The 60,948-nt window shown below is 37.2% G+C and overlaps 2 protein-coding genes across 2 annotated transcripts; both read right to left on the bottom strand.

Annotated features, from left to right (window-relative positions):
• Window positions 1-1,997: 1,997 nt before the first annotated feature.
• LOC311096281 (uncharacterized protein) lies at window positions 1,998-30,141 on the bottom strand (the record flags this gene model as incomplete). Its single annotated transcript, XM_084135348.1, has 15 exons — window positions 1,998-2,686; window positions 2,769-2,871; window positions 3,427-3,589; window positions 3,731-3,976; window positions 8,595-8,755; window positions 12,013-12,197; window positions 12,287-12,406; window positions 13,339-13,719; window positions 14,791-15,177; window positions 15,303-15,695; window positions 15,958-16,029; window positions 16,108-16,497; window positions 17,202-17,618; window positions 29,983-30,009; window positions 30,093-30,141. The coding sequence occupies 15 exons, from the start codon at window positions 30,139-30,141 to the stop codon at window positions 2,583-2,585; spliced, it is 3,198 nt and encodes a 1,065-aa protein (XP_083991474.1). The 3' UTR covers window positions 1,998-2,582.
• A 3,188-nt stretch (window positions 30,142-33,329) lies between these two features.
• Window positions 33,330-56,462, bottom strand: LOC311095868 (uncharacterized protein). The gene is made up of 18 exons (XM_084134708.1): window positions 56,067-56,462; window positions 55,860-55,949; window positions 54,758-55,141; window positions 54,598-54,681; window positions 49,849-50,256; window positions 48,962-49,351; window positions 48,803-48,874; window positions 47,956-48,348; window positions 47,435-47,833; window positions 47,253-47,333; window positions 44,883-45,263; window positions 43,645-43,764; window positions 43,371-43,555; window positions 39,922-40,082; window positions 35,063-35,308; window positions 34,759-34,921; window positions 34,101-34,203; window positions 33,330-34,018 (listed from the first exon to the last, which is right to left on the bottom strand). Exons 1-18 carry the CDS (start codon window positions 56,359-56,361, stop codon window positions 33,915-33,917), a joined length of 4,059 nt encoding a protein of 1,352 aa, XP_083990834.1. The 5' UTR covers window positions 56,362-56,462; the 3' UTR covers window positions 33,330-33,914.
• Window positions 56,463-60,948: the final 4,486 nt, after the last annotated feature.

Below are 60,948 nucleotides of genomic sequence, written 5' to 3'. Positions count from 1 at the left end.
AGTTTAAGGAAGTGTATTAATGTATTATGTGCTATAATGTATTATGAAGCATGAATTAATGAACAGGAGTGTATTTTAAATATTATTAAATAAATTATTTGTTTTTTGTTAATGTATTTATTGCATTAGGTATAAAGTTAAGAAGTTTTAATTCACACACAGTAAATCTGCCACTAACTTGGCACTGATATAAAGAACTTTTAATTCTCTGAACTACAGTAAAGTATGAACATCTCAAGAACTGTGTATTTCTTTGTTCGTGTAGTCAAACCTGATAGTCAGGTTCCCTGTAATTTTTTCACATTTTAGAGGTTTTAGGAAATCAACAGAATGGATTCCAGACAATAAATGATTCTTATCAGGTCACCAGAGTGCAGTTGTCAGTGGATTTTTCCATTCATGTTTGCAAATGTAGTTGATCTGGGTTCCCCAAATCTACTTACAGTACATGACTGTCACCACTGCATTAACAATCTTTTTATTTTACTCTGCATTATCACACAATGGCAAATATGAGCAAAAAAATTGCATCTCGCGCTCTGCCCCGCAGCGGGGGTATAAACACAGAAGCGGATGCACGCACCACTTGTTTTTCCGCTGAGGAGCCGAGCGGAGCCCGGAGTCAGCGGTGGTCCAGCAATAGTGGCGACGGGACTGCGTCTCCGTTCCCTCCTTCAGGAAACGAGGGTTACATACGTAACTGAGACGTTCCCTTTCAGTCGCTCATGTTCGACGTAGTTGTACGTTACGACTGATTGGGATCCCTATTAAAATGCCACTAGTGCTGCCACCTTCCAGTGCCTAGACAAAAGCCTCCTGATCCTCCCGCATATTGAGGTGGAGATAGGACAGGGCTTAGCCATTTTTACAAATGGGCAAAATCATCATGTTAAAACCAGTTATAAAGAATACAGTAGATAATGATTGTAATTAAAAAGCAAAAGGGTTGAAAATAATCAAAAGATAATCTAACAATCGATAAAGACAATCAGACACTCCTCTATGAATGTACAGCATGAAACCTGAACATTATTAGCTGATCGTATCTATCGGCTCTCAGTGAAGCTCAAACCTCATGTACAAAAGATAAACACTGAAGAGGATGAATATTGATTATTAATTATTCCCTAAACAAACTCTGATTAGCAGCTCATTGAATTGAAATGGAGACAACTCTGACCCAAATGTTCATCATAAGCTTGTGTGTGTCTAGGGCAAATGGATGTGCAGTGAAAAATAAGCTATTGTACATCTGACACATTTAAAACCTGCTATACTGAATATACCGGCTAAACTCCAACATGACACACCAGGCCAAAGAGTCTTTCACATGTTCAGCATTTTAACCCTTAGAGACCAACTGGAATACAATCAGTACATTTTAGAGGTTACACATAGAAGCAGTTCATACTTTATATTACTTTCTACTTTATTAAACTTATCTAATAGCTCAAATATGTATCTTAACACATTTGACTGGAATTTGCAATCTGAATCACACAATATGGCCATTGACTACTGACATACTGCTGATTGTTTATGATCAAATGTAGAAGTATTTGATCTGTAATATTTTGTCGTCAAAGTCTAAACAGGTTTAATAATAGAAACACTTTCACACAACATTCAACAATATGATATTAATAATAATATTAACTTTCAAACATATAAAATCAGTTTTATCGGAATGTTGCATAAATGCAGCAGTGGGTCTTTGTGGACAACAGTTATTAATGTTATTAATGTGCTCTCACACGAAAGGATCAATCGAGGTCGAGGACAGTGTCAGAGGACTGCCTAAATGTGAACTTGCTCTCTGTCCTACAAGCGCTTCAATTTCACTTTCTCTTCACATTCAATGATTGAAAACTAGAACAACACAAGACATTTTTTTTGCAATCTGACCATTGACTGAACCTCACCTCAGTTTCTGCTCTAAAGAGAACAATTCAACCAGTTCTGCAACATTCTTCAAAGAACTGAAAGTAATGCAAGACTCTTCTCATGTATTTAATAATAGCATCACGATGGAAAATAAGTAAAACAATTGCAAAGATAGCAGTAAAAAGATAATGTTATGATCATTAATCTTTCTCGTACTTTTACTTAACGAAAATTATTACAAATGGAAAAATAGACTTTGAGGCCAACCATCAAATGTATTTATTTTTGTCCTTGTTTAGAAAATTCAGACCTTTTTCTCGCCTTATACAAAATGCCTGAATAAAAAAAATGACAACACAATTTTTAGGGAAAGAAAGTCATATTAGTTAATTGTCTACAAATTACAATATCACAAATTTCCACAGAAAGGGAATGACCAAATTATGTTTTTGCATTATTTGAATAAACATGAATCTGATGGTCTTTGTTGTTGCAGCATATTCCCTCAAGTAATACAGAATGAATGTACTATATAGAAATAAACGTAAATTATTAAATAATAATTCCTTTATTAGTCCACAAGAAATATCATTAATTGAATAAAGAAACGTTTAGAAACCCACAACCAGTGTAGCATCAGTTCCACATGAATTAAAACTACTCTAGACAATATGCATGTAAAATGTTGTGGTACTAAACTAAAAGTGTGTCAGGACACTCATCAGAGGAACAAGTATCAGCATCAGAGAACCACACAGACAAGAAGCCTCAGATACCTTCACTTGTTCTGGGACCCACTTATCTGTGAACAGGGGATATAATGCAATGCAGTGAAATATACTGTATTTACACAGAAACCTTTATTTATGAATTATTAAAATCACCTGTGTTCCCTTCAGACAACACCAGAGGACCCATGGATATGGAAGCACTGTCATGGAAGTCCAGAGACCTGCCCTCTCTCCGCTGGTGTCCAGAGTCACAGTCCTAATAGAGAAAAGAGCAAAATCAAACTGTGTGAATCCCTGTTAAATATCACTGAACAAACATGCAACAAAGAAAGTCTCCAGAAGAGAGCAGCTTTGAACATTAAAGGCCAGATTTACTAACAGATAGAGAGAGAATGTTTTTTGACATTAAACCATTACTGTCAGTATTTACTAAATTCTCACAGTGAAGAATTAGCGATGAAAACGTGAAGATACTGTTATTTTTGCCTCTGTTCTTTAATGTGTCTCACGCTAATTTGCCCTGTTTAGTAAATTTGACCTTTAATCTTGAAACATACCAACCTTACTAATATTAGTTTAAGTAACTGCAGATTTGAAAACCTTTACATGTATCATTTACCCACCACATTTTACTATAGATACTCCACATACTGTATACACAGACAGACAGACACACTGGCTAATATAATTGATAAATTAGGTTGATATTCAACACATACAGTGACAATTTATTTCAGAATACAGTACTAAAGCTACTCTTGAAAATTTAACATTATAATTTCATGAACTATGAGAGGTTTTGTAAACTCACCGTTGAGCAGCGATTGCTTGACAGAAGGCAAAGGTGAACAGCACAGTGCAGGTAAAGCTTAGTGGAGTTTGCAGTGAAGATAAACATCCTGAAGGAGAAACGGCTGGATGTCGAGACGCCGTTCTGCAGCAGATCCACTGTGTCGTCATTTGGATTGGGACACCTGAGAATATCAATAATGACAATCAACAAATCAAATGCTTTTCTTTGTTTCCACTGAACAAAAATTTAATCCTGTGCTTTTGTCTTGAAATCCTGAGAGATAATGTATCTCAGGCAATCCTAAAAAAAATCCCTGCTTTACTCTGAAAGGATGAGATCCCAGCGGAGGCTGTAATCAGGATCATTCACAGGTGTAGCCCAACACGTGTCCATCACCAGGGCAAACTGGCGGCTGTCGACCCCCTCAACACGAACTTCCACATGCATCTCCTGGTTGAGCTCTGCATCCACACGACCAGTGAAGGGCCGGGTAAACTCATCATCCTCATATGGAATCATCCGGACCTGATATCTGCCTTCACCAGCGGGAAGAGTCTTGTGCACAATGCTGTCGAAATAATGGATAGATCTGTGTTAAACCTACTTTGTTTTATGGGTAGAATTCTGCTTTAGAACTAAACCATATATGTTCTTGGTTTAGAGAAAATTACCACGCGGAAAATGTACTGAAGGGTCCTTTAAGAAGTGTTGTCAAAAGTACAGACTTCGTTACCAAGTCGGTACTGAAATTTAAAAAATGTGATGCTTTGAGCGCTGTTGAGCGGAATTGTAAACACTTCAGATTGGATATTCTGTTCATACACTCATCGGATATTTCTGTTATTGGCTACAATGATCAGCGCACAGGAGTGTTTGAGCACACGGAAGTGTTTGTGAAAGTGTTTTGAAATCGTGAGCGGGAGTGTTTGAAAGCACAAGCAGGCGTCTATTAGCGGACCGGTCTGCGGATCGACGCCTGTTTTCAAATGCTCCCGTGTGTATCTGTGTAAGCGCTCGGTGAAGAGCGTCATTGAGGTATATTTAGGGGTTCAAGCATGAAATGCTGAAACCCTATTGTAATTGTAAGGATTCGTAAAACACATCGTGCAGGACAAACCGTAAAGCCTAGAGACTTGAAACCTGGCCAGATGGTAGGCCTCAATTTGGGGACAACCTATCAGAGTATGACCAAAAGTTCAAAATCGCTCATAACTCTTAGACCGTTTGTCCCAGGATCAAGTGTCTTATATCGTTGGAATCCTTGGCTCAAGGCGGACAAAATGGTTATCTATTATGGATGTAGGCAGGGAAAATTTTCTGCTATGTCGAGTTTTGTCCAAAACCTACTTTTGCGAACTAGTCCCTGGTTTTTCGCCCGATCGGAACCAAACCATTCTAGGACAATTCTCTGGACTCTCTAGATCAATAATTATCGAAAAAAAGTTGAACTTTTGCATTTGGGTGGCTGTAACAGGGTCATTTAGAAAAGGGGCGTGGCAAACTACACTAAAAAGCCTATACATCCCAAATGAAAACTCAGAACTTCACCAAAATTGATGAGCATATGTGTCAGAACATGGTGAGGAAGCATGCAGAGTTTGATGGAGATCGGACCGTAGGTGGCGCTATAACTGGCAAAAAGCCTTCATTCTTATTAGGGGTTCAAGCATGAAATGCTGAAACCCTATTGTAATTGTAAGGATTCGTAAAACGCATCGTGCAGGACAAACCGTAAGGCCTAGAGACTTGAAACCTGGCCAGATGGTAGGCCTCAATTTGGGGACAACCTATCAGAGTATGACCCCGATTGGCCCATAGGTGGCGCTACAGTGACCAAAAGTTCAAAATCGCTCATAACTCTTAGACCGTTTGTCCCAGGATCAAGTGTCTTATATCGTTGGAATCCTTGGCTCAAGGCGGACAAAATGGCTATCTCCGATTTGCTTGCCCTTCAGGCGCCAATTTCGAGTAAATTGCATTTTTTTGAAAAAAATATTTTTGCGAACTTCTCCTAGGTTTTTGGCCCGATCGGAGCCAAACCACTGCAAGAATATTCTCTGGAGTCTGACAATCAATAATCATCCAAAAAATTCAAAATTTCAATTAACGGTCGATAAGGGGAACCAAAATATTTGATGGCACCAGGGCCACTTTTACTAAAACGGTTATAAATTGTGAACGGAAAGGAATTTTTTTGGCTAAACTTGGGATACATCTTCCTGAGCTCAACCTGAGATCACTTGAAAAAAATCGCAACAATTGGCCACTTGGTGGCACTATAAAACAGATATAACTTGTGAACGGAAAGAGATATTTTCGCAAAACTTGGGACACATGTTCATGAGCTCATTCTGAGGTCATGTGAAAAAAAAAATCATGACAATTGGCCACTTGGTCCAACAATACCAAACATGCCAGGTTTCGCCTTATGGTTTTTGTAAGTGTCATTTAGAGCTTTAAAAAATTGTGTTTATCTTCAAAGCCGTTAGTCCGATCGAGACAACAACAAAAAAACAAAGGAAATTTGAAAACATAGGTAAATAGCTAAAAAATAACACCAAAATGTTAAAATTATGATAGGAACTGGCAAAAAAATGAATTAAATCCAATCAATTTCACCCATGGATCATTTTGATGCTCTCACATGTTTGAAACAAACAATGATGGATTGTCATGAAATTTGTTTTGAATTGGGACTGGCGAATCCCCGTCCATACTGTCAATGACCATTCGCAAAGACCCGCCCACTTTAGTTACTGTTGCTATGTCTGACAAGCGACGCCACTCTCACACCACACCAAGTTCTCACGCAGTGAAAAAAAACATTGCGGATCAGAGAGGAGACTGCGCGCTGACAGACAAGTACTTCTGATATGAAACAAATGGCGCTTTTCCACTACACAGTACCAGCTCGGCTCGGCTCGACTCGACTCGGCTTTGTTTGGTTTTCCACTGTGTAAAAGTTGTACCTGTACCTGCTTCCAGGTACTTTTTTTCGTACCACCTCCGGCGAGGTTCTAAGCGAGCTGGGGCAAGCTGAGGCGATACTAAAATGTAACATGAAAACACGGCAGACTGCTGATTGGTCAGAGAGAATCGTCACTATTCACTGTGTCATCATTGCACGCGCCAGACGGAGTATCCTGAATAAAAAACAGCAAAAACAAAAACATCAAAAAAACAGCATACACTCGATTTCCTCCATTGTCCATTGTGTGTGGCAGCGGATGTATCTCGCGTAGAAGATTAAGTCACAGCAGTTTCCCGCGGCGTCGCTATGACGACCAGGTACTATTGTGGAGGTACTATCTGCAATGGAAAACGGAGCGAAAAGCGAGCCAAGCTGAGTCGAGTCGAGTTGAGCTGGTACTGGTAATGGAAAAGCGCCAAAAGTCTCACCTTTCAAATGTAGTCATTTTTTAGAGACATTTAAAAAATAAATACCGTTTTGTGACTGTTTAATGTGTCTGACAGATCGCTGTAGACTCAAGGCTCAGTTAAAGCTGCTCGTGAACCGATCATCTCTTCCTTCTAGTTAATTTATAGCATTAAAATAAACATGAATGAACATAAAAGGAATGTTGTTTTAAAGTGCTAAGACATCAGTACAAATTTGTTTTTCAAATTTAAATCCTCCAAAGTTAATCTACTAACTCTCCTGACTGCTTTGTGGGACAAAATGGCGGAATATGATTAGTCAGATCGCCTGTCAATCAAACTCCCTGCGAAGGGTCAATTGAGAATGCCCGTGCGCACAATCCTGATCTAATCGACAACTTTGCAGTTGCACATAGGAAAGCCCGGAAAATCCCGCTATAATGTAAGAGAGCATCTTTTTTATGTATTTGGACCTAGGCCTAACAATGTGTTATGGTGCGCTGTCACCAGTGTTTTTTTATTGTGTTTTTTTTGGTGAGCGTAGGCTCCTCCTGATTTTGTTAGTCATCTCATCTCTTATATGCTGTGTATGATCATATCCTGCCCTATTCATGGTAGCCTACTCGCGGACATTGCGTCATCAATGTCATCAATTGCGTCATCAAGGGGCCCGCCTTGATAATCCTACTTAAGGGCTCGTTACGCCACTGAATATAATTGTCTAAACTTCTTATCAAAATTACATATTTACAACAAATTTGACACATATATATATATATAATATATATATAGGCACACTTTGAGTACTACTAATAAAAGTGGTGGAGATCAGGCAAGACTGTAAGAATACTCAGGCAAAAAGGTGCTATAACTGTAAAAACGCTTTAAAACCATATATTTCCTATGGCAAACTGCATGTATTGGCTGTAAATGGACTTTTTCATCTATGATGGCAGTTGTTAAATGCTTGCTAAATAAAACGTAATGTATTTTGTTGCTTGTGTGCTTAAAGGCCTTAACTGCTTGAACCCCGATAAATGCTGCTTGCAGCTTTAATTACTACATGTTTTTGAAGCGCTGATCATTGTAGCCAATCACAGACATATTTGATGAGTGTGTGAGCATAATGGGCAATCAGAGGTGTTTACGATTCCGCTCAACAGCGCTAAAAGCTTCACATTTTTAAAATTTCAGTACCGACTTGGTACCGAAGTCGGTACTTTTTGACAACACTAGAAGAGACAATCTGAGGTGGATAATCTGATGTGTGATCAGAAGATATTCTGACTCTGTTTTTTGTTTATTGTAGATTATCTTCCTCACATACCTAAGAAAAACAAAATAAACAAAATTCCTAACATTTATAAGGAATAAAACAAAGAACCCCATTCAAAGTTCCTGGTTCCTGTGTGTAATTTTCATTTGTCCACACTCAGTATAGAGAAGTAATGATGTCAAAATTGCAATTTGCTCGATTGAGTTGGATCTTTCTAAAGAACCTGGTCCACAAAACTGGTCTGAACTATTAATTCATTAATCATGAATCTTCTGAAAACCCTTAAACAAAGCTATCGCATAATTTCAGAAGATGTGGAATATGCAGCAAGAGTCATATGAACTTTTTCTTTCTTTTTCTTTTTTTTTTTTTTTTCATTGAAAGGTGTGACCAGTAAAATTCTGTTTTCCTTGGAACAAATGCAAACATTAGGGTTCGGACAACATGAGGGGGAGAAAAATTCTGTGTTTTGGTAAACTACTCATTTAATAAGTTGGTGCTGCTGAAACCAGAATTTGTATTTGACTCGCACCTCTCCAGTGGGTTGATTTCCACATTCATGGAAAGTGTTTGTGATTGAGGATAAACACAGCTAAAAGAAAGCTTCAGGATTTTCTCTCTGCTGATGATGAGATCTTCTGACCTCGGTGTCCCCAGAATAAAGTTATCATAGATGAAGTGGGTGCCGTTAGCCTGTGGACAACAAATATAACATTTTGTAATTTAGCCTAAATTGAATTCAAGGTATTTAAAAAGGCAGCAGTCATTTGCACTACAGTAGTATTTTCTTTGCACGAAGAAAAAAAAAAGTAGTTAGATGCTATTTATACTTAGTGCAAATAGTGGCATTTACTATTTGAATCTTAGGGTATTGTAGTAATAATTTATAAGATAATAAAACAGTCTGCGATAATAATAAATGGATGCTACCTTACTGGGACGTTACTTGTCTCTGTCCCTAAAGCCCACACTACACCTTCCCCTGACCCTATCATATTGAACCTGCTGGTCAGTAAAGGTCCTCGAAGGTCCAGGAAGGGAGCCATGGTTTTGAGTGTGGTAATAATCGGACGGGCAGCTGCATGTGTCGCGTCAATGTCTCAGCCCGTCCGATCAACGCGAAGACACAACATCCAATTTAAACTAGATGTACCGCATGGCGGTACAAAATATGACCGCCGCTCAGGCCTGCACTGGCTTTCCACAAAAATAAATGACGTGGAGCAATTTGGCTGTATTGCGTGTTTATGTATATACCTAAAAAAAGTAGTAGTATGTGCATGTCTGTCTGTGTGTGTGTATGTGTGTGTGTTTGTGTATGTGTGTGTCTGTGTGTGTGTGTGTCTGTGCGTGTATGTATGCGTGCGTACATGTGTGTGCGCGTGTGTGTTTGTGTGTGTGTCTGTGCATGTGGATTTGTATGTGTGTGTGTATGGGTGTGTGTGCATGCTTGCGTTTGTTTGTATTCCTGCATGTGTGTGTGTGACAGTTAGGGTTGCCAACTTCAGAAAAGGAAAATGCGGGACAATCGTGGTTATTTATAGGAAAATGAGGGACACTCAAAATATTTGTACTGTATCACACAGTGTACGTCATTTCAGTGTCTGCAGTTAAGTTTGTGTTTAAAAGGTTATCAGACATAAACACATTTGTATTGCTTAACCTATTTATGTATTTAATTCTAAAAATAATTTTAATGTCATACATGAAAAAAGTCACATTACAAACAAACCATAGTTCAAAATAACAGCATTTATCTAAAATAGAAAGCTTTTTTAACATTATACACTAGGCTTACAGTTCAAAAGTTTGGGGTTAGTAAGATTATTTTTGGGGGAAAAAAATAAAGAAAGTAATTGCCTACTTTTATTCAGCAAGGATCGATCCATTACATTAATCAAAAGTGACAGTTAAGATAATGTTACAAAAGCTTTCTATGTACTTTCTAAAAGCTTTAAAACATTAATAATAATCAGAAATGTTTTTTGAGCATATTATTCCCTCAGGTAGATTACATGTTTTCTTGCGTGGCTGGATGTTAGACTCATGAACAATAATCACGTTGTTTGCATTCGCCAAAATTGATTAGCCGAAATCAAAACGTGGACAGTGAAAGGAAATTACCGTTAGCGCGAGACGAGTCCGGCTTGAAGCGGAAGCGACCAGACGGCAGAGGATGTTCGCAAATCAAACAATGATTAGTCTCAAAACAGTGATTAAAAAAAGCTGTGATTGGATGATGACAGGTGTCGGTGATCATTCTCAAGTGTCGTGGTCAGCACTGCTGCTGTTGCTGTTGTATCAGTCAGTGGTTTATCAGCTTGTCAAAAAACGGGACACGGGAGGTCACGCAAGGGACAAATAAATTAGGCCCAAAATGCGGGACGTCCCGCCTAATTCGGGACAGTTGGCAACCTTAGTGACAGTATCATCCTAAACCAGCAACCCTTCGCTCAACACCACCATCTACAGGCCGATGAGTGTACAGTCACTAAATGTGCACATAAATGAATTTATTTTATACCCCCCCATGGATGAAATTCTACGAAACTTAGCATACCCCCAGAGGATGTCAAGTTAATCATACACATGAAATATGGTGCAGTTCTGAACATCTCAACTGAAGATAGGGGCGATTAAAGCAGAATAATATTGCATTTTCATTTTTTATGGGAAGGGGCGCAAATCACAAATGAGTGATTATGGGCTAGGTTGATGTGGGCCCTTAAGAGCAACATACCATAAAAATTTCTTCATCCTCGGTGCCACGGTTCAGGTAGTTATTTAGGAAAAACTGCATTTTTGGGGTTTGGGGGCCCCCCGGGGACCAAACGAAATTTTTCCGTAAAAGTCTAGTGGGGCTACATGCCCACCAAATTTCATGTTCCCCGGTGTTTCGGTGTCCCTGGTATCGTTGACGAAAAATTCAGTAGATGACGAAAAAAAAAAAAAAAAAAAACTTTGACAATCCCCCATAATTATAGGCCAATTAAATTCCTGTTAAACATGTTATTCCTACTATTAAATACCTGTTGGGCACTTTATTATTATTATTATTATTATTATTATTTTCTTTAAATAAACACTTCTCGGAGCTGATATGCGCTGCCTTACTCTCCATGCCACTTCTCTTGTTTTCAGATGTTTCTTTTTGTCTGGCTCAATCAGACAGTGGTAGGCAGAGTTAGTGTAAATAGCCTTTGCCAATAAGTTGGGATATTTGCACTTAATGTATATAGACAACATAGATTTTAAAAATAGAAAGAAAAAAATATATATAAAAAAACAAATAAATAAATAAATATATATATATATATATATACAGTGCAATGCATAAGTGAATACACCCATGCTAAAGTTGACTAAAAAGAGGAATAAAAAATCATATTTTGGAAATTGAACTTAATGCCTTAATTTAAAAAAATAGGAAAAATCCAACCTTTAAGGACACCAATTTTCTTTGTGAATGAATAATGTATCGTAAATAAATAAATGTTCTTCCTTAAAATACATGGTGCATAAGTGAGTACACCCCTATGTTAAATTCCCATAGAGGCAGGCAGATTTTTATTTTTAAGTATTTTTTAAAAAAAAAATTAGGATACTATGCATCCTGATAAAGTTCCCTTGGCCTTTGGAATTAAAATAGCCCCACATCATCACATAGCATTCACCATACCTAGAGATTGGCATGGGGTACTTTCCATAAAATCATCTCTCAATGCAAATCAAACTAGCTTTTAGGCTAACTGAAATAAAATCATGCCAATCTCTAGGTATGGTGAAGGCTATGTGATGATGTATATATATTTATTTATTTATTTATTTATTTTTATTATTTTTTTGTGAAGCAACTTTTTTAGTAAATCAACATTAGACATGTTGGTTCAGTCAGGCACTACACAAATTTGGATGATGTATTTGAATAGTTTATACATAATTAAACCTACCAGAAGATTTGTACCACAGATGTGTTCATCGTTATCAAAATGAAATTCCACTCTGCCATTCCGGACCGTTCCTTTGCAGCTGGGATCATTGAGGTGTAAGACATCAGCTGGAAAACCAGCCTCAAAGAGCTGACAGCGAGACACAGATATGGAGCCAGAGCTGCTTTCACAGGTTTCTGAGAACTCTGAGAGAAAACAGCCAAAAGATTGTCAGACTTTTTTAATAAATAAATGACCAAAAACTTTTATTTTGATTTTTTTTTATGATACCAACCAAAAGAGTCAGGTTGTGGTCTGGGTTGGTCTTCGTTACATAAACAGCCATAAACACCATTTTTCTTCCCACACCATTCATCCTCAGAGCAGTTGAGTTCAGAACAGCGATCTCTCACATCTAAGAGGAAAAGCACAGATAGATTTAATACAACACAAAGACATCGAGTAACATTTTGGGCCCCTGAATAATTATTGCTCTGTATTCCTTAAGGTAATAAAATATATTTTTTCTAGTAAATTAAAGAGGCCATGTCATAATTTCAAATAATTTTCCCTTTGAGACCTACAGACAAGAGCCGGCACCAGCGGACCGCTGAAGAGGGGGCGTCTGAAGTAACAAAAGGGGGCAATGATGTAACATAATGCAAAGTAACCCCAGCTATAGTGTAATTGTCAACAGCAACGTTTTCATTGAAATGTGTATTTACATGTTTCGGTCTACCCTTCCAGGTAACACATTACATTATATTACCAGTCGTAGTGTCAATGGTTGTAGTTTATTTTGTTGTAATTTCGGTTGTGGTTGTCTCTGGCGTGACAGTAGTATTGCTAGTGTTTATGTGGCTTGCATCTAAAATAAATTATAAATATTACATTCAAAAACAACAAGTAGGTTCCACTTTATTTAGATAGTCCACTTTAGACATTCTACTAACTATAAGTAACTTTGCAACTACATGTCAACTAACTCTAAGTATTAGTAGACTGTCAGTAGACTGTTATAATACCTTTTATACTGTACTACAGTTGAATCATATCGAATGCATTATTATGAACAGCAGCTATACTAATTATTTCCCATCTGCTTTTCAGTCGTTATCTCGGGACGCTAGTCCGGAGGTAAATAGAGTTCGTCAGTTCCAGTTTGTATTGAATTGAATTGAATTGTTAGGTTATGGTTAGGTGTTAGGGTTCAGGTTAGTAGAATAAGTTGACATGTAAATGCCAAGTTACTTATAGTCAGTAGAATATCTGTTGGGGACCATCAAAATAAAGTGTTACCAACAAGGTTCTCTTGCATACACAAAGTGCACATGTAAATATATTTACCTGCACAGTATGCCAAACTGCAGGTAGTTGGGCTCACAAACTCATAGACATAATAATCTCCTGGACAGGCTTTGACTTTAATGGGATTGGATTGGAAAAAGCAGCAGTTATTGCTCCAGTGACCACAGACATCTCGAGTGACCACTCCATCCTCAACTGTTGGATGTCCTCCGTTCAGCCACAGTGGAGCATCAGTGCCACAACTATACTCATCAACACATGTGTCTGGCATCTGAACGCTCTGGCCCTGAATGAAGAGACGGTACCAGCCGTTCCAGCTGACCGCAGAGTCACACATTATTTGAGAGGAATGTTGATTGTTGGTGGCTCTCCATGAATCATCCAGGATAGTGTAGTTGTAGCAGGGGTCAACAGGGGGAGCTGTTGGAAATATGGGAATATTACAAATATACATTTTGCTGAATTAATAAATGAATGTTGTTTTATGTATCATTTTTGTAGTCGTGAAATAGTTATCTCCAGATCACTCTTTACTTAAGTTCCCTGTTTTAATTGAATTTTAAGTTCAAAGCTGAAGACAATTTGTCTTGAACTTTCAGAACATCTTCTCTCAATTAGCTGCAATTGAGCACAAAGATTACAAGCAACTTGACCTCAAGAAGTCAATGCTTTCAAAACACACGTTGACACTTATTTGCTAAATATATTTATATATATATTTTGAAGTGGTGATCTACAATCTATGATCTTGAAAATCAGATTTTGATTGTTCTTTCAGATTTAAAACATCTTTAAAAACTGACACTCCCTCCCCAGTCAAAAACAAAAAATAAATTGAACTAATCTGCAAAAATATATTGTTCCTAGATCTCTGCTTTTGATTTGATTTCATGGCTCATTACACTTGCATGTATTATTTGCTAATTACTTCATTTTGCATCTTGCTCGTGTATTTCTCAAACTAGTGTCAGTCTAAGATAGCTAGGGGGTCTAAAAATCACCCAAAACCATAGTAATACCCAAGTAATATTGAGACAAAGAACGACACTACACTATCAAATTTAATGAATGTATAAAAGGCCATCAAATTACACTGATTCTTTTATATTTTTGTGTGTACATGCAGTAATTCCCTGTCTCTGATGGTTGGTGTATGTGAACATGGGTTATGAACTGAGTTTGAGAAACACTGGTGGTTTAGTTTTCACTATTAACAAAGTTTCAGTACTTCACTTTATCTAAAATTGCATTCTAGGTTTACATTTTAAAAAGATGCTCAAGAGAGTTTATGAAGGAAGCAAGACTTTACCAGTGGTTGTGATTGGTGGAGTAATGGATTCTATGGATGGGATCGTCTCTGTTGTTGTAGACGCTGATGAGATGGACTGACTTGAGACTTCTGGTATTAGGAACATTTTATATCATCTTCAAAAAAAATTAATTAAAATCCAGAAAAGTAAATTATTGAATATCATATGAGTAAGTGCTCACCAACACAGTAAGCTCCACAAAATGTTGGCTTGACAAACTCATAAACATAGTAATTTCCTGGACAGGCTTTGACTCTTATAGGATGGGATGTGTAAGTACAGCAGCCATTCCATGAGAAGACACAGACCTGACGGGTGACCACTCCATCTTCCAGCTGTGGGTGAGGGCCGTTGAGCCACAGTGGGTTATGAGTGCCACACATGCCTTGATTTACACATGATTCTGGCATCTGAGCATTTTCACCATTGTAGAACATCCTGTACCAGCCATTCCACTCCACGTTAAAATCACACATGCCATAGTAGGAATAATTGTCTGTGGATCTCCAAGGCTCATCCAGACTGGTATAGTTGTAGCAGGGGTCGACACTTGGGGTGGAAAAAGGCACTATTAAGGAAAAAAGTAGGAAGAGAGCATTATATATTGGAGATTAAATATATTCAAGATGATAATATGAATACAAACCAATACAAATCATGATAAGCATGTCAAATATAAAGATAAATGAATACCTGCACAATATACAGGAGCTGGGATTGAAAGAGTTGGTCTGGTAAATTTGTAGACATAATAATTTCCAGGACATGCTTTGACTTGGATCGGGTCGGATCTGTAGTGACTGCACTGATCATAGTGAGTGCCGTAAACTTCACGAGTAACAACTCCATCTTCTAGCCGCGGATGAGAGTCACCAAGATACAGAGAAATATAACCTCCACATGACATGTAAGACATACACCACTCAGGCATCTGAGCACTCAAGCCATTAATGAAGAGTCGATACCAGCCATCCCATTCTACACGAGTGTCATCATGATCAAATACGTATCCAAACATAGACCAGTAATTGAGTGTGCTTCTCCAGTAGTTGTCGAGTATGTTGTAGTTATTACATGGGTCATAATCTGTTAGTGAGAGATGATGAGACCAAAACAAACAAGTTATATTTCAATGAGGAACTTCACATGTGAAAATCTGAATCAGTGAAACACAGTTATAATCATGAGATTCTTAAATCATTCATACACGATGTGACTGTGTAATAATGAAGATGTTTATGCATAAAAATGGCCATTTTCACTGTAATGCAAATCTTTAATTGGGGAAAAAAAATAGATAATTTTTAATAACACTCAAATATTCGTTCATATATTATTTGCAGCTTACTCAAGGTGATGCTGGATCCAGTGGTTATATCTGGACTTATAGTGGAAACTGCCTGTGAAATAGTGTTGACATCTAAAAAGAAGGAAATTCATGTCATGACAGAAATCATTTTAAAAGTTTTGAAATACTTAAATGAGAAAACCACAGTACCTGTACAGTATCCTGCACACCACCATACTGGATTCACAAGTTCATAGACATAGTAATTGTCTGGACACGCTTTCACTCTGATGGGTCTTGTCTTGTATTCACAGCAGCTTCCCCAATAACCACCACCACAGACCTCCCTGGTCACCACTCCATCCTCTATCAGAGGGTGAGGATCATTGAGCCACAGATTGATGTATGTGTTACAGGTGTATGAACTAACACAGGTCTCTGACATCCGGATGTCCATTCCATAGTAGAGAAGACGGTACCAGCCATTCCAGGAGAAAAGTTCATCACAAATGTAATCTCCACTTTCATTGTTGGCTCTCCAGGGACGATCCAGAGACTCATAGTTGTAGCAGGGATCACTGCTGATGCTTTGGAAAGCAACTATCATGGAGTTTGTAAAAGTATTATTAAATATATTGCCTATACTGTATGTACAAGAGTAGTATATCCTAAAACCTATTATGACAGTTAATTACATAATTTTGAACAATTATATTCTAACCAGCTGTGTACTTTCAGGCTCAAAATGCAGAATGAGGCAGAGCAACATTGGCAAACATTTGCTAAAAGCTATGCAAATAAGACTTTTCTGACAAAGACTTGACTGCAATAAGAGACTGTGGAGTAATATTATGATGTGTTCATAAACAGTATACATATTAATTATTAAGCAAATGGCCTAAAGTGTGATTTGAGGAATTTTGTAAGAAGAAGATCTAGATGCTATTGATCTGTAACATAACCTAAATCAAATCAAATCAAATCAAGTATATTTGTATAGCGCTTTTCACAATACAGATTGTATCAAAGCAGCTTCACAGTATTAAAATAAAATAATACAACAAAGTTTGTTTCTAGTGGAATTTATTGATTGATAGAATAAAATTAAATATCCCCAAAATATCCCCAAAATAACCTACTATACAGAATGGGTAATGGACTGCACACCACTAATTCTAACTAGTTAAAGCATGATTATTTTTATAAAACAAAAGATTAATGTAAAATCAGCTAACAGATAGAGCTCATTATAGTGAAATAAATAATCATAACAAATATCCCAAAGAAAAGGGTTAAAATTGTACCTGCACAGTACATAGGCCCTGGAGCTGATATGTTGGGTTTGACAAATTCATAGACGTAATAATCTCCTGGACAGGCTTTGACTCTAATGGATGTGGAACTGTAGGCGCCGCAATGATTGGACCCCCACCACCCCCACCACCATGAATGAGTTCCCACAACTTCACGGGTCTCCACTCCATCCTCAAGTGTTGGATGAGAACCGTTGAGATACAGTGCAGTTTCTCCACCACATCCCACAGAACTCACACACCACTCAGACATCTGGGCACTTTCTCCATTCAGATACAGCCGATACCAGCCACTCCATTCAACAAGGGTGTCATCATATACATTATCTTGGTATTGCCGTATGTCTCTCCAGGATTCATCAAGAGTGTTATGATCATAGCATGGATCAGAGATGGAAGTTGTGGGTTCTGAGAGAATAAAGAAAAAAGACTCATTCACTCATTCACTGAGGTGTCAAACACAAGAGTACAGGTAAACATCTAACATCTGTCTGTCTGAAAGAGAAGATATTGGGGTGGTAAAACTGGGATGTATTAGATAAACTGACTAAACCTACAACAAGTGTATCCTTTATACCCTTCACTCACAAATGTAATGTTATATATATATCATTTAAAATGTCTTCTCTAATGGATTTATTTGATACTAAACTATTAAGTGCTGACATAGAGTGAACATATAATTACTCTATCTGGTCTAACATCTTCTGTCCACTGTAATGCAACCATTATTGTGACTAATTCTACTATATATCTTGCCAAATTGTTTGAAAATCTATTGAATATGCTTATTTCAATTCTGGAATATATATCCCTACTAGTCACCCCAGAATCTGGTATCTTTGATCCGTCTGTAAATATGAAAAATATTTGTCTTGTTCGTATTTCTCTATATATACACTTTACTATTGTTTTCATGTATTTCTTTATTCTTTTTTAGATTTACATCTACCTTTGCCATAGGAAACAAACATGGTGGGATTTTTCCTGTTACTGGTCCTAACACTAATTGCGATAATTTATATTTATCTACTTCACCTTTTATTATCCATCCAAAATCCCTTCCTGTATTTATTTTATATTCCCAACAGTCTTCTAGTACTCTCTTAGTTTGATGTTCTTGTTTACTGCTTTCCAATCTACTCCAATATGCCATGCATATCTTGTTTCTTCTTATATCTAGTGGCAGTTCTTCTGTTGCTGTCATTAAGGCATTATTTGGAGTATGCTGAAGTGCTCCGGTACATACTCTTAAAGCTTTAGCCTGTAATTTTTCTGGTTTGATTTAGCTGCTGCTCTATATAATGTACAACCATAATCAAATATATATATATATATATATATATATATATATATATATATATATAAATCATTGTTGTTTTATCTGCACCCCATCCACATCCTGATACAGCCCTTATCAAATTTATAACTTTTTTTGCTTTTATTTTCTATCATATTTATATGTGTTCTCCATGTGTATTTGCTATCAAACCATAATCCTAAGTACTTAAATACTGACACTCTTTCTAATGGATTCCCATACAAAAATAATTTGATGTTTTCAGGAATATTTTTCCTTGAGAAAACCATACACTGTAAAAAAAAATCCCGTAAAAAAACGGTAAATCTCTGGCAGCAAAGTTTCCAGACGGGTTCCGTTAAATTACAGCAAATAACCATTTCACAAAATTACAGGCAAAAACCGTAAAAATACAGAATTGACTTTACGGTCAAAATTAATTAAATTACAGTACATTACTGTTAATAATGGCTTATTAAACCGTGGAAAAACTGATAAATTATGTCAAATTACATAAAAAGAACATTTAACTGTTAAACTGTAAATTTAGGGTTTTATAAAGTTATTTTATAATAATGCTCTGTCTATCTACAGTAATTATCTTTTAATATATAGTTTTTCTGTGTAAAATAACTATGAATATAAGTATAAAAATGTAATAGGTACATAAATTCAAATACAAAGTTTGTATATTTACAGTTTTAATTTTTGCAGATCCAGTTTCACAACTTTGACCAATCTCTAATTAAGTACTTAATAATAGCAAATGTACAGTCAATTTCTGTTAAATTAACTAAATGATGTTTTATTAACAAAGTTCGGGAGGAGCAGGTTCAAATAATTAACCAAATTATGCACAGCTGGAGATTAATCAGTAATCAACTCAATGACAGAGTATAAATTCACAGCAGACCTATCTCTGTTCATTGAAAGTTTGTCAGCATCCCTCCTCCACCCCATCTCCTCACTTCCAGTTCCATCTACTCTTACCAACTGGGGGGAGTACTCTGGGTTCGGGCCTAACTCCGAGCTCGGAGCCCTCCCCCCGGACAGCACGCCAAATACGCATAAACTTATTGTACTAATTATATGTAGATGTGAACTCGTGAAACATACAAGTACGGAATACCTGCACATTTACAGTATTACTCATTAAACAAACACTGAACATCAAGATACGTGAATGATAGGAAATACAGGCTTAGTATATCATTTAGAACATGTAAAAATATCCACATTAAAAGACAATTGCTGTATGCCTTTATACTCTAATATAACTTATTTCAAACATTTACAATTACATTTTATCCAAAGTGACTTAAAATTAAGAGAACAATAGAAGCAACAAGTGCAGTGACAAGTCCCAGTTAGTGTAGCACAGTGCACAATTTTTCTTTTTTTTATTAAAACAAAGATTTAGTATTACTGGGTCAAGTGTTTATGAAAAGATGGATCTTTAGCAGTTTCTTGAAAATGTGTTGAGTTGCGCCGGTCATCCCACCAGCAGGGGGCAGTCCAGGGAAAGGTCACTGAAAGTGATTTTGTGTCTCTTTGGGATGATGGCACCACAAGGCGCTGTTCACTTGCAGAACACAAGCTTCTGGAGACACATAGATCTGAAGCAGTGAGTTTAGGTCTTGCTGCAGCATCTGGATCAGTTGCAGAGGTTTGACTGATGCTGGAAGAGCTGCCAGGAGAGCATTACAATAGTAGTCCAGTCTGGATAGAACAAGAGCTTAGACAAGGAGTTGTGTGGCTCTGATAGGAAGGGCCGGATCTTTCTGATGTTGTAGAAGGCAAATCAGCAGGATCACACAGCAAGGATGGTTTGGCTGAAACCATAAGCAGTTCGGTCTTGGCAAGGTTGAGTTGAAGGTGAAAGTCATTCATCCAGCAAGAATTTTCCATCAGGTAGGCTGAGATAACCGTCAGATCCTCTGGCTGTAATGAAAGGTAGAGATATGTGTCATTAAGTGATAGGAAAAGTCATGTTTCTAAATGACAGAGCCTAGTTACACTACAAAAAAAAAAAAAAAAAAAAAAAAAAAAAATTAAATAGATGGATGGAATCTAACACAATTGTGGTCTTACTGTAGCAAAACCAAACCTTGTGCTGCTACAGTGGCCTCACAAGGATCAAATGAATATTCACATGGGAAAATATACAGTATAAAACAAATTAAATTTTCTGCCACTTTTAATGCAATCATATGGAATCAGCAGACTCGGCCATTACAATATTTTAAATTACTTCTTCCCATACCTTGTTTGCCATGATCATTCTGCTTTCCACTTGACCTGAAATCACACACACAAAACAACAACTCAGTATTACATTTACACATGTCAGAATATGTTCCACTGGGACAATGCAAAACCTCAACTGACTTTGATCTGGAAGCTGAGCAGGAAAGGCTAACAGTGAAGTTTTGAGCTGAGAGACTTAACGTTAGGGGTGTAACGTAACTTTCTATTCATCTGGATCAAGTGCAATTTTCATAACCAATGATCAAAAGTATCCTATGAAAAAGGCTATTATGATGACCCCAGGCCATCCAAAATGTAGATAAGTTCATTTCTTCATCAGAACACAAACATTCTATCAACTTTTATTTTATAAGCCTAATATATGCACATGTATGCATTCTATAGCTAACATTACGTGTTGGCAAGCAGATGCAGCCAGAATATGCAATTTATCATGTTGTGTTCATTTTCTAGTCTCATGTGCTTTCCTGTATCAAGTACAGTATTTACTGAATTCGTTTTCTTACCAGTCTTGATAGCCACGTTAACCCTTACGAAAATTAACTATGGTTTAACCACAAAGAATAAAGAAACACGGTAGGCCTATTTGTAATATAACTGTGGTTATTAAAAATGGTAATAAAACTCCGCCAAAAACGTGGTTACTATAATTTTACTATAATTAAAACCAAGGATATTTTTTAAGAGAGGAGTTTTCAGCTTCCAGACGGTGTTTCAAAATGTCCCGCCATTTAAGATTGATTTACTGACAGATAGGCTACTATCGCGTATTAACGAAGATTATATGCACAATGAAACGGACTTTGATATGTATAACATGTCTACGAAAGCTTGTTTTAGGTCTTTCGAGGTGTGGGTTCAACTGATCTTTCTTAAAACAGATGGAAAATGTACGTTAAAGACGCATGCTACATTTTCATTGTTTTGCCCTCCAGCTCTCGCCAGTTAACTTAACATCATTTAAGAATGCTAACGTTAGCTTGAAAACTGTAAACTTAACACAAATGTAATATAAAATATCGTTCACATGTAACGTTAGTATAATGAGAGACTCTTACCTCAGCCGCTGATCGGTTGGCAATGGCATGATGTCCGCTGTGACGAACCAGGCTCACTGAAAAGGGCGTTTATTTCCGAAGAATCCAAACGGACTGATGACAACAAGACTCCTGCTCACGGCTGCTCTTGACGAATACGACTGCTTTGAACCACTGTTGATCTCACAATCCACTTCACGAGAGTAGACTGAATTCAAATCTCCCGCTTAACGTTAACCGTTGTGGGCGGGAGTAAACAGCGGAAATGAATTTGAATCTGCGTCATCGCGCGCGCGCACTCACTCACTCACACACACACACACACACACACAAAGCCCTGAATGTGAAGCAACGGAGATTTGGAAAAATATTCATAAAATATACATGAAATTATGGGAGAATAAGACAATGAAATAATGATCAAAATGAGTATAAAATAAAATGTGAAATAAAAAATAATTCAATACAGGCCTACTGTAGCCTACAAATACTATTATTTAACCTTAAAAAAAAACTCACTTTAACCCCCACATGCTTAATAATCTGTAAGGAAAACATATTGAATAGATGCTGATTTCCGCAGTTATACCTTCTTTTCTTTGTTTTCTAATTTCACAGAAAAACTCTGTAAAATATTACTTAATAATTGCTGTAAAATTACACATAACTCTGTAAAAATACAGACAAGTTCCTTTTAAAAAACGTAAAATTGCTGTAAAACCAAAATACAAGCAATTACCTGTAAATTTAACAATGGACCTTTAAATTACAGCAAATGCCTTTTATTTTACAGATATTTGCTGTATAATGACAAAACGGTAAAATTCTGTAAAAAAATACAGACAATTACCTGTAAAATTACACTTTTTTTTTACAGTGTACAGTTTGATTTACTAATAGACAACTTAAAACCCAATGTAATGGACCATCTTTCTATCTCTGTGTTGAGCATCCGAGTGCGCAATTCACCCTCACTCGCGTGCAGGAAAAAAACAAACGAAACGCTGTTCAGTGCTGTTCATCCTCTTGGCAGGATTTTTATTTAGCAAGCTTCTGTCACAGTATCTGGTTTGTGTTCCCTGGGTAACCACTAGAGGTCCTCTTCCCCCACGGTGTCATTCACATTAGGAACTGCATTCCCCACAATCCTTGTCTGCACTCATCACTGTTCATTGCACCCAGCTGTTTCCCACCATGATTGTTAGTTTCTGTGTGTATAAATACCGAGTCCTTATTATTCATCACGCCACTTTTGAGGTCTGTTTCCACTCTGTCTTTTGCCTTTTTATTGTTTTGTGTTTTCGGATTGCTTATTTGGATTTTGACCCCTGCCTGGACTGGTTTACGATTTTGGATTACCCAATAAATATCTGTCACGATCCACACTCAAGAAACAAGGGAAGATCCAATAATGCAGTAATATTTATTGGGTAATCCAAAATCGTAAACCAGTCCAGGCAGGGGTCAAAATCCAAATAAGCAATCCGAAAACACAAAACAATAAACAGGCAAAAGACAGAGTGGAAACAGACGTCAAAAGTGGCGTGACGAATAATAAGGACTCCATAACAAACACTAAACAGACAGGGTATTTATACACACAGAAACTAACAATCATGGTGGGGAACAGCTGGGTGCAATGAACAGTGATGAGTGCAGACAAGGATTGTGGGGAATGCAGTTCCTAATGTGAATGACACCGTGGGGGAAGAGGACCTCTAGTGGTTACCCAGGGAACACAAACCAGACACTGTGACAGCTTCACTTGAACATAACATCAGTTCACTGCTCTCTCAACTTAGAAGCATGTGACGTAAAACGTAACGTCATCACGTACATAACCGTATACCTCCAAATAAAACAATACAGGTAGTCAATACCGTAATACAATGTATAAGGGTGCAATACGTTTAACACTCTGTTATTGCTTTTTGAAGGAGTTTTGTTATATATTCTGTATTTCATTTTACATTTTCCACAATGTATCATCATCTGCGTATAATTCCTAATTCTATTACATTAAAAATATCGTTAATCATAATGTTGTTTTGTGTATGCCTGTTTGTTTGTCTACTTTTTTTCCGCTCTGATGAGTAGTGACACCTGATGTTAATCAGCGCTCTTGAGTGTCTCTCTCTCTTATGATTCGTTTTTTAATGTAGCTTTCTCCCAGATACTTTGGTCAGTTCAATAATATTTTATGCAATTTTATTTATTTGAAAGAATTTAAATTTCTTCATGACTATCCTTATATTGTTCGACTGGTTGAGGTTGTGATAGTAGCCTAATAAATATAAGTAAATAGTAATACCGTAAAACTTCAAATAATAGCCCGGCTTTTATTTTCCCAAATCGCTGAACTGCACCGGCTTGTATTTGAGACAGGCGTCTATATGAGACAGGCCTTTAATTTAGTGTTGAGACTTCACCCTGTGCTGCAATATACATTTAGTTTTACATTCATTTACAGAAATCAGCTGGTTGAATGAAAATTGCTGATGTTATCGGATTTTCAGGTGATATTCTCAATTCATTCAGTTAACGGACGCTCTGAGGTAAAGTGAATTCAGACTGCAGACTTAGCAACGATTGTATTTAATTGTAGAGTACAATCATAACATAGTACAGGCATGATCTTAATTCCATAATGTCCTTAAACATAACAATATTGCTGGCCATTAACTGACAAAGTGCGCGTCCGGTGTGCGATACCTCGAGCTGTCATAGACGCGACGCGGCACTAACTCTCTCTGCCTGCCTTGTTTGCGCTAACAGCTCCCGCCCAGATGCGCAGGGCTCTCTTGCGTGCGCAATCTGCACCATAGAACTGGCTTAAACAGACGATCTGACGGGTTTTAGAAGATTAAATACAACCCGAAACTAAAAAAACAGACCAGGCCTCTATTAGAGACCGGCCTTTATTTATCCAAACCTGTAGACACACCAGGCGTGTAAAAGAGACAGGCGTCTATTTGGGACTCGGCTATTATTTGAAGTTTTACGGTAAGTAATAAATAATGCAATACTTTTTAGAGAGAGTGATTAGTACAGTGATGTAATTAGTAACTAGTAAGTTTTTATAGTAACTAACCCAACACTGCGTGTAAGTTAAGGTAGGCTATATTAGCTGTGTGATTTTATTGCAGGGGAAGACCTGTTGCACTGATTGTTAATGGATTCTTCCACCTTTTTATTCCTAGTGTAGGGCGAGTTGTATTTGCCTGAGTTTCATTCTTTATTTAATGATTTATGGGCGCCATTCATTTTGCATTAATTATTTCAATTTCAGGTTTCCGGCCAATCATCAGGGGCACGTCATCACGTCATGTCATCATCAGGGGCACGTTCAAGCTCAAACCGGTACGCAACTTATATTTTTCTTTTAGAAAAGTCATATTCATTTGTATGAAGTAAGACAGATGTCAAAATTAAGACTATAGGTTGCAGTTCATTTTAACACCTAGAAATTGAGACATCTCATACCAAAAGATTGATGAACAGGGACATTCAAAATATAAGTGCACAATAGACTCTCTTTCACAATTACAAAAACAGCAATTGTAATCAATATCCAGATGAAAACGCTCTAAAGTGTCTTTCACAGGATATATTCTGTGATCAATTTTAAATGACACTTCTTTGGTTTTATTTGTTACACAATATCGACTAAGAACTCCCCAAAAATGTTTCCACTCAAATGAGGGAAACATATTAACCCGAACAAATTAAGATGGAGGAGAATACAATATTCTCGATTTGTTTTTGTTATTAGGAAAATGTTAAATTCATCAAACTAAATGGAGTAACTCAAAACCCAAGTTTGCTCATTTTAAAGCAGCCTTCAAAATGTATTTATGTCTGTAAAGTTTATAAAAAATCGAAAAGCCCAAAGATTTGTATCTCTGCTAAATTAATTTAACATATGTTTGTGATGCCCTTTATTTTTAAGTTTCTTTTTTTTGTTGTTGTTTTTTTATTTAAATTATTGTTGTGTTTCAAGTGATACTTACAAAATTTGAAAATGTGTAAAAGAAATGTGTAAAAAACTTGATATTGAATTCTGTAATTTTGAAAATTCAATAAAAAAAATAATTATATATATATAAAAAAGTACATGAATACATGACCTTCAAAAAAAAAAACAAAAAAAAAAGTGCAACTTTTTGCTACATGTTTCCTGGAAATGGTGTGCAATGGGGTTTGAGATAATCCCAATCAGCAGCAACATGTATATTAACCCTTGTGTGGTGTTCATTTTGTTACTCAGCCAGTGTTCGTGGGTCTGGTGGACCCGCTGCATTTTTGGGTTTTTAATTCAACACAATCAAAAATGTTATGTTAAAATACTCAACAGATGTTTACTTCATCCCAATTACAAGCAATATAAACAGCATAGGCCTATATGGTTAATATTTTCTCTTTACCTTTGTTAGATCACATTTAAGAATTGCAACCTCGTGTGGGAATGGCAGGAGTAGAAACACAAAACTCACTCTTGCACTCTTTCACACTTACACACAATCTCTCTCTCTCACACGCACACACACACACACACACACATGCACACACATACACACACCCACACCCACACACCCACAACACAAACACAGACACACACAAAACACACACCCACACACCCACACACATACACACGCACACACACACACACACACACTTACTTGGATATGTGGTGTACGGTCACTCTCCATAGGCATAAGGGTTTTTCTAATGTACAACCTGTATAATCTATCCCCCTACACTAACCCTACCTCTAAACCTACCAATCACAGAAAACTTTTGCCATTTTTTGAATTTCAAAAAACTCCATTTAGTATGTTTTAGTATGAGGACACAGATGTCGTCATAAACCATGTTTACATTGTAATACCCATGTCATTATACACATTTATGTCCTCATAAACCATATACAAGAACATACACACACTAACAGCAGGCCCTGACAGGAGGAGGACAGAGTAAAGGTACACAGGACCTACAATTTCCACACTTTTATTAGCCCCGGGTCCAGTGGACCCGAACATCCTGTGTGTAATATAAATGTGTGTGGGGGTGTGTTTTCATTGAAAATGTGTTCTGATATATATTCCTCACAGAAAATGAGCCAAGGCCAATGAGTCTCAGTTTGAAAAAATAATTAATTGTATCATTTTTCTTTTGATAAAAAATGAAAACGGGTCCAACAGACCCGAACACCATACAAGGGTTAACCACGCGGTATTAAAGAGACACCTTGCATAATGGGTCCAAGTAAAGTCGTTTACAAATGTTTTCAACAGCCTATTCGTCCCCCTGACCGCCTATGCGACCATGAACAGCCTATTCGTCCACCTCCGATCTAAGAGACAGCCTGGGGTCCCGCCCACTGACCACGAACAGCCTATTCATCCCCCTGACCGCCTATGTGACCATGAACGGCCTATGTGTCCCATCAGCAGCCTACATGACCATGAACAGCTGTTGAAGCTATTATTTATGCATCATTAGCCTTTAAATTAACTGTCCACGGACAGCCTACAGGGTCCCTGTAGAATAATTGACAGTTGGGATGCTGTCTCAGACCTAGGGTTTTTGAGTGGATTTTGCCCACCTGTAACTTATTTGACAGGACCTCTGTAGGCTGTTCTTGGTCAAATCATTAAAGGGTCATATTCCATAATTACAGTTGTTTTATTAGGTAAAACCTACTGTAAACCACACAGGAAAGGCAATATAACACACTGGAGTACATTACAGCTGTTAATTATGCATTATTAGCCCTGAAATGAACTGTCCACAGACTGCTCACAGGGGCCCTGTCAGATAAGTTGCAGATGGGACACAGTTGGTGAAGTCTCGTCTGTAATTTATTTATTTTGGTGACTGGTCCTAGTATAGGTCATAAGCCCCGCTTCCCCGTGTTATTCAACGGGACATGAGACCAACTAAACAATTAAATTACACTTCAAATGATCTTTTTTCCAAAGGTGGTTTCTTTCATTTGCTCTCGTTTTTATCACTCTGATGTAAGTTCAAGTGTCTGTTTTAGACTGTCAGATGTGTCTGTCAGATGTTTTAGAGCTGCGGGCTGGGCGACACCAGCACATTTGCTAGGAAAGTAGCCTATGTGTCGAGCCGGTTGCTTTCCGTGGGCTCCCTTCACATGAAGCCAGCTTCAGCCCCGAACCCTGTTGAGTTCCTCCACACCCCTTCGCCGTTGGATGTGGCGGAGCGTCCGATGCTAGGCCTACCACTCATATGCACTGGTGGAACTTGTGCTAGGCTGGGTCCATATGTTGCGATCCCTATGGCGATCCCGTGTCTTCCCTTGGCAGAGTCTGCTCTGCTGTCACTGACCGGTTGCGTCTCCCCCCTGTTATCGGCTGGAGCCATGTCAGTGACATTCCATATGTTGTACTGCCCACTAATTCGCTCAGTCCATAGCCTATGTGTTATTTTCCACGTTACCTCCCTACGGGCAGGATGTGGCTTCCGCAGCGTATGCCTTCCATTGAAAGGTAATGCTTTCCCAGTGGTCTTGTAGAACAGCAGTGACTTTCCTGGCCTAAGCCCTGTCCTATCTCCACCTCAATATGCGGGAGGATCAGGAGGCTTTTGTCTAGGCACTGGAAGGTGGCAGCACTAGCGGCATTTTAATAGGGATCCCAATCAGTCGTAACGTACAACTACGTTGAACGTGAGCGACTGAAAGGGAACGTCTCAGTTACGTATGTAACCCTCGTTTCCTGAAGGAGGGAACGGAGACGCAGTCCCGTCGCCACTATTGCTGGACCACCGCTGACTCCGGGCTCCGCTCGGCTCCTCAGCGGAAAAACAAGTGGTGCGTGCATCCGCTTCTGTGTTTATACCCCCGCTGCGGGGCAGAGCGCGAGATGCAATTCACGCACGCCAATGTGCATTGGCTCGTTTTAACAATACTCGAAGATGACAGGCTCCCTAAGCGTGATCTCAATCAGTCGTTATGTATGACTACGTCTCCGTTCCTTTAGGGAACGAGGGTTACATACGTAACCGAGACGTTTATAACTATATTCAGAGTAAAAATTATGACTGATTACATCTCAAACACACAATAATGTTTTTTTTTATAAATTGTCAGTTAGTGGCTAGTCTCATTAAGTTATTACTGATTACATAATAAGGAACTCCTAAATACTATGATATTACTTACTGATTAGTTAAGCTTGTTTATTAGTTAATAGTAGTAGCTAAAGTGTTAATGCAGTACTACTCATTAGTCCTGCATAGTTATTATTCTATACATTATATTATATAACCATTATTCTAAAATGTTACCATAATTTTTATGGTTTATTTTGCAAGATTGAGCTTTGTTGAATAGTGCTGGGACAGGAGACAGGGCCTCTGAAATGTTTCATTTGTTTAGTTTATTTTAAATTCTTTATTCTTTGCTCCCCTAGACAGGGGAGGCCGTAACAAACCTGTAAATTGTACAATTTAGAAGTGTAATTTAAGAGAAAAAATTCAACCGGTAAATCCAACAGACGACCTCTTGCATATACTGACATCCACCATAATACCACTGGTGGTAAAGAGAAAAACAAGATGCATCAAAGAACATCACAAGTAGCTTTTCCACAAGCTGAGGTAAATACTAAAATAAAGAAGGCACTAACACACAGCACTAAAATAATGCAATAAACATGCATTTAACAACATAGTATGTAAAATAAATCCCTAATGTACATAACTGATCAGAAAAAAACTAAGAAGAAATATAATTATTAACATTAAAACCATCAAATATGAAGTGCCATGCAGGGAATTAGGGAATGTTAGTGTACAGTTTTTCACTAAATTATAAGAAGATTGGTCTTTTTATTTCTAAAAATGGTACATTTAACAATTACTAAAATGTAAAGTTAGATCTAATACAATTTTCCCATATAGTACAGGAACTTAGTGTTAACCAGTTAAGTTTTTACTGTCACATTTTTGCAGTCTTTTACTGTTAAAATATTTTTTACAGTATGTGAATATCAATTTGTGCTAAAATATTATGAGAAGTTTTTATATCAATAGGAAACTTTTAACATCCTAATTACTTCTACTACTTTTATTCCTACGTTTATTTAATGAAAAACAAAGGATGAATTGAAGATTAGATGAAGTGAAAGAATTATTGTACCTGCTGTTTGTCCATTGATTATTTCACCTGTTAAATGCACAATATAAGCATAATTATTTATTATTGGGAAAATATTGAGTCATTTTACAGACAGATTATAAAGCACTCACCATTAATCAGCAACAGTAGTGACACACACAGTGAGATCAGAAACCTCATTGTGACGAACGGCACCTGCACACACACACACACACACACACACACGAAATATGTTTCTTATATTTTGTTATATTTTATTCTTTCTTTGTTTTGCACATTTGTAAAACAACTATAACATTCACAGATACTTAAAGGCAAATTTTACAAAATATAGAAAACATTCAAACTTTACAAAATAATTTAGATCCATCCAAAGTTGGTGACCAAAAGGGATAAAACAGAAGTGACTTTACCTGAGGTCAGATGCTGCTGCAGAGCAAACTCAGATTGATGACTGGTCTATGAGATTCTCTCTTCAGCAGTTCAATACAGTGATGCTGAACTGCAGCGCTCACAATCTTATCAGTGCCTTTATTAATAACTGTAGGTGGACCTTTACTGGAACTAGATGTAATTCCTCAACAATAACTTAAACCAGTTTTTTCATGGGACATTGAACAATGTTTAGTTAAAATAACACATATCTCAATGTTTCCTTGTGTACGCCTGCATTCAGAAAGACATTCTTTCACTCTGTCCTGGAATAGATGTGAATCTAGATGGAATGATGACGGGCCAGTTTGATTTGTTTAGCAGTTTTTCCAAAAGCAAATGTACAAAAATAGTACCTTAAAACACACAGTGAGTGTTAATTTAAAGATGGTAATTAATTATTAGTTTAAATAATGGTCTCATTAAAAGCTTTAGAGTTCATCCCTAAGACATCTGGAAGGATGCAGGCAGTGGTCAAGTAAGGCAAGGTTTGTAAGTTGTGCAAACTAACAAGATCATAACAGAAATGCAAAAAATACATATCGAATGTTTTTTTGAAAGCAACTAACACCTCAAAGCTAAACCCTGAAGTAAACTGTAATGCCTTTTAAAACATCTGGGAAACGGCATGCTCGTTTGGAGATCAGCATTAGACAAATGGGTGTCTAATATTTGGGTCTCGACAGTGAAGGAAAAAGACAATGAGAAATAGCAACAAATCCTAATCATGGAAACTAATTTACAAAGACCGCAGAGAACACATAAAATTAGGCCAAACAGACAAATGCTGGTACTTTCCTGAAGTGAGAACATGTCATAATTGTCATATATGTATATATTTAATATATTGTTTGAATTGACACAACATCATTCATAAGACATGCATGTCCCATGGTTGATCATTTCATTTAAAGTAAAGAATCAGCTCTGGCCTTGGAAAGTTTAAGGAAGTGTATTAATGTATTATGTGCTATAATGTATTATGAAGCATGAATTAATGAACAGGAGTGTATTTTAAATATTATTAAATAAATTATTTGTTTTTTGTTAATGTATTTATTGCATTAGGTATAAAGTTAAGAAGTTTTAATTCACACACAGTAAATCTGCCACTAACTTGGCACTGATATAAAGAACTTTTAATTCTCTGAACTACAGTAAAGTATGAACATCTCAAGAACTGTGTATTTCTTTGTTCGTGTAGTCAAACCTGATAGTCAGGTTCCCTGTAATTTTTTCACATTTTAGAGGTTTTAGGAAATCAACAGAATGGATTCCAGACAATAAATGATTCTTATCAGGTCACCAGAGTGCAGTTGTCAGTGGATTTTTCCATTCATGTTTGCAAATGTAGTTGATCTGGGTTCCCCAAATCTACTTACAGTACATGACTGTCACCACTGCATTAACAATCTTTTTATTTTACTCTGCATTATCACACAATGGCAAATATGAGCAAAAAAATTGCATCTCGCGCTCTGCCCCGCAGCGGGGGTATAAACACAGAAGCGGATGCACGCACCACTTGTTTTTCCGCTGAGGAGCCGAGCGGAGCCCGGAGTCAGCGGTGGTCCAGCAATAGTGGCGACGGGACTGCGTCTCCGTTCCCTCCTTCAGGAAACGAGGGTTACATACGTAACTGAGACGTTCCCTTTCAGTCGCTCATGTTCGACGTAGTTGTACGTTACGACTGATTGGGATCCCTATTAAAATGCCACTAGTGCTGCCACCTTCCAGTGCCTAGACAAAAGCCTCCTGATCCTCCCGCATATTGAGGTGGAGATAGGACAGGGCTTAGCCATTTTTACAAATGGGCAAAATCATCATGTTAAAACCAGTTATAAAGAATACAGTAGATAATGATTGTAATTAAAAAGCAAAAGGGTTGAAAATAATCAAAAGATAATCTAACAATCGATAAAGACAATCAGACACTCCTCTATGAATGTACAGCATGAAACCTGAACATTATTAGCTGATCGTATCTATCGGCTCTCAGTGAAGCTCAAACCTCATGTACAAAAGATAAACACTGAAGAGGATGAATATTGATTATTAATTATTCCCTAAACAAACTCTGATTAGCAGCTCATTGAATTGAAATGGAGACAACTCTGACCCAAATGTTCATCATAAGCTTGTGTGTGTCTAGGGCAAATGGATGTGCAGTGAAAAATAAGCTATTGTACATCTGACACATTTAAAACCTGCTATACTGAATATACCGGCTAAACTCCAACATGACACACCAGGCCAAAGAGTCTTTCACATGTTCAGCATTTTAACCCTTAGAGACCAACTGGAATACAATCAGTACATTTTAGAGGTTACACATAGAAGCAGTTCATACTTTATATTACTTTCTACTTTATTAAACTTATCTAATAGCTCAAATATGTATCTTAACACATTTGACTGGAATTTGCAATCTGAATCACACAATATGGCCATTGACTACTGACATACTGCTGATTGTTTATGATCAAATGTAGAAGTATTTGATCTGTAATATTTTGTCGTCAAAGTCTAAACAGGTTTAATAATAGAAACACTTTCACACAACATTCAACAATATGATATTAATAATAATATTAACTTTCAAACATATAAAATCAGTTTTATCGGAATGTTGCATAAATGCAGCAGTGGGTCTTTGTGGACAACAGTTATTAATGTTATTAATGTGCTCTCACACGAAAGGATCAATCGAGGTCGAGGACAGTGTCAGAGGACTGCCTAAATGTGAACTTGCTCTCTGTCCTACAAGCGCTTCAATTTCACTTTCTCTTCACATTCAATGATTGAAAACTAGAACAACACAAGACATTTTTTTTGCAATCTGACCATTGACTGAACCTCACCTCAGTTTCTGCTCTAAAGAGAACAATTCAACCAGTTCTGCAACATTCTTCAAAGAACTGAAAGTAATGCAAGACTCTTCTCATGTATTTAATAATAGCATCACGATGGAAAATAAGTAAAACAATTGCAAAGATAGCAGTAAAAAGATAATGTTATGATCATTAATCTTTCTCGTACTTTTACTTAACGAAAATTATTACAAATGGAAAAATAGACTTTGAGGCCAACCATCAAATGTATTTATTTTTGTCCTTGTTTAGAAAATTCAGACCTTTTTCTCGCCTTATACAAAATGCCTGAATAAAAAAAATGACAACACAATTTTTAGGGAAAGAAAGTCATATTAGTTAATTGTCTACAAATTACAATATCACAAATTTCCACAGAAAGGGAATGACCAAATTATGTTTTTGCATTATTTGAATAAACATGAATCTGATGGTCTTTGTTGTTGCAGCATATTCCCTCAAGTAATACAGAATGAATGTACTATATAGAAATAAACGTAAATTATTAAATAATAATTCCTTTATTAGTCCACAAGAAATATCATTAATTGAATAAAGAAACGTTTAGAAACCCACAACCAGTGTAGCATCAGTTCCACATGAATTAAAACTACTCTAGACAATATGCATGTAAAATGTTGTGGTACTAAACTAAAAGTGTGTCAGGACACTCATCAGAGGAACAAGTATCAGCATCAGAGAACCACACAGACAAGAAGCCTCAGATACCTTCACTTGTTCTGGGACCCACTTATCTGTGAACAGGGGATATAATGCAATGCAGTGAAATATACTGTATTTACACAGAAACCTTTATTTATGAATTATTAAAATCACCTGTGTTCCCTTCAGACAACACCAGAGGACCCATGGATATGGAAGCACTGTCATGGAAGTCCAGAGACCTGCCCTCTCTCCGCTGGTGTCCAGAGTCACAGTCCTAATAGAGAAAAGAGCAAAATCAAACTGTGTGAATCCCTGTTAAATATCACTGAACAAACATGCAACAAAGAAAGTCTCCAGAAGAGAGCAGCTTTGAACATTAAAGGCCAGATTTACTAACAGATAGAGAGAGAATGTTTTTTGACATTAAACCATTACTGTCAGTATTTACTAAATTCTCACAGTGAAGAATTAGCGATGAAAACGTGAAGATACTGTTATTTTTGCCTCTGTTCTTTAATGTGTCTCACGCTAATTTGCCCTGTTTAGTAAATTTGACCTTTAATCTTGAAACATACCAACCTTACTAATATTAGTTTAAGTAACTGCAGATTTGAAAACCTTTACATGTATCATTTACCCACCACATTTTACTATAGATACTCCACATACTGTATACACAGACAGACAGACACACTGGCTAATATAATTGATAAATTAGGTTGATATTCAACACATACAGTGACAATTTATTTCAGAATACAGTACTAAAGCTACTCTTGAAAATTTAACATTATAATTTCATGAACTATGAGAGGTTTTGTAAACTCACCGTTGAGCAGCGATTGCTTGACAGAAGGCAAAGGTGAACAGCACAGTGCAGGTAAAGCTTAGTGGAGTTTGCAGTGAAGATAAACATCCTGAAGGAGAAACGGCTGGATGTCGAGACGCCGTTCTGCAGCAGATCCACTGTGTCGTCATTTGGATTGGGACACCTGAGAATATCAATAATGACAATCAACAAATCAAATGCTTTTCTTTGTTTCCACTGAACAAAAATTTAATCCTGTGCTTTTGTCTTGAAATCCTGAGAGATAATGTATCTCAGGCAATCCTAAAAAAAATCCCTGCTTTACTCTGAAAGGATGAGATCCCAGCGGAGGCTGTAATCAGGATCATTCACAGGTGTAGCCCAACACGTGTCCATCACCAGGGCAAACTGGCGGCTGTCGACCCCCTCAACACGAACTTCCACATGCATCTCCTGGTTGAGCTCTGCATCCACACGACCAGTGAAGGGCCGGGTAAACTCATCATCCTCATATGGAATCATCCGGACCTGATATCTGCCTTCACCAGCGGGAAGAGTCTTGTGCACAATGCTGTCGAAATAATGGATAGATCTGTGTTAAACCTACTTTGTTTTATGGGTAGAATTCTGCTTTAGAACTAAACCATATATGTTCTTGGTTTAGAGAAAATTACCACGCGGAAAATGTACTGAAGGGTCCTTTAAGAAGTGTTGTCAAAAGTACAGACTTCGTTACCAAGTCGGTACTGAAATTTAAAAAATGTGATGCTTTGAGCGCTGTTGAGCGGAATTGTAAACACTTCAGATTGGATATTCTGTTCATACACTCATCGGATATTTCTGTTATTGGCTACAATGATCAGCGCACAGGAGTGTTTGAGCACACGGAAGTGTTTGTGAAAGTGTTTTGAAATCGTGAGCGGGAGTGTTTGAAAGCACAAGCAGGCGTCTATTAGCGGACCGGTCTGCGGATCGACGCCTGTTTTCAAATGCTCCCGTGTGTATCTGTGTAAGCGCTCGGTGAAGAGCGTCATTGATGTATATTTAGGGGTTCAAGCATGAAATGCTGAAACCCTATTGTAATTGTAAGGATTCGTAAAACGCATCGTGCAGGACAAACCGTAAAGCCTAGAGACTTGAAACCTGGCCAGATGGTAGGCCTCAATTTGGGGACAACCTATCAGAGTATGACCAAAAGTTCAAAATCGCTCATAACTCTTAGACCGTTTGTCCCAGGATCAAGTGTCTTATATCGTTGGAATCCTTGGCTCAAGGCGGACAAAATGGTTATCTATTATGGATGTAGGCAGGGAAAATTTTCTGCTATGTCGAGTTTTGTCCAAAACCTACTTTTGCGAACTAGTCCCTGGTTTTTCGCCCGATCGGAACCAAACCATTCTAGGACAATTCTCTGGACTCTCTAGATCAATAATTATCGAAAAAAAGTTGAACTTTTGCATTTGGGTGGCTGTAACAGGGTCATTTAGAAAAGGGGCGTGGCAAACTACACTAAAAAGCCTATACATCCCAAATGAAAACTCAGAACTTCACCAAAATTGATGAGCATATGTGTCAGAACATGGTGAGGAAGCATGCAGAGTTTGATGGAGATCGGACCGTAGGTGGCGCTATAACTGGCAAAAAGCCTTCATTCTTATTAGGGGTTCAAGCATGAAATGCTGAAACCCTATTGTAATTGTAAGGATTCGTAAAACGCATCGTGCAGGACAAACCGTAAGGCCTAGAGACTTGAAACCTGGCCAGATGGTAGGCCTCAATTTGGGGACAACCTATCAGAGTATGACCCCGATTGGCCCATAGGTGGCGCTACAGTGACCAAAAGTTCAAAATCGCTCATAACTCTTAGACCGTTTGTCCCAGGATCAAGTGTCTTATATCGTTGGAATCCTTGGCTCAAGGCGGACAAAATGGCTATCTCCGATTTGCTTGCCCTTCAGGCGCCAATTTCGAGTAAATTGCATTTTTTTGAAAAAAATATTTTTGCGAACTTCTCCTAGGTTTTTGGCCCGATCGGAGCCAAACCACTGCAAGAATATTCTCTGGAGTCTGACAATCAATAATCATCCAAAAAATTCAAAATTTCAATTAACGGTCGATAAGGGGAACCAAAATATTTGATGGCACCAGGGCCACTTTTACTAAAACGGTTATAAATTGTGAACGGAAAGGAATTTTTTTGGCTAAACTTGGGATACATCTTCCTGAGCTCAACCTGAGATCACTTGAAAAAAATCGCAACAATTGGCCACTTGGTGGCACTATAAAACAGATATAACTTGTGAACGGAAAGAGATATTTTCGCAAAACTTGGGACACATGTTCATGAGCTCATTCTGAGGTCATGTGAAAAAAAAAATCATGACAATTGGCCACTTGGTCCAACAATACCAAACATGCCAGGTTTCGCCTTATGGTTTTTGTAAGTGTCATTTAGAGCTTTAAAAAATTGTGTTTATCTTCAAAGCCGTTAGTCCGATCGAGACAACAACAAAAAAACAAAGGAAATTTGAAAACATAGGTAAATAGCTAAAAAATAACACCAAAATGTTAAAATTATGATAGGAACTGGCAAAAAAATGAATTAAATCCAATCAATTTCACCCATGGATCATTTTGATGCTCTCACATGTTTGAAACAAACAATGATGGATTGTCATGAAATTTGTTTTGAATTGGGACTGGCGAATCCCCGTCCATACTGTCAATGACCATTCGCAAAGACCCGCCCACTTTAGTTACTGTTGCTATGTCTGACAAGCGACGCCACTCTCACACCACACCAAGTTCTCACGCAGTGAAAAAAAACATTGCGGATCAGAGAGGAGACTGCACGCTGACAGACAAGTACTTCTGATATGAAACAAATGGCGCTTTTCCACTACACAGTACCAGCTCGGCTCGACTCGACTCGGCTTTGTTTGGTTTTCCACTGTGTAAAAGTTGTACCTGTACCTGCTTCCAGGTACTTTTTTTCGTACCACCTCCGGCGAGGTTCTAAGCGAGCTGGGGCAAGCTGAGGCGATACTAAAATGTAACATGAAAACACGGCAGACTGCTGATTGGTCAGAGAGAATCGTCACTATTCACTGTGTCATCATTGCACGCGCCAGACGGAGTATCCTGAATAAAAAACAGCAAAAACAAAAACATCAAAAAAACAGCATACACTCGATTTCCTCCATTGTCCATTGTGTGTGGCAGCGGATGTATCTCGCGTAGAAGATTAAGTCACAGCAGTTTCCCGCGGCGTCGCTATGACGACCAGGTACTATTGTGGAGGTACTATCTGCAATGGAAAACGGAGCGAAAAGCGAGCCAAGCTGAGTCGAGTCGAGTTGAGCTGGTACTGGTAATGGAAAAGCGCCAAAAGTCTCACCTTTCAAATGTAGTCATTTTTTAGAGACATTTAAAAAATAAATACCGTTTTGTGACTGTTTAATGTGTCTGACAGATCGCTGTAGACTCAAGGCTCAGTTAAAGCTGCTCGTGAACCGATCATCTCTTCCTTCTAGTTAATTTATAGCATTAAAATAAACATGAATGAACATAAAAGGAATGTTGTTTTAAAGTGCTAAGACATCAGTACAAATTTGTTTTTCAAATTTAAATCCTCCAAAGTTAATCTACTAACTCTCCTGACTGCTTTGTGGGACAAAATGGCGGAATATGATTAGTCAGATCGCCTGTCAATCAAACTCCCTGCGAAGGGTCAATTGAGAATGCCCGTGCGCACAATCCTGATCTAATCGACAACTTTGCAGTTGCACATAGGAAAGCCCGGAAAATCCCGCTATAATGTAAGAGAGCATCTTTTTTATGTATTTGGACCTAGGCCTAACAATGTGTTATGGTGCGCTGTCACCAGTGTTTTTTTATTGTGTTTTTTTTGGTGAGCGTAGGCTCCTCCTGATTTTGTTAGTCATCTCATCTCTTATATGCTGTGTATGATCATATCCTGCCCTATTCATGGTAGCCTACTCGCGGACATTGCGTCATCAATGTCATCAATTGCGTCATCAAGGGGCCCGCCTTGATAATCCTACTTAAGGGCTCGTTACGCCACTGAATATAATTGTCTAAACTTCTTATCAAAATTACATATTTACAACAAATTTGACACATATATATATATATAATATATATATAGGCACACTTTGAGTACTACTAATAAAAGTGGTGGAGATCAGGCAAGACTGTAAGAATACTCAGGCAAAAAGGTGCTATAACTGTAAAAACGCTTTAAAACCATATATTTCCTATGGCAAACTGCATGTATTGGCTGTAAATGGACTTTTTCATCTATGATGGCAGTTGTTAAATGCTTGCTAAATAAAACGTAATGTATTTTGTTGCTTGTGTGCTTAAAGGCCTTAACTGCTTGAACCCCGATAAATGCTGCTTGCAGCTTTAATTACTACATGTTTTTGAAGCGCTGATCATTGTAGCCAATCACAGACATATTTGATGAGTGTGTGAGCATAATGGGCAATCAGAGGTGTTTACGATTCCGCTCAACAGCGCTAAAAGCTTCACATTTTTAAAATTTCAGTACCGACTTGGTACCGAAGTCGGTACTTTTTGACAACACTAGAAGAGACAATCTGAGGTGGATAATCTGATGTGTGATCAGAAGATATTCTGACTCTGTTTTTTGTTTATTGTAGATTATCTTCCTCACATACCTAAGAAAAACAAAATAAACAAAATTCCTAACATTTATAAGGAATAAAACAAAGAACCCCATTCAAAGTTCCTGGTTCCTGTGTGTAATTTTCATTTGTCCACACTCAGTATAGAGAAGTAATGATGTCAAAATTGCAATTTGCTCGATTGAGTTGGATCTTTCTAAAGAACCTGGTCCACAAAACTGGTCTGAACTATTAATTCATTAATCATGAATCTTCTGAAAACCCTTAAACAAAGCTATCGCATAATTTCAGAAGATGTGGAATATGCAGCAAGAGTCATATGAACTTTTTCTTTCTTTTTCTTTTTTTTTTTTTTTTCATTGAAAGGTGTGACCAGTAAAATTCTGTTTTCCTTGGAACAAATGCAAACATTAGGGTTCGGACAACATGAGGGGGAGAAAAATTCTGTGTTTTGGTAAACTACTCATTTAATAAGTTGGTGCTGCTGAAACCAGAATTTGTATTTGACTCGCACCTCTCCAGTGGGTTGATTTCCACATTCATGGAAAGTGTTTGTGATTGAGGATAAACACAGCTAAAAGAAAGCTTCAGGATTTTCTCTCTGCTGATGATGAGATCTTCTGACCTCGGTGTCCCCAGAATAAAGTTATCATAGATGAAGTGGGTGCCGTTAGCCTGTGGACAACAAATATAACATTTTGTAATTTAGCCTAAATTGAATTCAAGGTATTTAAAAAGGCAGCAGTCATTTGCACTACAGTAGTATTTTCTTTGCACGAAGAAAAAAAAAAGTAGTTAGATGCTATTTATACTTAGTGCAAATAGTGGCATTTACTATTTGAATCTTAGGGTATTGTAGTAATAATTTATAAGATAATAAAACAGTCTGCGATAATAATAAATGGATGCTACCTTACTGGGACGTTACTTGTCTCTGTCCCTAAAGCCCACACTACACCTTCCCCTGACCCTATCATATTGAACCTGCTGGTCAGTAAAGGTCCTCGAAGGTCCAGGAAGGGAGCCATGGTTTTGAGTGTGGTAATAATCGGACGGGCAGCTGCATGTGTCGCGTCAATGTCTCAGCCCGTCCGATCAACGCGAAGACACAACATCCAATTTAAACTAGATGTACCGCATGGCGGTACAAAATATGACCGCCGCTCAGGCCTGCACTGGCTTTCCACAAAAATAAATGACGTGGAGCAATTTGGCTGTATTGCGTGTTTATGTATATACCTAAAAAAAGTAGTAGTATGTGCATGTCTGTCTGTGTGTGTGTGTGTGTATGTGTGTGTGTTTGTGTATGTGTGTGTCTGTGTGTGTGTGTGTCTGTGCGTGTATGTATGCGTGCGTACATGTGTGTGCGCGTGTGTGTTTGTGTGTGTGTCTGTGCATGTGGATTTGTATGTGTGTGTGTATGGGTGTGTGTGCATGCTTGCGTTTGTTTGTATTCCTGCATGTGTGTGTGTGACAGTTAGGGTTGCCAACTTCAGAAAAGGAAAATGCGGGACAATCGTGGTTATTTATAGGAAAATGAGGGACACTCAAAATATTTGTACTGTATCACACAGTGTACGTCATTTCAGTGTCTGCAGTTAAGTTTGTGTTTAAAAGGTTATCAGACATAAACACATTTGTATTGCTTAACCTATTTATGTATTTAATTCTAAAAATAATTTTAATGTCATACATGAAAAAAGTCACATTACAAACAAACCATAGTTCAAAATAACAGCATTTATCTAAAATAGAAAGCTTTTTTAACATTATACACTAGGCTTACAGTTCAAAAGTTTGGGGTTAGTAAGATTATTTTTGGGGGAAAAAAATAAAGAAAGTAATTGCCTACTTTTATTCAGCAAGGATCGATCCATTACATTAATCAAAAGTGACAGTTAAGATAATGTTACAAAAGCTTTCTATGTACTTTCTAAAAGCTTTAAAACATTAATAATAATCAGAAATGTTTTTTGAGCATATTATTCCCTCAGGTAGATTACATGTTTTCTTGCGTGGCTGGATGTTAGACTCATGAACAATAATCACGTTGTTTGCATTCGCCAAAATTGATTAGCCGAAATCAAAACGTGGACAGTGAAAGGAAATTACCGTTAGCGCGAGACGAGTCCGGCTTGAAGCGGAAGCGACCAGACGGCAGAGGATGTTCGCAAATCAAACAATGATTAGTCTCAAAACAGTGATTAAAAAAAGCTGTGATTGGATGATGACAGGTGTCGGTGATCATTCTCAAGTGTCGTGGTCAGCACTGCTGCTGTTGCTGTTGTATCAGTCAGTGGTTTATCAGCTTGTCAAAAAACGGGACACGGGAGGTCACGCAAGGGACAAATAAATTAGGCCCAAAATGCGGGACGTCCCGCCTAATTCGGGACAGTTGGCAACCTTAGTGACAGTATCATCCTAAACCAGCAACCCTTCGCTCAACACCACCATCTACAGGCCGATGAGTGTACAGTCACTAAATGTGCACATAAATGAATTTATTTTATACCCCCCCATGGATGAAATTCTACGAAACTTAGCATACCCCCAGAGGATGTCAAGTTAATCATACACATGAAATATGGTGCAGTTCTGAACATCTCAACTGAAGATAGGGGCGATTAAAGCAGAATAATATTGCATTTTCATTTTTTATGGGAAGGGGCGCAAATCACAAATGAGTGATTATGGGCTAGGTTGATGTGGGCCCTTAAGAGCAACATACCATAAAAATTTCTTCATCCTCGGTGCCACGGTTCAGGTAGTTATTTAGGAAAAACTGCATTTTTGGGGTTTGGGGGCCCCCCGGGGACCAAACGAAATTTTTCCGTAAAAGTCTAGTGGGGCTACATGCCCACCAAATTTCATGTTCCCCGGTGTTTCGGTGTCCCTGGTATCGTTGACGAAAAATTCAGTAGATGACGAAAAAAAAAAAAAAAAAAAACTTTGACAATCCCCCATAATTATAGGCCAATTAAATTCCTGTTAAACATGTTATTCCTACTATTAAATACCTGTTGGGCACTTTATTATTATTATTATTATTATTATTTTCTTTAAATAAACACTTCTCGGAGCTGATATGCGCTGCCTTACTCTCCATGCCACTTCTCTTGTTTTCAGATGTTTCTTTTTGTCTGGCTCAATCAGACAGTGGTAGGCAGAGTTAGTGTAAATAGCCTTTGCCAATAAGTTGGGATATTTGCACTTAATGTATATAGACAACATAGATTTTAAAAATAGAAAGAAAAAAATATATATAAAAAAACAAATAAATAAATATATATATATATATATATATATATATATATATATATATATATATATATATATATACAGTGCAATGCATAAGTGAATACACCCATGCTAAAGTTGACTAAAAAGAGGAATAAAAAATCATATTTTGGAAATTGAACTTAATGCCTTAATTTAAAAAAATAGGAAAAATCCAACCTTTAAGGACACCAATTTTCTTTGTGAATGAATAATGTATCGTAAATAAATAAATGTTCTTCCTTAAAATACATGGTGCATAAGTGAGTACACCCCTATGTTAAATTCCCATAGAGGCAGGCAGATTTTTATTTGTAAGTTTTTTTTTAAAAAAAATTTAGGATACTATGCATCCTGATAAAGTTCCCTTGGCCTTTGGAATTAAAATAGCCCCACATCATCACATAGCCTTCACCACACCTAGAGATTGGCATGGGGTACTTTCCATAAGATCATCTCTCAATGCAAATCAAACTAGCTTTTAGGCTAACTGAAATAAAATCATGCCAATCTCTAGGTATGGTGAAGGCTATGCGATGATGTATATATATTTATTTATTTATTTATTTTTATTATTTTTTTGTGAAGCAACTTTTTTAGTAAATCAACATTAGACATGTTGGTTCAGTCAGGCACTACACAAATTTGGATGATGTATTTGAATAGTTTATACATAATTAAACCTACCAGAAGATTTGTACCACAGATGTGTTCATCGTTATCAAAATGAAATTCCACTCTGCCATTCCGGACCGTTCCTTTGCAGCTGGGATCATTGAGGTGTAAGACATCAGCTGGAAAACCAGCCTCAAAGAGCTGACAGCGAGACACAGATATGGAGCCAGAGCTGCTTTCACAGGTTTCTGAGAACTCTGAGAGAAAACAGCCAAAAGATTGTCAGACTTTTTTAATAAATAAATGACCAAAAACTTTTATTTTGATTTTTTTTTATGATACCAACCAAAAGAGTCAGGTTGTGGTCTGGGTTGGTCATCGTTACATAAACAGCCATAAACACCATTTTTCTTCCCACACCATTCATCCTCAGAGCAGTTGAGTTCAGAACAGCGATCTCTCACATCTAAGAGGAAAAGCACAGATAGATTTAATACAACACAAAGACATCGAGTAACATTTTGGGCCCCTTAATAATTATTGCTCTGTATTCCTTAAGGTAATAAAATATATTTTTTCTAGTAAATTAAAGAGGCCATGTCATAATTTCAAATAATTTTCCCTTTGAGACCTACAGACAGAGCCGGCACCAGCGGACCGCTGAAGAGGGGGCGTCTGAAGTAACAAAAGGGGGCAATGATGTAACATAATGCAAAGTAACCCCAGCTATAGTGTAATTGTCAACAGCAACGTTTTCATTGAAATGTGTATTTACATGTTTCGGTCTACCCTTCCAGGTAACACATTACATTATATTACCAGTCGTAGTGTCAATGGTTGTAGTTTATTTTGTTGTAATTTCGGTTGTGGTTGTCTCTGGCGTGACAGTAGTATTGCTAGTGTTTATGTGGCTTGCATCTAAAATAAATTATAAATATTACATTCAAAAACAACAAGTAGGTTCCACTTTATTTAGATAGTCCACTTTAGACATTCTACTAACTATAAGTAACTTTGCAACTACATGTCAACTAACTCTAAGTATTAGTAGACTCAGTAGACTGTTATAATACCTTTTATACTGTAATACAGTTGAATCATATCGAATGCATTATTATGAACAGCAGCTATGATAATTATTTCCCATCTGCTTTTCAGTCGTTATCTCAGGACACTAGTCCGGAGGTAAATAGAGTTCATCAGTTCCAGTTTGTATCCAGCCTCTCATGGAACCTTCAGATGCCCCAACACTCGTGAAGAGACAACTCAACGCTGGCGATATATTATGCCCTAAATTAATACATGATTAACTAACTGTATTTTTCTATGTACATTTCTGAAATGCACTTTCTGTAAAGCTGCTTTGAGACAATATGTATTGTGAAAAGTGCTATACAAATAAATTTGAATTGAATTGAATTGTTAGGTTATGGTTAGGTGTTAGGGTTCGGGTTAGTAGAATAAGTTGACATGTAAATGCCAAGTTACTTATAGTCAGTAGAATATCTGTTGGGGACCATCAAAATAAAGTGTTACCAACAAGGTTCTCTTGCATATACAAAGTGCACATGTAAATATATTTACCTGCACAGTATGCCAAACTGCAGGTAGTTGGGCTCACAAACTCATAGACATAATAATCTCCTGGACAGGCTTTGACTTTAATGGGATTGGATTGGAAAAAGCAGCAGTTATTGCTCCAGTGACCGCAGACATCTCGAGTGACCACTCCATCCTCAACTGTTGGATGTCCTCCGTTCAGCCACAGTGGAGCATCAGTGCCACAACTATACTCATCAACACATGTGTCTGGCATCTGAACGCTCTGGCCCTGAATGAAGAGACGGTACCAGCCGTTCCAGCTGACCGCAGAGTCACACTTTATTTGAGAGGAATGTTGATTGTTGGTGGCTCTCCATGAATCATCCAGGATATTGTAGTTGTAGCAGGGGTCAACAGGGGGAGCTGTTGTCATGGAAATATTAAAAATATATATTTTGCGGAATTAATAAATTAATGTTTTTTTTTTTATGTGTATTTTTTGTAGTGGTTATGTTATGAAACAGTTTACTCTCTTTACTTAATCTCACTGTTTCATTTGCATTTTAAGATGAAGCTGAAGACAATTTGTCGTGATCTTTCAGAACAACTTCTTTTATCTAGCTGACAAAACAAGATAAAAACAGCCAAATCTGAGTCCCTTTGCAACTAGCACAAGTATTACAAGCAAATGGACTTCAAGAAGTCAGTGTTTTCAAAACACTCTTTTCCACTTATTTGCAAAAACATTATTCTCACGTGGTGGTGGTCTGCACTCTTGATTGAAAATGAGAATTTTGTTTGTTTTTTCAACTTTAAAACTTTTTTTTTTCTTTTTTTTATCAATTGACAGCACATATACATATATATACATATATATATATATATATATATATATATATACATATATATATATATATATATATATATATATATATATATATACACACACACACACACACACATATATATTTCAGCCATAAGTGCTGTTAATCGATTAAAAAATAACTAGATTAAGCACACATTTTTTTTCTGTGATCACGATTAAAAACACTTATGTTTTTATAAAAAATGTTTACATATTTTATAATGTAATAATTCTACAGTTAATCTCCAAATTAATGTAGACAACATAAAGACAGTATATTTTACATCTTTTTATGAATGAAGGCCAGTATCAATGATACTAATACAGCTACTTATATCTGGATGGAAATGATTTTTTACCACAATTCTAAACATTATAGCCATTCAACATTACAGTGTAATTGAAAGCTACCAATTTTGTTTTACATTTATTAGGCTTAAAAAAAATAACAACTTTTAATTTAAGTGAACTTAAAACAATCCTCACATAAACTAATAAATGTCTACCTGTCTAACAGATAGGACATTTACAGAAAATGAATAAAGTTATCAAACAGTCTGCACTGCATAAATTATAAATTAAATATAGACTAATCCTTATTAAAGCTACAAAAGTTATTTAGTCAAAAGCAGTGAGTAATGATCTTTGTTCTTTGATTAACTTTAAAGGGTTAGTTCACCCAAAAATGAAAATTCTATCAGTAATTACTCACCCTCATGTTGTTCAACTATTCAAATTCAACTATTCATTTTCTTCTGTGTGAGCCTGAGTGAGTTCACATAGTGTAACAGCGCAGTGCTTCTGGGTTATACGTCAGAACGTAGGCTTGCTATTGGCCAACGCTGGTCATGTGTGTGATGCGTGTGATGCTGGGCAATAGTGAGCCTCCGTTCTGACGTACAACCCAGAAGCGCTGCGCTGTTACACTACGTGAACTCACTCAGGCCCACCCAGAAGAAAATTAAGAGTTGAATAAAGTCGTTATTTTTGGGGGGGTTTGCGCACAAAAAGTATTCTCATTGCTTGATAAACTTAAGGTTGAGCCACTGTAGTCACTTGGACTATTTTAAACATTGTCTTTACTAACTTTCTGGGCTGGCAAGTTTCAATTACAGAGAAGCCTATGGAGGAGTGAGACGGCTCTCAGAATGAATCAAAAATATCTTAATTTGTGTTCCGAAGATGAACGAAAGTCTTACAGGGTTGGAACAACATGAGGGAGAATAATTACTGACAGAATTCTCATTATTGGGTGAACTAATAACCCTTTAAGCCAGAGCAATTCAGTTCTAGTTTTGTGAGATACTGTATGTCACTTTGTCTAAAAATGCATTCTGTTTACATTTAAATATATAGAGTTTGCATAATCATTTGTGATCTGTATTGCTTTTTACTAATGTGATTTTTGTAAATATTTTCTGCAGAAATTAATTTAGCTATGAATTTACTTAATGTGATAAACATGAACATTTCAAGAGATCACGTTTAATAAAAATACGAGTCCAAAAAGATGCTCAAGAGAGTTTATAAAGGAAGCAAGACTTTACCAGTGGTTGTGATTGGTGGAGTAATGGATTCTATGGATGGGATTGTTTCTGTTGTTGATGAGATGGACTGGTTTGAGGCATCTGGTATTAGGAACATTTTATATTAACAACAATAATTTAATTTCTATTCAAACAAAATTCAGAAAAGTTAATGGCTGAAGATCAAATGAGTAAGTGCTCACCAACACAGTAAGCTCCACAAAACATTGGCTTGACAAACTCATAAACATAGTAATTTCCTGGACAGGCTTTTACTCTTATAGGGTGGGATGTGTAGTTACAGCAGCCACTCTCTGAGGAGAGACAGACCTGACGGATGACCACTCCATCTTCCAGCTGTGGGTGAGGGCCGCTAAGCGACAGTGGGTAATAAGTGCCACACATGTACTGATTTACACATGATTCTGACATCTGAGTATTTTCACCATTGTAGAACATCCTGTACCAGCCATTCCACTCCACATTATAATCACACATACTATAGTAGTTATAGTTATAGTAAGAGTTGTCTGTGGCTCTCCAAGGCTCATCCAGACTGGTATAGTCATAGCAGGGATCGACACTTGGGGTGGAGAAAGCCACTATTAAGGAAAAAGTAGGAAGAGAGCATTATTGCAGATTAAATATATTCAAATGAATAATATGAATATAAATCAGTACAATTCATGACAAGCATGTCAGATATAAAGATGAATGAATATACCTGCACAATATACAGGATCTGGGATTGAAAGAGTTGGTCTGGTAAATTTGTAGACATAATAATTTCCAGGACAAGCTTTGACTTGGATCGGGTCGGATCTGTAGCGACTGCACTGTCCATTATGGGAGCCGTAAATTTCACGAGTAACAACTCCATCTTCTAGCCGAGGATGAGAGTCACCAAGCCACAGAGAACTAAAACCTCCACATGATATATAAGACGCACACCACTCAGGCATCTGAGCACTCAAGCCATTAATAAAGAGTCGATACCAGCCATCCCATTCTACACGAGTGTCATCATGATCAGTTAATGATCCATATATAGGCCAGTAATTGTGTGTGCTTCTCCAGTAGTTGTCGAGTATGTTGTAGTTATTACATGGGTCATAATCTGTTAGTGAGAGATGATGAGGCCAAAACAAAAAAGTTATATTTCAATGAGAAACTTCACAAGAGCAAATCTGAACCAGTCAAACACTGTAATAATCATGAGATTCTTAAATCATTCATACACAATGTCACTGTGTAATAGTGAAAATGTTTATGCATAAATATTGCCATTTAAACTATTATGCAAATATTTAATTGGAAGAAAACTGATCATTTTAATTTTCAATAACACCCATATATTCGTTCATATATATATATATATATATATATATATATATATATATATATATATATATTAAAATATAATATATAAAATTATATATATATATATATATATATATATATAAATATATATATATATATAAATATATATATATATAAAATATATATATATATATATATATACAGTATATATATATATATATTTTTATTTTTATTTTTTATTAACAACTTACTCAAGGTGATGCTGGATCCAGTGAATATATCTGGACTTACAGTGGAAATTGCCTGTGAAATAGTGTTGACATCTTAAAAAAAAAAAAAAAAATATGTCATGCCAAAAATCATTTAAAAAAAGTTTTTAAATACTTAAATAAATCAGAAAAGTACAGTACCTGTACAGTATCCTCCACACCCCCATGCTGGATTCACAAGTTCATAGACATAGTAATTGCCTGGACACGCTTTCACTCTGATGGGGGTTGACTTGTAATCACAGCAGCTTCCCCAATAAGTCCCTCCACAGATCTCCCTGGTCACCACTCCATCCTCTATCTGAGGGTGAGGATCAATGAGCCACAGACTGACTACTGTGTTACAGGTGAATGAATTAACACAGGTCTCTGACATCCGGATGTCCATTCCATAGTAGAGAAGCCGGTACCAGCCATTCCAGAAAAAAAGTTCATCACAAACGTAACCTCCACTTTCATTGTTGGCTCTCCAGGGACGATCCAGAGACTCATAGTTGTAGCAGGGATCACTGCTGATGCTTTGGAAAGCAACTGTCATGGAGTTTGCAAAAGTACTGTTAAAATATATTACATCCTAAAGAGCATAACAGTTTTATACCATAAGACCAATTATGATGGTTAATTACATGATTTCGAGCAATTTTATTCTAACCAGTGGTGTACTGTCAGGCTAAAATGGGGCAAGTCTGTGGCTGACAGCAGAGCAACACCTGAGGGGCTACGAATGACAAAAGCTGTGGAGTAATATCACAATGTTTTCATTTAAATTTTATTTTACATATTAATTATTGAACAAATGGCATAACGTGTAATTTGAGGAATTGTGTAACAAAGAGATCTAGGTGCTATTGATCTGTAACATAACCTACTATACAGAATGGGTAATGGACTGCACACCACTGATTATAACTAGTTAAAACATGATTATTTTCATAAAACAAAATATGTATGTTCAATTATCTAATAGCTACAGCATTTACCCTTTATACTGACATAAAAAATTATAAAGATAAGATTTAATATTGTACCTGCACAGTACACAGGCTGGGGGGATGATATGTTGGGTTTGACAAATTCATAGACGTAATAATCTCCTGGACAGGCTTTGACTCGGATGGATGTGGAACTGTAGGCGCCACACTGTTTGGATCCCCACCACCACCCCCATGCATTTTTTCCCACTTCACGGGTCACCACTCCATCCTCAAGTGTTGGATGAGAACCGCTGAGATACAGTCCAGTTTCACCACCACATCTCACATAACTCATACACCACTCAGACATCTGGGCACTTTCTCCATTCAGATACAGCCGATACCAGCCACTCCATTCAACAAGAGTGTCATCATATCCATAGTACAGATATTGGTTTTGCCGTACATCTCTCCAATATTCATCAAGAGTGTTATAATCATAGCATGGATCAGTTGTAGGTTCTGAGAGAATAAAGAAAAAAGACTTATTCACTGAGGTGTCAAACACAAGAGTACAGGTAAACATCTAACATCTGTGTCTGTCTGAAAGAGAAGATATTGGGATGGTAAAATGAGGATGAACTAAATAAACTGACTAAACCTACAACAAGTGTATCCTTTATACCCTTCTCTCACACATTTAAAAAGAATTGACCCTTGATCTCGACTGAGTGATTTCTAGGAACAGTATTCATAGTTGTTTTCACCAAATAGAAATAACAAAGTGTGAAATTCAATAATTTAGGTACAATTATTTTCCAATTGAAACAAAACATATAAAGGAACTACATTCAAGATCATCATCAGATAATTAAGAGTGTGATGTATGAACAATTCAAAATAAACTTAAAATAAACAAATTAATAAATAACAATACAAATGTAAAGGACAAATAATAAGGGTTTGTAAAATCCTATATTTCATGCTTTTTCCCATCCAGATCACATACTACATTCAGCGCATTCCCTCGATAAGACCAAATATATATTTTCTTTATTTTCAATATATTTGTAATATATGACATTTCCTACTGTCCTATCCTTTTCACGTCTACTGTCGTCTCTCTTTCGGTTTCATTAAGGCTGCTTTCACACTGATTATATTTAAAGATTTTTTGTTAGTTGTTTTATTATTATATAATGTCTAACTTAATAAAAACATTTGAATTCTGCCTTTCAGCTGATAAAAATTATTTGTTCTTTAGTACCTTCCAGAAAACACCATTAGCCTACATCATAATGTAACATAACATGTCTTTATTTGACATGTCATTTAAATTCAACATCACTGAGCCCAAAGGCAGCAGGCATCATGCAGATAACTATTTTATAAACAGTTCTGACCAAGTCCAATTAAAATCCAACAAAATAAACAATGAACAAATAAAATATAAAACAACATGAAATTAGATCATTGACAGTCTTTTATATTAAGAATATATTAAACCAAAAACTTTAATATTTTTAGAAAGGATGTGAATTAAAACAACCACAGCAGGCAACAAGTTGATAAATTCTGTTAAATTAAATAGTTTAATTTAATTAATTATTAATTATTTAGTTATTTAACACTTAAGTTCATTTTAATTGACCGAATTATCCATTTGTTTTCTGACAGGAAACACATGGAACGAATCACCGGTCCACATTTTGATTGACAGCTGTCACAACCTACTAGTGACCGTGTTTACTCCTTTCTTTTCAACCATTGGATAGGATTTGAAAAAAGGCTGTTGTGTTTGTACTTCCGACGAAGCGCTGTTAAATATAGGTGAAAAACTACACCGCAAAAAGAATAAATAAAATGCTTTCTTAAAAAGGTCAAATAACACATGCACGTTTTCTTAATATAATAATTAAAAACCAATATACCGATGAAAATGCAGGACATATTCTCAATATGCGATGTGCGGGACAAGGGGTGAAAATGCTGTGCGGTACAACGCAAAGCGGGACGGGTGGTCACCCTACCTTCGACCGCGGAGAATGCGTGAGAGCCCCCCGCAGACACTGAGAGACCACCTGCCGAGACGAGTGAGCTAGAGCCAGAGGATAAGAGGACAGCGCTCACAATCCCCCCGGAAGTTGAGCCCTCGAGTGAGTCTAACTTCTACCTAACTTACTGCAGCCACCCGTGACAAGTATACTGTTATCCGTTCAGCCAGAGCAACAGAGGGAAATCATAGACAGAAAACAGGAATTATGAGTTATTTGGGTTAACAATAATGTTTTTATGATATTTGCTAGAAAGTGCCCCAATTATGCTATTTTTAAGGCTCCTAATTTTGTTTTGGAGGTCTCCTACAACAGGTTTACATGCATCAAAAGTCAAAATACAGTTTCCTACGAGCCCGCACTTTCATAACGTAACGCTGTTTTGACTGTCAGGAAGTAGTCTGTTGCGGAGCTCGCTTCAGTGTGGCCTTGGTGTGCGCATCGAGGGTGCATATCGACTGCAAAGGCGGCGTGAGCACCCTTCTGAAACCTAAAATGACAAATGGGACACCCTACGCCTTGCCCCTGCCCTGCGAAAACTTGCACGCGGCAGCCAAGAACGTAAGTGCATTTGAAGTGTGCCATTTGGGACAGGGCCCAAGTAGCCTACACCTGGCTGCAGCCTGCAGTTCGGGGCGGGGGTGCACATGTCACACTAATTCGTCTTTCATTGGCATACATGATAGAAAAGTTTTCCATAGTTGGTGTAGGTCACAGCATAGGTGTAATTTGCGGGTGGGACGGGCGGATACTGTGTTCTCTTCACTCGGACGCGCGCTTCAATCCGTTGCGGAGACTCTCTATTCGTTCCGGTAAAATTACAAAACAAAATGCACACAAACGTGTCCTTGCCTGATATACAACCACTGATAAACATAATCGGTTTTGATGAGAAAAAAAACAAAAAAACCTATAGCCTACGAGTGCGGATTAGAACCCAGAACCTCTGACACGCTTGGCAAAGGTTCTGCCACTGGACCATGTAAATACACACTTGAATTCTCACCACTAACAACATATATTAGACCTCATTAAACGACAAATTAAACCTAATTAAACCTATTTAACCTATTTAAATCGATTGCTGAACATCGTAATGTTATTGTACATACATCTGATTTATGATTTAGCATTGTGTTAGCAACGCCCCGGTACATCAAGATCCTGACAACTTTCCTTTGTGTTGCAGCCAGTGACTGTGACAAATTAAAAGCAAGCTTCAAAAATTCACAACTTTCCGCAGAAGAGGGAAAGTCATAGAGGATGGAAGAATCGATTTTCATATAAATGTTAAGCACTGCAGAAAAATATGATGACTAAGTATTATGCGACAGAAAAAGCATTTTATAGTTTGTATAAAAACCATTTGTTAGTCTAAAAGCAATATGTCCATTCAAATGTGTTGGAATAGTCAGTTAAGAGTTAATCATTGACCGTTGCAACAATCGTTGTAATAATCGTTAGTTGCAGCCCTAATTAATAAAGAAAGAGCTTGAAAACTGCAATCTAATCATGAAATCTGTGTCAATACTGTGATGGATTTTTTAATTAATCATATCTAACATTTATTTTTCTTGCAGGAACAACATTCATATGCTTTTGAATTTTAAATGTATGTTTCCCCAAAACTCGTGACTTTGGTTGTGTGAGTGTATAAATAACAAATAGGGGAAATTAAACTAGACAGATGTCTAGGTTTCAAAACTTAAAACAGTTTGCTTCTACCTAGTAACAGAAGGGTTTGTCTATGAAGAACCAATCAAATTGTAAAGGAAATTATGTTCATCCCTCCCTCCCTCCCTCCCTTCCTCCCTCCCTCCCTCCTCTGTTTTGATGTTACCCCCTTCCTCCCTCCCTCCTCTGTTGGGATGTTACCCCCTCCCTCCCTCTGTTGGGATGTTACCCCTTCCCTCCCTCCCTCCTTCCGACATGCTTTCCGCCATGGGGCCTACTGTAACGATTATGTTCAGTTTTGGTTTTGTTTCCACTATATTCTTTTCCTGTTTGGCTTTGTTTCCTTTGCTAGTTTGTCTCCATGGTTTTAAATACATCCCTGTGTATGTAAACTCTCTGTTTATTTATCCATGGAGGTGGAAACCAGTGGCGGCTGGTGGGTTTTAAAATTTAGGCACACAACATTTTAACAGGCTGATTTTTTTAACTGCTTTAAAATGGCGTTTTTGGTCACTTATGGACAGAATATTTATAGAAAACGACACATACATCAAGACAATATAAATATAAGTCTACTCACTTACTCACTTGAAGCAAAAATTCATCCTTCTGTCCTTTTAAATGTCCGTGTTAAAAGAGCATGTTCAGCCGTTTAGTGAAGGTGCTATAAAGCCTATATCCAACTTAAGCATGGGGTCTTCCTTCATTTTAAATTTTTAGCTGTTGTTTTAGAAGTTTAGCAAATTTGATTGTGATCAAATATTCAATATCTCTACTCTCCATAGTTACATCAGCAGTGGCAGTTCAAACGAATATCACGAAATTTGCGTCTCGTCAATGATTGGTCGATATATCAAGGGAGGCTAGCCTCCTCTGCCATGTTACTTTTCTCAACACTCCTAATCACTGGAAGTGGAAAACTCAATGGTGATTGGGTAATTTGTTTACCAACGGAGGCACTAGTCTCTATGTATTTGCCTCCCCCTCCCTTTCTCTATCCCCTCAGACAGATTTGTAAAATCATATGGACCTGTTTCTGTCAATTATTTAAATGCATTACAAACACATAACATAGATCTGATTTGCTCATGCAAAACAACAATCCTCCAGAGTGTAACATTGTATATTATATTACCAGTTGTAGTTTCTGTTGTTGTAGTTTCATCTGTGGTTGTCTCTGGTGTGACAGTAGTAGTGGTAGTGTTTATGTTGCTTGAATCTGAAATAAATTATTAATATTAAACAAAAAGCAATTATCTCTTACATAAACAAAGGGCACATGTAAATATATTTACCTGCACAGTATGCCAAACTGCAGCCAGTTGGGCTCACAAACTCATAAACATAATAATCTCCTGGACAGGCTTTGACTTTAATGGGATTGGATTGGAAATAGCAGCAGTTATTGCTCCAGTGACCGCAGACATCTCGAGTGACCACTCCATCCTCAACTGTTGGATGTCCTCCATTCAGCCACAGTGGAGCATGAGTGCCACAACTATACTCATCAACACATGTGTCTGGCATCTGAACGCTCTGACCCTGAATGAAGAGACGGTACCAGCCGTTCCAGCTGATCCAAGTGTCACACATTATTTGAGAGGAATGTTGATTGTTGGTGGCTCTCCATGAATCATCCAGAACATTGTAGTTGTAGCAGGGGTCAACAGGGGGAGCTGCTGTTATGGAAATATTACAAATATTGAAAATCAGATTTTGATTGTTCTTTCAGATTTAAAACATCTTTAAGAACTGACTTTCTCTCCCCAGTCAAAAACAAAACATAAATTAAAACTAATCTGCAGAAATATCTTGTTCCTAGATCTCTGCTTTTGATTTGATTTCATGGCTTATTACACTTGCATGTATCATTTGCTAATTAGTTCATTTTGCATCTTGTTCGTGAATTTCTCAAACTAGTGTCAGTCTAAGATAGCCATATGGTCTAGAAATCACCCCAAACCATAGTAAGTAATATTGAGACAAGAACGACACTACACTATAAAACTCAATGAATGTATAAAAGGCCATCATATTACAATCAGATTTTTTTTAGATTTTTGTGTGTACATGCAGTAATTCCCTGTCTCTGATGGTTGGTGTGTGTGAACATGGGTAACTGACTTTGAGAAACACTGGTGGTTTAGTTTTCACTATTAACAAAGTTTCAGTACTTCACTTTATCTAAAATTGCATTCTATGATTACATTTTAATATATAGGGTCTGAATTGCATACTCATTTGTGAGCTGTATTGCTTCTTCCTAATGTGTTTTTTGCAGAAATTATTATGAATTTACTTCATGCGATAAGCAGGAACATTTCAAGAGATCATGTTTAATAAAAACACGTCCAAAAAAAATTCTCAAGAGAGTTTATTAAGGAAGCAAGACTTTACCAGTGGTTGTGATTGGTGGAGTCATGGATTCTATGAACGGGATCGTCTCTGTTGTTGTAGACGCTGATGAGATGGACTGACTTGAGGCTTCTGGTATTAGGAACATTTTATATCAACTTCAATCATTTTTTTAAAAAAAATCCAGAAAAGTATATTATTGAAGATCATACAAGTGCTCAAATGAAGATTGTATAAGTAAATGCTCACCTGTACAGTAAGCTCCACAAAATATTGGCTTGACAAACTCATACACATAGTAATTTCCTGGACAGGCTTTGACTCTTATAGGGTGGGATGTGTAAGTACAGCAGCCATTCCATGTGGAGACACAGACCTGACGGGTGACCACTCCATCTTCCAGCTGTGGGTGAGGGCCGTTGAGCGACAATGGTTCATAAGTGCCACAGGTGTACTGATTTACACATGATTCTGGCATCTGAGCATTTTCACCATTGTAGAACATCCTGTACCAGCCATTCCACTCAACATTAAAATCACACATGCCATAGTAGTAATAGTTATTATAATAAGAGTTGTTGGTGGATCTCCAAGGCTCATCCAGACTGGTATAGTTGAAGCAGGGATCGACACTCGGGGTGGAGAAAGGAACTTTTAAGGAAAAAGTAGGAAGAGAGCATTATATATTGCAGATTAAATATATTCAAGATGATAATATGTATACAAACCAATACAAATCATGATAAGCATGTCAAATATAAAGATGAATGAATATACCTGCACAATATACAGGAGCCGGGATTGAAAGAGTTGGCCTGGTAAATTTGTAGACATAATAATTTCCAGGACAAGCTTTGACTTGGATCGGGTCGGATCTGTAGCGACTGCACTGATCATAGTGAGTACCGTAAACTTCACGAGTAACAACTCCATCTTCTAGCCGAGGATGAGAGTCACCAAGCCACAGAGAACTATAACCTCCACATGACATGTAATTAAAACACCACTCAGGCATCTGAGCACTTGATCCATTAATGAAGAGTTGATACCAGCCATCCCATTCTACACGAGTGTCATCATGATCAGATATGAATCCAAACATAGACCAGTAATTGAGTGTGCTTCTCCAGTAGTTGTCGAGTATGTTGTAGTTATTACACGGGTCATAATCTGTTAGAGAGAGATGATGAGACCAAAACAAACAAGTTATATTTCAATGAGTCATTCATGCAATGTGTGTAATAGTGAAAATGTTTGTGCATAAAATAGCCATTTTCACTGTAATGCAAATCTTTAATTGGGGAAAAAATAGATAATTTTTAATAATACTCAAATTTTCGTTCATATATATAATTTGCAGCTTACTCAAGGTGATGCTGGATCCAGTGAATATATCTGGACTTATAGTGGAAACTGCCTGTGAAATAGTGTTGACATCTAAAAAGAAGGAAATTCATGTCATGCAGAAATCATTTACAAAAAGGTTTGAAATACTTGAATAAATGAGAAAACCACAGTACCTGTACAGTATCCTGAACACCACCATGCTTGATTCACAAGTTCATAGACATAGTAATTTCCTGGACACGCTTTCACTCTGATGGGTCTCAACTTATAATCACAGCAGCTTCCCCAATAACCACTACCACAGACCTCCCTGGTCACCACTCCATCCTCTATCTGAGGGTGAGGATCATTGAGCCACAGATTGAGGTCTGTGTTACAGGTGTATGAACTAACACAGGTCTCTGACATCCGGATGTCCATTCCATAGTAGAAAAGCCGATACCAGCCATTCCAGGAGAACATGTCATCACAAATGAAATCTCCACTTTCATTGTTGGCTCTCCAGGGACGATCCAGAGACTCATAGTTGTAGCAGGGATCACTGCTGATGCTTTGGAAAGCAACTGTCATGGAGTTTGCAAAAGTATTATTAAATATATTGCCTATACTGTATATACAAGAGTATTATATCCTAAAACCTATTATGACAGTTAATTACATAATTTTGAACAATTATATTCTAACCATCTGTGTACTTTCAGGCTCAAAATGGGGCAAGTCTACAGTAGCTGACAGCAGCCTGTAGAGGCAGAGCAACATTGGCAAAAATTTGCTAAAAGCTATGCAAATAAGAGTATTCTGACAAAGACTTGACTGCAATAAGAGACTGTGGAGTAATATTATGATGTGTTCATAAACAGTATACATATTAATTATTAAGCAAATGGCCTAAAGTGTGATTTGAGGAATTGTGTAACAAAGAGATCGAGGTGCTATTGATCTGTTACATAACCTACTATACAGAATAGATAATGGACTGCACACCACTGATTATAACTAGTTAAAACATGCTTATTTTTATAAAACAAAAGATGAATGTTAAATTAGCTAACAATGAGCTATACAGATATAGCTCATTATAATGAATTAAATAATCATAACAAATATCCCAAAGAAAAGGGTGAATATTGTACCTGCACAGTACATAGGCAGAGGGGATGATATGTTGGGTTTGACAAATTCATAGACGTAATAATCTCCTGGACAGGCTTTGACTCGGATGGATGTGGAACTGTAGGCGCCGCACTGAGTGGACCCCCACCACCCCCACCATGAACTAGTTCCCACAACTTCACGGGTCACCACTCCATCCTCAAGTGTTGGATGAGAACCGCTGAGATACAGTCCAGTGTCACCACCACATCCCACATAACTCACACACCACTCAGACATCTGGGCACTTTCTCCATTCAGATACAGCCGATACCAGCCACTCCATTCAACAAGAGTGTCATCATATCCAAAGTATTGGTATTGCCGTATGTCTCTCCAATATTCATCAAGAGTGTTATAATCATAGCATGGATCAGAGATGGAAGTTGTGGGTTCTGAGAGAATAAAGAAAAAAGACTCATTCACTCATTCACTGATGTGGCAAAAACAAGAGTACAGGTAAACATCTAACATCTGTCTGTCTGAAAGAGAAGATAATGGGGTGGTAAAATTGGGATGTATTAGATAAACTGACTAAACCTTCAACAAGTGTATCCTTTATACCCTTCTTCTCACAAATTTAATGTCATATCGTTTAACATGTCTTCTCTAATGGATTTATTTGACATTAAACTATTAAGTGCTGACATAGAGTGAACATATAATTACTCTATCTGGTCTAACATCTTCTGTCCACTGTAATGCAACCATTATTGCCACTGATTCTACTGTATATATTGCTAAATTATTTGATAATCTTTTGAATATGCTTATTTCAAATTCTGGAATATATATTCCTACCAGTCACCCAGATTCTGGTATCTTTGATCCGTCTGTAAATATGAAAAATATTTCTCTTGTATTTATTTCTCTCTATATAATTTACTATTGTTTTCATGTATTTCTATATTCTTATTTAGATTTACCCCTACCGGTCCCACTTTATATTAAGTGGCCCTAATACCTGTGAACTTTCATGGTAACTACATGTGTACATAGTATGCAATTACAGTTTAAGTACACATTGGTACATAGTATCTACAGCTGTAATATTTGTGTAACTACACATATGTAACAACCCACGGAATGGTATGTGTAAGTAACAACACTTTTTTCACTTCAGTAAGAACACATGTGTAGGATTGAAAATAATCCAAGATATTTTAAATGAACAAAAATATTTGCTTGACTGTTTTTCTACCCCCTCTTCCTACCACAGTGATCATTTGGAGTTCCTAAAGGCACAGCGGGGCTGATAGTGATCTAGCAAAACGTTTGTACTTTGGGGGTCGATAAATTGTCACACCTTTAGTACAGTGGGTGACGTGTAATTATCTGATTGGTCAGTTTGAATGTCTGGCATCTGGTTTTTAGTCACATGGTCAAGGAAAGGATAAAAGAAGATTGAAACTGCTGTTCTGTCTCTTTGATGCTCTGGCTCTCTTCTTCTCTGGGTCCCTTTCTTGGGGGCTCTCTTCTTATTCTTGGGGCTCTCTCCTTTTGCCTCCTCTTTTCTTTCTCTCTCTCTCTCTCTGGTAACATTTTACATGCTGGGTAAGATTAATGGTATAAGTTATCACCATCTCATACATCTATTTTGTAACTATTTTAAGTTTAACCATAACCATATTTTTTCATTAAACCTTTTCAATTACAACTAATGTGCTAACTAGTTTTGATTTGGTATTGACTTTGAAGTGCTACATATTGCAATACAATATCGTCACTCTCTATAGCAACGCTCTCCCACAAATATTAAGCTATTGTAACTGCGCTTATTTCCGTCATTGGTATAAGTGGCAGTGGGTGGAATAGACAAGAAATGTGCAGTTTTTACCATCTTGCTAATAAGGTTTCTTTAGTCATTCTGCATTTCTTGCAGCTTGAACCACTGCAGGAATCCACCCTTACACATGTGTAACATGAATTATGTAACTACAATTTTGTAACAACAATATGTATTTACACAAGTTATTCCACTTCCACAAGCGGTCTTAAATTCTGCAGTTACCAGTTTGGAATACACTGAAACTTTATGGAAACCATGAAGATTCATATGTGTATACCATATATTGAGTTGAGTTTGGGTTTATTCACAAAATACCACTACCAGCAAATTCTATAATACAGCGGGGGTACAGAATCAGAATTTGGTATAGTGAATGGGTCCCCCAAATAAGCTAAAAAAAAGCTTATAGGTGGGGGCCCATAGTTTATGAAAAAGAAGTGGTACAGACAAGGTACACAGTTACCACCTGCAACCAGACGATGGTAAGTAAACTGAAAGCATGCAAAAGCGCACCACTACATACATAAAAGTACATACACATACATTCATACACATAGATCCCAGTAGTCCATGAGAAGACAGTTATATATTAAATATAGGTTGATAGATAATATTTTTTTAGTTGTCTTTTAAAGTTGGAGATAGAGGGCAACACCTTAAATTTTATGGAATAATGTCGATGAATTTACAAAATCATTTATATATAGAATAAATAAGAGTGGCCCTAAAATGGAGCCCTGGGGGACCCCAAAGATTATGGGCTTACAAGTAGAATTATGATCATTGACATGGACATACTGTTCCCTCTCAGATAGATAACTTCTGAACCATTCAAGTGCTAGA

Source organism: Abramis brama (genome assembly GCF_963993115.1).
Source record: "Abramis brama genome assembly, chromosome: 14".
NCBI lineage: Eukaryota > Metazoa > Chordata > Actinopteri > Cypriniformes > Leuciscidae > Abramis > Abramis brama.
The sequence above is the reverse complement of the archived record's forward strand: the minus strand, read 5'-3'. Positions and strand labels throughout refer to the sequence as shown.

Coding starts and splice junctions, on each gene's coding strand:
- LOC311095868 (XM_084134708.1), bottom strand. CDS start 56,361: ATGTGTGATTTTAATGTTGAGTGGAATGGCTGGTACAGGATGTTCTAC. Junction 55,950..56,066: donor TTGTGGAGCTTACTGTACAG/GTGAGCATTTAC, acceptor TCCTAATACCAG/AAGCCTCAAGTCAGTCCATC. Junction 43,556..43,644: donor ACCACAACCTGACTCTTTTG/GTTGGTATCATA, acceptor GTTTTCTCTCAG/AGTTCTCAGAAACCTGTGAA.